The 71,611-nt window shown below is 46.3% G+C and overlaps 4 protein-coding genes across 5 annotated transcripts; 2 read left to right on the top strand and 2 right to left on the bottom strand.

Moving 5' to 3' along the window:
* The first annotated feature begins 29,489 nt into the window (after positions 1–29,489).
* LOC125517574 (cryptic loci regulator) lies at positions 29,490–30,802 on the top strand. Its single transcript, XM_048682779.2, has 2 exons — positions 29,490–30,029; positions 30,126–30,802. The coding sequence occupies exons 1-2, from the start codon at positions 29,667–29,669 to the stop codon at positions 30,321–30,323; spliced, it is 561 nt and encodes a 186-aa protein (XP_048538736.1). The 5' UTR covers positions 29,490–29,666; the 3' UTR covers positions 30,324–30,802.
* Positions 30,803–33,832: 3,030 nt separating this feature from the next.
* On the top strand, positions 33,833–45,959 carry LOC125516789 (uncharacterized). Of its 2 annotated transcripts, none has more exons than XM_048682103.2 (3): positions 33,833–34,375; positions 36,447–37,423; positions 45,203–45,959. In XM_048682103.2, the coding sequence occupies exons 2-3, from the start codon at positions 37,063–37,065 to the stop codon at positions 45,676–45,678; spliced, it is 837 nt and encodes a 278-aa protein (XP_048538060.2). In that variant the 5' UTR covers positions 33,833–34,375; positions 36,447–37,062; the 3' UTR covers positions 45,679–45,959. The 2 variants fall into 2 exon arrangements, with proteins under 2 accessions (XP_048538060.2, XP_087384141.1); XM_087528015.1 differs by having other exon boundaries at positions 36,444–37,423.
* A 37-nt stretch (positions 45,960–45,996) lies between these two features.
* LOC125513542 (uncharacterized) lies at positions 45,997–46,729 on the bottom strand. Its single transcript, XM_048678667.2, has one exon. The coding sequence runs from the start codon at positions 46,559–46,561 to the stop codon at positions 46,109–46,111; it is 453 nt and encodes a 150-aa protein (XP_048534624.2). The 5' UTR covers positions 46,562–46,729; the 3' UTR covers positions 45,997–46,108.
* A 3,765-nt stretch (positions 46,730–50,494) lies between these two features.
* LOC125512141 (putative serine/threonine-protein kinase PBL28) lies at positions 50,495–54,464 on the bottom strand. The gene is made up of 7 exons (XM_048677220.2): positions 54,386–54,464; positions 54,208–54,231; positions 53,651–54,118; positions 53,444–53,559; positions 53,090–53,350; positions 52,725–52,922; positions 50,495–50,563 (listed from the first exon to the last, which is right to left on the bottom strand). The coding sequence occupies exons 1-7, from the start codon at positions 54,462–54,464 to the stop codon at positions 50,495–50,497; spliced, it is 1,215 nt and encodes a 404-aa protein (XP_048533177.1).
* Between the last annotated feature and the right edge of the window lie 17,147 nt (positions 54,465–71,611).

Raw genomic sequence — 71,611 nt, 5'->3', positions numbered from 1 at the left:
AATTTCCCTCTAGTATCTTCATTTGTTTTCCAATTCTTCCCGGTGAATTGTGCCTTTGCTACTTTCATTTTCAATTCTTACGGTGATTTGTTCAAGATTTCTCTTCCTTCGTTATTATATCAATTCATTCATTGTTTTCAAATCCTACTGGCGGATTGTCCAAGACCTTCTCAAGTTTGCGCTATATCTATCTTAATCCTTTCTACAAGAATAAGTAGTATGCCAAATCCATTGCTTGTCATCAATCTAAATTGGTGAAGGATACGCATAATGTAATTCTTATTATTGTTTCATCCAAGTGATCTAGTTTCTTCTTTCAAGAGTGTTCATCATGTCACATTTTGCGGTTCGAGATGCTTCATCTTTTCTTTCCGGAGTTTCAAGTTTTTCTCGGTTATATCATCGCGAAGCTCCATCTAATCAATGCAAGGATTCATCTTGTTCTTTTCAAGCTTCTTTTCCTTGCGACCTTCTTTTATCTATCCAGAGTTTTTCGAGAGTTTCTTCATGGTGGTTCATCAAGGATTCCTTTCATTCTTCAATTGTCCTCAAGATTTCTCTCGAAGTTAAGATCCGCCAAGCTATACTCTCAAATAAACATGGTGTTCAACACATGTCTTGTTTTGAGGAGTTCAAGCATTCTTCATCTTGCTTTCCGAAATGCAGTTCTTCCTATCTTATCTTTTGAGGTGGTGTTATGTCACTCTTGACAATTTCCCTTCGTATGTGATGATTCAACAGTTGTTAAGAAGGAGATATTTTAAATCCACTAATCTCTTCATTAGAGTTATCTTGTGTCATGTTTCACCTAAAGCCTTCCCCAAGGAATGTTGCTATTATGGTGCTTATCAATGATCCAAGTTTTCTCCAGTCCTCTTGGTGAAAGAAGTTTTTCATCGCCTTGGTGCTCTCACTCAAATCAATGGCTCCCTTAGTGGTCGTTTGTCACCTCATAATGTTGAGATGTTTCCATAAGCCCACTACAAGCTTATTCTTTTCATTGTTGGTTTTCCAACAAGTCCGTATAACCTTCTTGGAAGGGTGCTTTCCAAACTCATTTCTGGTAGAAGCTGGCATTTTTTTATCCATTCTGTTATTCCAATGATCTAACTTCTATTCCTTCATTCCGAAGGCATTGTGATATTGCTCTCTTCAACCCATCATCTTGTTTTGTCAAGATCATGTTCAATTCCTTCCATTTACAGTTGGAGTGTTGTCCACGTTATATCATTTGTATTCCTCCTCTATCTTGTTTTAACCAGAGTGTTGTGTCTATCATTCCTCTTCTAACCTAAGTCTCATCCAAGTGATTTCATTTTTGCCAAGTTCATATTCTATGCCTTCCATTTCCAACCGGAGTGTTGTTGTAATTGATCTGTATCGTTCCTTGTACATCTCGTTTCAATCGGAGTGCTTTCATGTACTTCTTATCCATTGCACCCCTTTTCTTATGTCTTTCAACCTACAAGGTTCCAGTAATGTTCCTTGTTCCTCTTTTCTAACGGAGTGTTTTCAACTTTGTTCATCTTCGTTGTATTCTTTCTTTCAATTTGTTCAACCTCGCAAGGTTCTTTGGTTTCACTCGTTTGTACAAGAAGCAACTTAGTTTACCTCTTCTCTTCCTCTTTCGTTTCTCTCCGGTGCCATTCCTAGATCTCGGGACGAGATCCTCTTGTAGTGTTGGAGTGTTGTAATGCCACGAGACCGTTGTGCCAGGTGTCTTCCAGTTATTCCTTGTTGTTGCCTTGTCATTCGCTTGCGTGTTGCATCTTGCCATGTCATCATCCACATTGCATCATCATGTTTTCAAAGCTTGAATCCGTCCGGGTTTCCCCAGTTCTTTCCGTTGTCCGTTCTGAGCCCAGACACACTTGCACGCGTCTGCGGCACGTCTGAAATATTATTTTATAAGTGGCCAGAAAATGTTCCCGGAATGGGTTGAAAGTTGGTGTGCGGTCTTATTATAGTGTAGGTAGACCGCCTGTCAAGTTTCGTCGCATTCGGAGTCCGTTTGATGCCCCAAAGGATATTTATAGCGACATTATAGTCGGTCAAACGTCGGACGTTTTCGGTCTCCGAAAACTGTTGCCGGGCTTTCCCTCTCTTTCCTCCCTAGACCATCTACACAACCCACTAACCCCACCTAGGCCCAACCTAACCCTCCTCACGTCCGGAGCCGTCCGATTGTGATCGGAGGGCCCCGAAACCCCTCCTAACCACCTAACCCCTCCTTGCACTATGCATCGACCCCCCTCGAGTGCGCGTCCGGAGCTGTCCCGAACCCGACCCGAGCAGTCGTTACCGTTGGGTCCGGATCATCCCCAAACATCTATAAAATATCTCTGTTTTCTTATTTTGACTCCCTAGCTATTTATTCTCGACTGTCTGATTTAATCAGAGGGTCCAAATCTACCCTAAACCTCTTTTTCCCTATTTCTAAACCAACCCCATACCTAATCTAGCTAACCCTAAAACCTAGGAGGTTTGTCCCTCCCCGCAGCCGCCGCCAGCATCTCCCACCTTGGGATCCTCCCCGATCCAAAAATTCCCCTCGTTGTCAACACCAGACCAACCAGCCTCATCCTCCCCGATCCAAATCCATCCAGCCACCCACTTCCTCCATCGATCCACCGCATGAGAGCGAGTGCTCCCCTGCCTCCCTCGATCCTGCTCCGCTCGACCCTAAGCCGACCCCCGAGCGCTTCCTCGACCTCGAGCACGCCCCCTGCTCGTGGCCTCCCAAGCGCAAGTCAAGCAGCGCCGCCGCCGGGAATGGACCCAGCAGCTCTGGATCCGTCAAGTTTCGTCCCTGCCGGAGCTGCGCCTGAGCTCCTCCTCCGCACCTCCTCCCCGCTAGTCCTCCTCTCGGTTGGATCGAGCAGGAGCTCATGCCCGAGCTCCTCCGCGACCAGCAGCTCTGTGGCGCCGCCTCCGTGCCGGCCTAGACCTTGCCTCGCTGCTCCGGCGAGTCCCCAATGAGCAGATGAGCCCTGCGTCGCTCCTTCCTTCCCCTCCCCTGCTTTCTAGTACCTCATCTCACATCTCTCTCTCTGAACCAGGACCCCACCTCATCTCCGCCTGATCTACTGCGAGCTACCTCTGAATGGAGCTCCATCACCTCCCTAGCCTCGGATTCGGCGATCGCCTCCCGTTCCCGTCGCTCCGCCATGCGCCAAGTCCCCGCTGCTGCCGTTGTGCCCTGCTTCTGCCCGCCCGCTCGTCTCTGTACGCGAGGAAAACGAGCGCTCACCCGCGTGCATTGACCGCGCTCGCGTGGACCAGGAGGCCTCGATCGCCACCAGATCCAGCATGCCTGGCCCAGCTCCAGCGCCCGCGTGGGCCACAGGCAGGCCGGCCCAGCATGCACCCTTGCCGGCCTCTCTTCCACCGAATGGGCCAAGGCCCATGGTGAGGCCAGCTCTAGCACCCCTTCCCTTGTTTTTTCCACCTGTTGGGCCAGTTCAAGTTCGGCTTGTTTAGGTTTTTTTCATATCTGCGAATTTAGTATATATTCCAGGAAAAACCAGTTTTGTAGTTTAGTCCCTCTAGTTCATGCATTTAATAATTAACGAACCATGCATCTTATGTAGATGAATTATATATGTAAAGTGATAAGAATTTTGTGTAGATTAATAATTTCCAACTTTCATGCATGTTTAAAATGTTTAAAATGTTGCTTGATTAAATTTTACTCAAATGCCATGCTAAAATGTTTTATTTCATAACTAAATAACCGTAGCTCCATTTTAAATAAACTTTATATGTAAATGGGGCAGAAAAATGCCTAGTTTAACATGGCATACTTGCTTTGCATGTTTAACAACTCTAAAATATGGTTTAGGGCAGAACAATACCAAATTCAAAATATGCACATGGGGATTTTCTGGATTTGTTGTTTGTTATATCCGGCCCCATTTAAATTGCTTAGATAGTATAGTTTTGTTATGCTTCACCCTCTTGCCATGTTTAACAACCTTTAATATTGTTGGGTACATAACGGGAGTGAACTAAATAATCGAATGTGGTGTTTCGTCAATATGCAACTCCTTGCATATTGAGCTCCACTTAATTTGTAGTATTGTTTGTTGCACTTTGCCATGCCATGCCTTTTTAAACCGGACATGCATCATAATTGATTGTGCATCATGCCATGTTTATGTTTGTTGGTTTACCATGTTGTTTGCTCCTTTCCAGTGTTGCTTCTTCTTGTTAGTTCCGGTATCGTCGCATTCGTGAGGATCCGTTCGACTACGTCCATTTGTCTTCTTCATGGACTCGTTCTTCTTCCTTGCGGGATTTCAGGCAAGATGACCATACCCTCGAAATCACTTCTATCTTTGCTTGCTAGTTGTTCATTCTATCGCTATGTCCCGCTACCTACCACCTGTTATATCATGCCTCCCATATTGCCATGTCAAGCCTCTAACCCACCTTTCCTAGAAAACCGTTGTTTCGCTAAGTTACCGCTTTTGCTCAGCCCCTCTTATAGCGTTGCTAGTTGCAGGTGAAGTTGAAGTTTGTTCCATGTTGGAACATGGATATGTTGGGATATCACATTATCTCTTATTTAATTAATGCATTTATATACTTGGTAAAGGGCGGAAGGCTCGGCCTTATGCCTGGTGTTTTGTTCCACTCTTGCCGCCCTAGTTTTTGTCATACCGGTGTTATGTTCCTTGATTTTGCGTTCCTTATGCGGTTGGGTGTTGTGGGAACCCCTTGATAGTTTGCTTTGAATAAAACTCCTCCAGCAAGGCCCAACCTTGGTTTTACATTTGCCTAACAACCTAAGCCTTTTTCCCTTGGGTTTCCGGAGCCCGAGGGTCATCTTATTTTACCCCCCCCCCCCGGGCCAGTGCTCCTCTAAGTGTTGGTCCAACCTGTCTACCGCCGGTGGCCACCAGGGGCAACTCTAGGCTGGCCTACCGGAAGTTTGGACAATCCGTTGTGCCCTGAGAACAAGATATGTGTAGCTCCTATCGGGATTTGTCGGCACATTCGGGCGGCTTTGCTGGTCTTGTTTTACCATTGCCGACATGTCTTGTGACCGGGATTCCGAGACTGGTCGGTCTTCCCGGGAGAAGGAATATCCTTCGTTGACCGTGAGAGCTTGTGATGGGCTAAGTTGGGACACCCCTGCAGGGTTTGAACTTTCAAAAGCCATGCCCGCAGTTATGTGGCAGATGGGAATTTGTTAATGTCCGGTTGTAGAGAACTTGACACTTGACTTAATTAAAATGCATCAACCACGTGTGTAGCCGTGATGGTCTCTTTCCGGCGGAGTCCGTGAAGTGAACACGGCCTTGTGTTATGACTGAACGTAAGTAGTTTCAGGATCACTTCTTGATCACTTCTAGCTTCTCGACCGTTGTGTTGCTTCTCTTCTCGCTCTTTCTTTGCGTATGTTAGCCACCATATTTTCTTATCGCTTGCTGCAGCTCCACCTCATTACCCTATCCTACCCATAAGCTTAAATAGTCTTGATCTCGTGGGTGTGAGATTGCTGAGTCCTCGTGACTCACAGATACTTCCAAACAGTTGCGGGTGCCGATGATACCAGTGCAGGTGACGCAACCGAGCTTAAGCGGGAGCTCGATGAAGATCTTGGTCGTTGTTATGTGTCTTTTCCGGTTGATCAGTAGTGGAGCCCAGTTGGGACGATCGGGAATCTAGCATTTGGGGTTGTCTTCTTTTATTTTGGTTTCGTATTCGGACCTTGATTGTACTCTAGATGATGTATGTTTAACTTGTTATTTGTGTGAAGTGGTGATTGTAAGCCAACTCTTTATCCCTTTCTTATTTAGTACATGGGATTGTGTGAAGATTACCCCTCTTGTGAATAAACCACCATGCAATTATGCCTCTAAGTCGTGCCTCGACACGTGGGAGATATAGCCGCATCATGGGTGTTACATGACAACACTTTCTCAAAACAATCATAATATGATAACAAGATGGTATCTCGCTAGCCCTTTCTGAGACCGCAAAACATAAATGCAGAGCATCCCTGAAGATCAAGGGCTAACTGAAAATTGTAATTCATGGTAAAAGAGATCCAATCACAGTCATACTCAATGTAAACTAATAATAATACATGCAAATGATAGCGGTGCTCTCCAACTGGTGCCTTTTAATAAGAGGATGACGACTCAACATAAAAGTAAATAGATAGGCCCTTCACAGAGGGAAGCAGGGATTTGTAGAGGTGCTAGAGCTCGATTTTGAAATAGAGATGAATAATATTTTGAGCGGTATACTTTCATTGTCAAGATAACAACCGAGAGATCTCGATATCTTCCATGCTACACACATTATAGGTGATTCCCAAGCAGAATGGTAAAGTTTATACTCCCCCTACCACCAACAAACACCAATCCATGGCTTGTCCTAAACAACGGGTGCCTCCAACTAACAAAATTCATGGGGGAGTTTTGTTTGCAATTATTTTGATTTGATTTGAGCATGGGACTGGGCATCACGGTTACCAGCCATTTTCTCGTGAATGAGGAGCGGAGTCCACTCCTCTTGACAATAACCCGCCTAGCATGGAAGATATATACAGCCCTAGTTGATACATGAGCTATTCGAGCATACAAAATAGAATTTCATTTGAAGGTTTAGAGTTTGGCACATACAAATTTACTTGGAACGACAGGTAGATACCGCATTTAGGAAGGTATGGTGGATTCATATGGAATAACTTTGGGTTTTATGGAATTGGATGCACAAGCAGTATTCCCGCTTAGTACAAGTGAAGGCTAGAAAGAGACTGGGAAGCAACCAGCTAGAGAGCGACAACAGTCATGAACATGCATTAAAATTAATCAACACGGAATGCAAGCATGAGTAGGATATAATTCACCATGAACATAAATATCGTGGAGGCTATGTTGATTTTGTTTCAACTACATGCATGAACATGTGCCAAGTCAAGCCACTCGAATCTTTAAAAGGAGGATAACACCCTATCATACCACATCACAACCATTTTAATAGCATGTTGGCACGCAAGGTAAACCATTATAAACTCCTAGCTAATTAAGCATGGCATGAGCAACTATAATCTCTAATTGTCATTGCAAACATGTTTCATTTATAATAGGCTAAATCGGGAATGATGAACTAATCATATTTACAAAAATAAGATAGGTCGAGTTTATACCAGCTTCTCTCATCTCAATCAGTTCATCATATATCGTCATTATTGCCTTTCACTTGTATAACCGAACGGTGTGGATAATAATAATAGTGTGCGTGCATTGTACTAAGCTGGGATCTGCAAGCATTAAATTCAAGGGAGAAGACAAGGTAATATGGGCTTTTGGTTAAATCAACAATAATGCATATGAGAGCCACTTCAACATTTTCATCATGGTCTTCTCCTCTCGACCCCCACAGAAAAGAAAAGAAACAAAACTATTTACACGGGAAAGCTCCCAACAAACAAAAGAAGAACAAGAAATCTTTTTGGGTTTTCTTTTAATTATTACTACTACAGGCATGGAAAGTAAACTAAAGCTACAACTAATTTTTTTTGTTTTTCTTAAGGTTTTTAAAAAACGCAAGAAGAAAGCTTAAAAGAAAATAAAGTAGCATGGATGATACAATGAAAAAGTATGAGCACCGACAACTGGCATGAGTGTGTGAACATGAATGTAATGTCGGTGAGAAATACGTACTCCCCCAAGCTTAGGCTTTTGGCCTAAGTTGGTCTATGGCCACGGCTGGCCTGGTGGAAATCCAAAGTTGTAACTGGGGTTGTACTGAGATGCAGCAGCTATTGCCTCACGAGCTGCAGCTTGGAGGCGGGCTGCCTCCGTCCTCCTCTCGTACTCGTTCGCCTCCTCCCTGGTTATAACATATCTCCCTTTTGTATGAAAGTCAAAGAAAGCAGGAGCAGGGAGAGCAACATGAACGGTGCGCCGTCTGTCAAAGATTAGTCGGTACTGGAGGAACTGATGACGAACCATAGCATTATAATCTAGATAAGCAGGAGGCAATTCAATATCATTCTCATGTATGGGTATCTCAAGAAAATTAGCTACACGAGTTGCATAAGTTCCACCAAAAAAGTCTCCACTTAAACTATTAAGATGCAACCTACGTGCAACAATAGCCCCCAAGTTATATTTTGTATCATCCAATACCGCACTCTTGAGGACGCTAAGATTTGGAACGCACATGTGGCAAGCCTCATCTTTACCGTTAATGCATCTACCCACGAAGAGAGCAAAATAATGTATGGCACGAAAATGAATGCTCCCTATGGTAGCTTGTGTTATTTCTCTAGATTCCCTGACAGTGATACTAGCAAGAAAGTCTTTAAATTCAGATTTGCGAGGTTCACTAACACTACCCCACTGCGGGAGTTTACAAGCAGTATTAAAATCTTCTAAATCCATGGTATAAGATTTATCATAGAGATCAAAATAGGACAGTGCGAGAATTGTGTGACGATGTAAATTTAAACCTTATCACAAAGGAATCAGTTAGGTGATAATATTGGGGGCACTTATCTGACACGAAGCTCTCAAGTTCAGCATTACGCACATACGCGTCAAATTCCTCCTCAATTCCTGCTTGGACCATAAAATCTTCTGACGTCCATTCACAAGGCCACACTTGAGCTTCTCTTGGTAGTTCATAGTTCGGCTCGCGTATCGCGGGCCGGGGTCCTTGCTTCCTTGAGGAACCACCTTGGTATATTTTCCTAAACATATTTATTCCTCTGAAAAATTTCTGAAATTTTTAGTAACTCGAAAATAAAAGTGAACCAAACTCAACAAAATTGATAACAACTACTCCTACAAGTGCCTAGAGGCTTTATCATGCATTAAAACTACTTTTGACCACATAAATTTGACATGCAAGCTCAAGAACAGGGTCATCTAAGCAGCAAAAATTTGCAATAAATAAAGCACTAGAACAAAAACTAATTGGACCATTGGAGGAGTCACATACCAAAGAACAATCCCCCAAAGCAGTTTTGTGAATGGAGCTTTGAGCAAGGAGATCGAAAATGGCAGAAAGATGAGCTAGAACTCGGGTTTGAGCTGGTGGATGATTTTTTCTAGAGGAAGACGAAGTGTGTGGGTGCAAGAATAAGTGGAGGGGGCCCACGTGGGGTTGACGAGGCAAGGGGCGCGCCAGGGGGGTGGGCGCGCCCTCCACCCTCGTGGGCACATGGTGGGTCCCCCTGGTGTGTTCTCAGTGCCAATAATTCTTAAATATTCTAGAAAAAATCATATAAAATTTTCAGGATATTTGGAGAACTTTTATTTTCGGGGTATTTTTTATTGCAAGGATAATTCAGAAAACAGACAGAAAATGCTATTTTTGCTTTATTAAATCTAAATAACAGAAAGTAAAAAGAGGGTACAGAGAGTTGTGCTTTCTAACTTCATCCATTTCATGCTCATCACAAGGAATCCACTAACAAGGTTGATCAAGTCTTGTTAACAACCTCTTTTCGAATCGCATGAAACCGGAGAATTTTCGAATAACACTAAGTTACCTCAATGGGGATATGCACATCCCCAACAATAAGAATATCATATTTCTTCTTGACGGTAGGAAGAGGGAATTCAAAACCTCCATTAGTAATCGTTGAAGTTTTTCCAATAGAATTAATACTGTGGACTTGAGGCTGTTTCCTCGGAAAGTGTACCGTATGCTCATTACCATTAACATGAAAAGTGACATTGCCTTCGTTGCAATCAATAACAGCCCTGTAATATTCAAAAAGGGTCTACCAAGAATAATAGACATACTATCGTCCTCGGGAATATCAAGAATAAAAAAGTCTGTTAAAATAGTAACATTTGCAACCACAACAGGCACATCCTCACAAATACCGACATGTATAGCAGTTGATGTATCAGCCATTTGCAAAGATATTTCAGTCGGTGTCAACTTATTCAAATCAAGTCTACGATATAAAGAGATAGGCATAACACTAACACCGGCTCCAAGATCACATAAAGCAGTTTTAACATAGTTTCTTTTAATGGAGCATGGTATAGTTGGTACTCCTGGATCTCCTAGTTTCTTTGGTATTCCACCTTTAAAAGTGTAATTAGCAAGCATGGTGGAAATTTCAGCTTCCGGTATCTTTCTTTTATTAGTAACAATATCCTTCATGTACTTAGCATAAGGGTTCATTTTAAGCATATCAGTCAAACGCATACGCAAAAAGATCATTTCAGCAAAGCGCTCAAAATCCTCATCATCCTTTTTCTTGGATGGTTTAGGAGGAAAAGGCATGGGTTTCTGAACCCAAGGTTCTCTTTCTTTATCGTGCTTCCTAGCAACGAAGTCTCTCTTATCATAAAGTTGATTCTTTGATTATGGGTTATCAAGATCAGCAGCGGGCTCAATCTCTACATCATTGTCATTGCTAGGTTGAGCATCAACATGAACATCATCATTAACATTATCACTAGGTTCATGTTCATTACCAGATTGTGTTTCAGCATCAGAAATATAAATATCATTGGGATTCTCACATGTGTCAATAGCAGGTTCACTAGAAGCATGCAAAGTCCTATCATTTTTCTTTTTCTTCTTCTTAGAAGAACTAGGTGCATCAACATTAGTTCTCTGAGAATCTTGCTCAATTCTCTTAGGGTGGCCCTCAGGATACAAAGGTTCCTAAGTCATTTTACCCCCTCTAGTCACAACTCTAACAACATTATCATTTTTCTTATTATTTAATTCATTAAGCAAATCATTCTGAGCTTTAAGTACTTGTTCTACTTGAGTGGTAACCATAGAAGTATGTTTACTAATAAGTTTAAGTTCACCTTTAACTCTAGACATATAATCACTCAAGTGTTCAATCATATAAGCATTACGTTTCAATTGTCTACCAACATAAGCATTGAAGTCTTCTTGTTTAACCATAAAATTATCAAACTCATCCAAGCATTGGCTAGCAAACTTAGTAGATGGGATTTCACATTTATCAAATCTATAGAGAGAATTTACCTTTACTACCTGTGTCGGGTTATCAAGACCATGTATTTTCTTCAATAGGTGGTAAATTCTTAACATCTTCAGCTTTAATACCTTTTTCTTTCATAGATTTCTTTGCCTCTTGCATATCTTTAGGACTGAGAAATAGAATACCCCTTTTCTTCGGAGTTGGCTTAGGAGTTGGTTCAGGAAGTGTCCAATCATTTTCATTACTCAACATATTATTCAATAGCAATTCAGCTTGATCAACAGTTCTTTCCCCGAAAACACAACCAGCACAACTATCCATGTGGTCTCTGGAAGCATCGGTTAGTCAATTATAAAAGATATCAAGTATTTCATTTTTCTTGAGAGGATGATCAGGCAAAGCATTAAGTAACCGGAGAAGCCTCCCCCAAGCTTGTGGGAGACTCTCTTCTTCAATTTGCACAAAATTATATATTTCCCTTAAGGCAGCTTGTTTCTTATGAGCGGGGAAATATTTAGCAGAGAAGTAATAAATCATATCTTGGGGACTACGCACATAGCCAGGATCAAGAGAATTAAACCATGTTTTAGCATCACCCTTTAATGAGAACGGGAATAACTTAAGGATAAAGTAATAGTGAATTTTCTCATCATGAGTAAACAGGGTGGCTATATCATTTAATTTAGTAAGATGTGCCACAGCAGTTTCAAATTCATAGCCATAAAAAGGATCAGATTCAACCAAAGTAACTAACTCAGGATCGACAGAGAAATCATAATCCTTATTGGAAGATAGGTGAAGTAGCAAAAGCAGGGTCATATTTCATTCTAGCATTCAAAGATTTTTCTTTCAGCTTAGCTAACAGTTTCTTAAGATCATATATATCATTGCAAGCTAAAAAGTCTCTAGCAGTTTCTTCATCCATAACATAACCCTCAGGCACAACAGGCAATTCATATCTAGGGGGAGAATCTTCATCATCACCTTCATCAATATTACTAGTTTCAATAATTTCATTCTCTCTAACCCTAGCAAGTTGTTCATCAAGAAATTCACCTAATGGCACAATATTATCAAGCATAGAAGTAGCTTCATCATAAGTATCATGCAAAGCAGAAGTGGCATCATCAATAACATGCGATCAGAATGAATAGCAGGAGTAGGTGCCGCAAGTTTACTCAAAACAGAAGGTGAATCAAGTGCAGAGCTAGATGGCAGTTCCTTACCTCCCCTCGTAGTTAAGGGAAAAATCTTGGTTCTTTTATCTTTCAAGTTCTTCATAGTGATCAGAAGATATAAATCCCAACTGACTCAGAGAATAGAGCTATGCTCCCCAGCAACAGCGCCAGAAAATAGTCTTGATAACCCACAAGTACAAGGGATCGCAACAGTTTTCGAGGGTAGAGTATTCAACCCAAATTTGTTGATTCGACACAAGGGGAGCCAAAGAATATTCTCAAGTATTAACAGTTGAGTTGTCAATTCAACCGCACCTGAAAGACTTAATATCTGCAGCAATATTTAGTAGCAAAGTAATATGGAAGTAACGGTAACGGTGGCAAAAGTAATAGTAATGGTTTTGTAGTGATTGTAACAGTGGCAACGGAAAAGTAACTAAGCAGAGATCAATATGTGAAAAGCTCGTAGGCATTGGATCGGTGATGGATAATTATGTCGGATGCGATTCCTCATGCAACAGTTATAACATAGGGTGACACAGAACTAGCTCCAGTTCATCAATGTAATGTAGGCATGTATTCCGAATATAGTCATACGTGCTTATGGAAAAGAACTTGCATGACATCTTTTGTCCTACCCTCCTGTGGTAGCGGGGTCCTATTGGAAACTAAGGGATATTAAGGCCTCCTTTTAATAGAGTACCGGACCAAAGCATTAACACTTAGTGAATACATGAACTCCTCAAACTACGATCATCACCGGGAGTGGTCCCGATTATTGTCACTTCGGGGTTACCGGATCATAACACATAGTAGGTGACTATTGACTTGCAAGATAGGATCAAGAACTCACATATATTCATAAAAACATAATAGGTTCAGATCTGAAATCATGGCACTCGGGCCCTAGTGACAAGCATTAAGCATAGCAAAGTCATAGCAACATCGATCTCAGAACATAATGGATACTAGGGATCAAACCCTAACAAAACTAACTCGATTACATGATAAATCTCATCCAACCAATCACCATCCAGCAAGCCTACGATGGAATTACTCACGCACGGCGGTGAGCATCATGAAATTGATGATGGAGGAAGGTTGATGATGACAATGGCGATGGATTCCCCTCTCCGGAGCCCCGAACGGACTCTAGATCAGCCCTCCCGAGAGAGATTAGGGCTTGGCGGCGGCTCCGTATCGTAAAACGCGATGAATCCTTCTCTCTGATTTTTTTTCTCCCCGAACGTGAATATATAGAGTTGGAGTTGAGGTCGGTGGAGCATCAAGGGGCCCATGAGGCAGGGGGCGCCCAGGGGGTAGGCGCGCCCCCACCCTCGTGGACAGGTTGTGGGCCCCTTGGCCTTGATTATTTTGCTAGTATTTTTATATATTCCTAAAATATTCTTCATTGATTTTCAGGTCATTCCGAGAACTTTTATTTCTGTACAAAAATAACACCATGGCAGTTCTGCTGAAAACAACATCAGTCCGGGTTAGTTCCATTCAAATCATGCAAGTTAGAGTCCAAAACAAGGGCAAAAGTGTTTGGAAAAGTAGATATGTTGGAGACGTATCAGTCCACTGTTTAGCTTCTTAGGATTACTCTGATACCCGGACTAGTTATTCTACTACTGATGACCTTGACCAGATTGTTGGTTATGACCACCGTGGTTACCTTAACCCTGATAGCTAGTACTTGAGCCGCCACCACCAAAGCTGGATCCCTGCGAACCGGGTCCTGACCCACCGGGCGGCCCATTACCGTTGCCATGATGCTATTGAAACAAGTGGTTCTTGAACTCCCGCATGATATAACAATCCTTCCATGCATGACGAGACGACTTGTTAGGATAATTGTGCTTTGGACAAGGGCCATTGAGTACTTCCTCAAGATTTTGTGACCTTCCTTCATTGAAGGGCGGCTTGCCATTACCATTATGACGTTGATTCTTAAATCCGACGTTGGTGTTAGCCACAAAGTCTGACCCGCCGTTAGGGTATTTGCGCTTTCCATTGTTGACATGGTTATTCTGATTACCATTCTGAGCCAAGGCATGTTGATGCAGGCCCTTGCCACTGCCGTTTTTCTTGCCCTTACCAGATTTATCATCATCGTAACCCGGATCCTTTGTACCGTCAGAGTCAGAATACCTGGTTAGTACATCCATGAGCTTACCCATGTCCGTGCACCTGCGTTTGAGCCACCCTAGCTTCTGCACCAAAGGCTGAAAGTGACAATTTTTCTCCAAAAGCAACATACCTTGAGCCACCCCAATGATATCTGAAGATTGAATGATAGCCGCAACCCAGCGGACCCAATGATGGGCCGACTCATCTTTGCGCTGCACATAGTGTTGTAGATCCACAATTGTCATCGGCTGCTTGCAAGTGCCTTGAAAATTCTGGATGAAGCGCTCCTTCAATTCTGTCCAGGTATTTATGGAATTGGGGGCAGGCTCTTCAGCCATGTGCTAGCCGGCCCCTCCAACATCATAGTGAAATACTTGGCACATACTGCCTCACTGACATCCAACATCTCCATGGCCAGCTCATAACTTTCAATCCAAGCCTATGTAGGGAGATCCGCCATGTAATTGGGCACCTTGTGAGGGCCTTTAAAATCCTTTGGCAAGCGCTCATTACGTAAAGCCGACACTAGGCACGATACTTCAATAGTTCTGGCACTCGACCCTGCTCCTACCGAGGCTGAAGGAATCACATGGGGTGGCTGATAAGCCCCCTGGTTTGCTGCCTCTGCCCCGCGGCGGGCTCTTGCATCGTCCGCAATTGCTTGAGCATTAGTCCTCAGATTAAGGGGTGGGCTATCATGGGACAGGTTACGACGTCGCTCACTGCTGGTGACCGCGGGCGACTCAACATGCCGGCTGTAACTACGGCTCGGGAGGGGATTTGAGTACACATGATGACGACCGTATGAATACTTCTCTTATTGTGCAATCGCCATTTGAATAAGTTCAATGGCATTCGGTGCTTCCACCGCGATGGGTGACTCACCAATAATAGGGAGCATGTTGAGCCGGGTGGCCGTTGCTACTATGTTATCCACCGGGTTAGAAAAGTGACCCAGTGGTGTTGCAAAACGCTTAGGTGGGGTCTGTCCCCGAGGCGGGTTTAGCACTAGTTCGCCCCTGCGGGCCGGCTTTGGCTGATGAGGCTGAGCCGCCACCCTATTCATGGGCACCTCTGCAACCAATGGGGGTATAACCGGTGCTCCTGGAGTACTTGGTCCTGGCCCTGGTGTGTTGAACAAATTCATGGGCTCATAATTTAAGGGAAAATGGGTCTGGTGCCTCCTTCGGAAGACTGCACTAGAAGTGTTTTGATCCAGACTTAAACGCCAAGCCTCTACCTTCAGGCGCTCCGATTCAGCATTAACCTGAGCCTGCAACGCGGCCATCCGGGCACGTTCAGCATTGATATCCTTCTGGGCCTTGGTCATCTACTCCCGGAGTTTCGCAACTTCCGCATTACGCTCCTCTTGGTTTTCCGCCATGACCTCAGTCCCCATTAAGGTTGTCAAAGCATCCATCAACTCAAATAAGACTTGAGCCGGAGGCCTGACTGAGACAGAACCTGAGGGGCCAGTTGCTGTTGTTGCTCCGGCCGTCGTGTTGTTGAGAGCCGGTGTCGTGCCTGCCACGAAGATGGCGGCTCGGCACGGCGGCTCGTAGGGGTCCGGAATACTGTCACCATCGGAACAGCCCCAAGCCCGCCGTTTTGAACTTGGTAGATTGATTCCGTCTCTCCGGTCGAGGACTCATCACCTGAGTAGATGAGAGTCTCTCCTCCAGATGTGGAATTTTTCATAAATTCCACGCCTTGCGTGAAGCCCATGAAGATGTGTTTCCGACCGGCTTGGATCCGGGCGAGTTGCGTGCGCCGAGCCGGCTCGACGAGGTTGGTGCAGATGTCTGGCTTAGGCTCAGATCCGCCGATCTTGCCGATGAAGACGTGGATTCCGCCAAAGGGGACCCGACACCCGTACTCGATTGAGTCGGCCTCGGGGCCCCAGCCAACGTCGTCGATGTAGAGCTTGTCGAGGCGACTCTTACCCATCCTGCCAACCAGGATTGCTGCCAACGACGTATCCCTCGATCCCTGGGAAAGAGCCCTTCAAGAACTCGAAACCATCATGCACTGGCCCCACGGTGGGCGCCAACTGTCGTGATTTTGTCACGACAGATGTCCTACTCTGAGGACTTAGACGTGAGGCCATCACAAACGGTGATTAGCTTGTTGGGGTTGAGCGGGTTGAATGACACGAGTTTACCCAGGTTTGGCCCCTCACGGTGGAGGTAAAATCCTGCTCCTGCTTTTTTGCTTATTGCTTGAGTATTGATTACAAGGGAGCAGACTCGCTTGACCTAGCTATCGATTGATTGTCACCTGCCCTATTCTGTGCAGGGGAGTCGCCTTTATATACAGGACGAGGCCTCTAGCTTACAAGAGTCCGGGTCGGGTCATGACCCGTGACGGAGCCTAACTCTAAGTCGCCTTGCCTTTTATGACAAGACACCGTATGTCGGCTTACACCACCGGGCCGCCTGCCGCCTTCTGGCTCCGGGCCCTAAGTCGGCCCATCTTGTGAGCCGCCCTTCTGATCCAGCGTCTTGATCGTTCTGGCCCATCCGAAGTCTAGCTCCAAGAGTTGCCATCAATTTAACCCGGCCTTCACAGAGCAGGTTATACCGTGGGGTTATATCCTCAACACACACCGTCCGTTGAAGCACGCTAGTGACCCCGCACCACTGCCAAATCCACCAACAGAGAGACTGAGGGGCCTCCACTGTAACGCCCTCGATGCGGCTATATCTCCCACGTGTCGAGGCACGACTTAGAGGCATAACCACATTGAAAGCAATGTCGCAAGTGAGGTAATCTTCGCAAACAACCCATGTAATACATAAAGGGAAAGAGATACATAGTTGGCTTACAATCGCCACTTCACACCAATACATGAATAAAGCATTACAACATCCAAATACAATCAAGGTCCGACCACAGAACCAAAATAAAAGATCAACCCAACATGCGACACGGTCCCGATCGCCCCAACTGGGCACCACTACTGATCATCAGGGAAAGACACATAGTAACGGCGTGAGTCTTCGTCGAACTCCCACTTGAGCTCACGCGCATCATCTGGAACGGAATCATCAGGCCCTGCATCTGGTTTGGAAGTAATCTGTGAGCCACGGGGACTCAGCAATCTCGCACCCTCGCGATCAAGACTATTTAAGCTTATAGGTAAGGCAAGGTAATATGTGGAGCTGCAGCAAGCGACTAGCATAAATGGTGGCTAACCTGTTCGCAAAAGAGAGCGAGAAGAGAAGGCAAAGCTCGAATGAAGAACTAGAGAACAACCTACGGCAAACATTACTCCAACACCGTGTTCACTTCCCGGACTCCGCCGAGAAGAGACCATCACGGTAACACACACAGTTGATTCATTTTAATTAAGTTAAGGTTCAAGTTATCTACAACCGGACATTAACAAATTCCCATTTGCCCATAACCGCGGGCACGGCTTTCGAAAGTTCAAATCCCTGCAGGGGAGTCCCAACTTAGACCATGACAAGCTCTCACGGTCAACGAAGGATATACCTTCTCCCGAGACATTCCGATCAGACTCGGTATCCCGGTTCTACAAGACAATTTCGACAAGCTAAAACAAATCCAGCGACACCGCCCGAATGTGCCGACAAATCCCGATAGGAGCTGCACATATCTCGTTCTCAGGGCACACTCAGATGAGCAATCCGTACAACTAAAACCAAACCTCGAGTTTCCCCGAGGGGGCGCTGCACAGGACTCTACTTTGGACCAACACTCACAGGAGCACTGGCCCGGGGGGGTTTAAATAAGATGACCCTTGGGCTCCGGAAACCCAAGGGAAAAAGAGGCTAGGTGGAAAATGGTAAAACCAAGGTTGGGCATTGCTGGAAGAGTTTTATTCAAGGCGATTTGTCAAGGGGTTCCCATTATTAGCCAACCGCGTAAGTAACGCAAAATCCGGGAACATAACACCGATATGACGGAAACTAGGGCGGCAAGAGTGGAACAAAACACTAGGCAAAAGGCTGAGCCTTCCACCCTTTACCAAGTATATAGATGCATTAATTAAATAAGATATATTGTGATAACCCAACAAGTAAACATGTTCCAACAAGGAACAACATCTCCATGTTCCATCAAGGAACAAACTTCAATCTTCACCTGCAACTAACAACGCTATAAGAGGGGCTGAGCAAAGCGGTAACATAGCCAAACAATGGTTTGCTAGGACAAGGTGGGTTAGAGGCTTGGCTGAACAATATGGGAGGCATGATAAGCAAGTGGGAGGTATCACAGCATAGGCATAGCAAAAGAGCGAGCAACTAGCAAGCAAAGATAGAAGTGATTTCGAGGGTATGATCATCTTGCCTGCAAAGTTGTCAGAGTTGACTGGATCCTCGAAAGCAAACTCAACGGGCTCCTCGCAAACGCGACGTTATCGGAACCAACCTGAAGAAGCAACACCGGAAAGAAGCACACAACATAGTAAACAACCACCACATAAGCATGACATGATGCACAACCAAGTATGATGCATGTCCGGTTTAAATATGCATGGCATGGCAAAGTGCACAAACAATACTACAAATTAAGTGGATCTCAATACGCAACGAGCTGCATATTGATGGAACACCACATGACTTATTTAGTTCTCTCTCGGTTATGTACCCAACAATATTAAATGTTATTAAGCATGGCAAGAGGTGAATCATAAAAGAAACTATCTAACTAAGCAATTTAAATGGGGCCGGATATAATAAACAACAAATCCGGTAAATCCCCATATGCATATATTAGGTTTGGTACTGTTCTGCCCTAAACACAATTTTGAGTTATTAAACATGCAAGAAAAGTGCACCATGTTAAACTAGGCATTTTTCTACCCCATTTACATATAAAGTTCATTAAATTTGGAGCTATGGTTGAATAGTTATGAATTAAAGTATTTTAGCATGGCATCGGAGCAAATTATATGCAAACAACATTTTAAACATTTTAAGCATAGATGAAAGTTGCAAATTATTAATCTACACAAAATTCTGAGCAAGTTTCATATACAAATCATTTTAATATGATGCACGGTTATTAAGTTATTATATGCATGAACATGGAGGGTTTTTCTGCAAAACAGGTAAACTCTGGATAAAAGACAAAATCGCAAACACGGAAAAAAACTACATTGGGCCAAATCTGCAGCCTGGCCCAACAGTGGAAGAGGGAAAAGGGCGCTGGGGTCAGCTCACATTGGGCTGAGGCCCAGTCGATGCAGCAGGCCGGCTTGGGCTCGATGAAGGAGGCAGGCCCGCTGGGGAGGCGCGATGAGGCATGAGGCGAGGCGCTGGACGAGTGGGCGGTCAACGCGGCTGCGTTCTCCTCGCTCGTTCACGAAGCAGAGGACACAGGGGGACGGCGGCAAAGCGGCAGCGGAGGGTGGCAGATCCGGCGGGCGACGCGGCAGGGGAAGCAGGAGCCATCGACGTCGTCTTCGTCGTGGATGCAGGCGCGCGGCGGTGCAGGCTTCGTCGGGCGCGGAGGACGGAGCTGAATCGAGGCAGAAGAAGGCCCCGGGCGGCGGCTCTGCGAGGGGGCTTGGCACGGCAACGGAGCCGGTCTCCGGGAGGGGCGGCGCTTGACGGCAGGGCGACGCGAGCAGGGCTCTTGGTCTGGCGATCGCCAAGCTGGAGGCAGGGGTGGTTCGGTGGCGTCGGCGTGGATCCGGGTCGAGGAGGCTGCAGCGGCTTCCGTGCGAGGGAAAAAAACAAGGGCAACAGGGAGGCAGCAGCGGAGGGCGGCAACACCACGCGAAGAGCTCGGGAGTTTTTCCATGGCGCCATTGTTCTCCTGTGAACAGAGAAAAGAGAGTGACGTGGTGAGGGAGGAAGCAGAGACAAAGGCGGCGGGGAGAGAAGATAGAGATGGAGAGGGGCAGCGGGGTGGAGCTCCTGCTGGTATTGCTCCGGCGAGGGGCAACAGGTGGTGATGGAGCTCCGACATGGAGCTGCTGCTACGCGGGTCAACGGGGAAACAACAACCATGGGGATCAGGAGGAGGAGCGGGGTTGGTCAGGCACGGAAACAGAGGAGGTGGGTGCCGACGGATCTGGGCGATGTGATGGGGAGTAGTGGCGGCGGCTGAGAGGATCCCTAGGAAATAGGGTTAGGTCCAAAATGGACTAGGGATAGACTATATATAAGGGAAGAAGGGATTTTTTGGATCATCCGATCGAAGTCCGACAGACGAGAATAAATATGCTAGGGAGTCCAATTAACAAAACGGAGACGTTTTGTAGATGTTTGGGGATGTTCCGGACACAACGGTGACGACTGCTCGGGTCGGGTCCGTGACAATTTCGGACGCGCACGTGAGGGGTTCGATGCACTATGCAGAGAGGGTTTCAGACCGTGCGGTCGCATCGGACAACTCCGGAAGCGAAGAGGGGAAGGAGGATGGACTAGGTGGGCTGTGGCGAGACTGCGAGGGGGAGAAGAGAGAGAGGGCCCGGCATCTGTTTCCGGAGACCGAAAACGTCCGACGTTAGACCGGCTATAATGCCGCTATAGTTAAACGTTGGGGCGTCAAACGAACTCCGAATGTGATGAAACTTGACAGGCGGTCTATCTACACTATAACAACATCGCATGCCAACTTTCAACCCAATCCGAGAACATTTTCCGGCCACTTATAAAATAATATTTCGGACATGGCGCGGGCGCGTGCAAGTGTGGTTGGGCTCAGAACGGACAACGGAGAGAACTCGGAGAACCCGGACAGATGCAGGTTTTGAAAACATGATGATGCAATGCACAAGATAACATGATAAGATGCGACACGCAAGCAAATGACATGGCAACGACAACGAATAACTGGAAGACACCTGGCGCATCGGTCTCGGGGCGTCACAACACTCCACCGCTACGAGAGGGTCTCGTCCTGAGATCTAGAATGGCACCGGAGGGAAGAATGGAAGAGAAAGAGAAGAGGTAAAACTAAATTGCTTCTTTGACAAAACGAGTGAGACCAAAGAACCTTGAAAAGGTTAAGCCATTTCGAGAAAAGAATACAACGGAGATGAACGAAGTTGAAAACACTCCGTTAGGAAAGAGGAACAAGGAAGAACAAATTCGGACAGCACTCCGGTTGGAACGGAAGTCAAAAACTTGATTAAATGAAAAGAACTTGAGCAAAAGGGCACAACACTCCGGTTAAAACGGTAAGCACGAAAAGAACATTATCTTTGATGAAACGAGATGATGGTTGAAGAAAGCAACATCACAATGCCTCCGGAACAAAAGAATAGAAGATAGATAATTGCCATAGGAGAATTGAGAAGAAAATGCCAACTTCTGCCACAAAAGAGCTTGAAGAGGCATCTTTAGGGGAAGGGTCGAACGGAGTTGTTGGAACACCAACAACGAAAAGAATAAGCTTGATATGGTCTTATGGAGTACCTCTCATATTATGAGGTGACAACCTGCCACTCGCGGAAAAAGAATTGGATTGGTATGAACAAGGAGACGAGGAACTTATTTCACCGGGAGGATAAAGAAGAACTTGGGTCCTTTATAAGCACCATAATAGCAACAATCCTTAGGGAAGAACTTTAGGTGAAATATAACCCAAGATAACTCCAACGAAGAGGTTGATGGATTTAAAATACCCCATTCTCGATAACTTGTGAAACATGAAACAAGAACTCAAATTATCAAGAATGACATAATACCATCTCCGATAATATGGTAGAAAGAATTGCACTCCTGATTGCAAGATGAAGAAACTTAAGCTCCTTAGAAAAGAATCTTGATGAACGCTTCGAGAAGGGAATAAATCCTTGATGAACCGTCATGTATAGCCTCCATGAAGAAACTTCGGTAACAAAAGAATAAAAAGAAAGAGAAATTGAAAACACAAGGTGAAACCTTGTAATGATTTAGATGGATCTTTGCGACGAGATAAAGTGGAAACATGGAACTCCAGAAAAGAAAGATGAAACAAGTGAAACCGAGAATTTGAAGAGCCTCCGGAATAAGGAATTGAATTTACTCGATGAAACAAGAATAAGAATTACATTATGCTTATCCTTCACCAATTTAAATTGATGACAAACAATGGATTTGACATATTAGTTATTCTCGTAGAAAGGATTAAGATAGATATAGCGTAAACTTGAGAAGGTCTTCCACGAACCACCGGTAGGATGAAACAACGAAAGAATGGACCTGATAAACGAATGACGAGAAGTCTTGGACGAACCACCGTAAGAATTAAAATGACCGAAGGAAAGATAAAGGAACACCGGGAAGAATTATGAAATGAACGAGGATACTTGAGAGAATTTAGATACAAGTGAACGAAGGGATCACAAACTGATTAGAGAATATTGAATGATGCACCGGTAAGATTGGAGAATGATAATTGATAGCTGAGAATGAATAAACCCGAAATGATGGCCTTCGGGGAATAAAACTGAAAAGACTCTTGAATTGCTCCGGATGGATGAAAAGAATTCTCACAATTGAGATCAATTATGAGAAGATGGCATAAAGCTAGCATCATGAATCTTGAAGAGAATGGATAATATATGGAGGTAAAACTCTTCTTCAGTCTTCAAATGCAGAGAATGACGATGAGAAACACCACCATGAATCGTTGATGCACTCCGGAATGAAAAAAAAAGAGGAGAGGTTGAGCCAAAGATGAAAAGAATTTGAACAATCTTGGAGAAAACATAAGACTTATGATAATTCATTCTTACGTCAAACTTTAGAAAAGAATTTGAGAAGCTCCGGAAAAATAAGAAGAGTCGGGTAAGATCCTGGGAAAAGACCTGTGTGTTAGGGCCCACTCAAAAGATACACCATTGAACGATTTGAAGGAGAGATTGCACCGGTTGAATTAAATGACTTGAAAGAGATAACATCCTCGAAAGAGTTTGAATGAATGCAGAGTGGAAACACGAATCTCCGAGATATCTTGAGCACTCCGGAACAATTGAATAGCGAGAAGTGGATGAATATGAGGAGCACCGGCAAGAGAAAGTATTTGAAACGAGGAAAGAATATGATCAACAGAGTTTGAATTGGATCCACCGGAGAAGAAAAAAGAATGAATAATGGTGAACTAGAAACTCCGTTAAAATCTTCATGAGCATCACCGGGTAAGAACATTGATTGAAAAGAAAGAAGAGGCTTCACATGAAAAAGATGGATAGCTGATTAAGAAATCTTAGTCCTTGAAGAAAAAGGGTGGGAGGGTGGGAAAACAAGGTCAACTTGGAACGGATGAAGACAACACCGTTGAGAAGAGCTAGAAATAGATCTTGCTGATGTTGAAATGACCGGATCCACTTGAAGAGAAACACGCCGGTTGAAAGGAATGACATGACAAACTCGATGACCGAGAAGGATTAGTATTCACATAGGAATATGAGAACACCGCTTAGGAAAGGTGTGGAATCAACATTTGACTTCGAAGCAACTCGAATACCACAACTGAAAACAAAACAAAAGATTGGCTTGCAAAATAAGCCGGAACAAACATATGATAGAGATTTCGTCCGAAGTTTTCGTGGTGGGGCCTACACGGGCTCGATCGTACAACACCATCATGTACAAGGCAGTGCACATGACATACGAAGCGTCCCTGAGTCGGCATAGCCAAGGACTCTTTAAGACACAACGAGACCACTGTAAAACCAACCGTGGATAGGCGGACCACTAGACGTCGAACCGCAATTTCATATCATACATCTATCAGAAAGATATCCTAAGAGCTACTTGAATTCCCACTTATAAACTCCCGAAATTTTCCGGTTATGCAATCAGGTGTTGGGGATACAGGGGAAGCATAATATCTCACCCAAACTAGCAAATCCTACATCCAGCTGTATCCATCCTTCAACACATAACCGAGAAAAACTTCGGAAATCGTCTACCTCAACCTTCGAAAAGCATCCGTTATACAAGTTATGGCAATACTCCCGAACTCCCGCCCCAGTACAGGGTGGCGTCAAGGTTATCTCACCAACAACTGCATAAAAGAGATTTTCGATGTCGGCGAAACTAAACTCAGGTATTCCAGAACTGTAACGATAAAATTGTGACGACAACACCTCGGAGCTCAACTCCCCGGGACACTGCCACAACCCCTAAATGTCAGGAGGCACCAAGAACAATGTTCTCGTCACAAAACCATCGGAACGATTCCAAGATACCCGCGTGATCCTAAATTTTTTTTAGTGAAATTTGAGAAGAGAAGAGTCAAAACTCTATGTCAGGATGCCTTACCAGAGCGATGAAGGGACTGGGGAGTAAAAAGAATTCCTAACTCTCCGATATATATAATCCTAAATGACTCAAAACATTTTTCTAAACTCAACAACGCCAGCTATTCGATCAAGCAGGGGGGCTCCTAAGGTCGGGGAAGGCTCTGATTACCAACTTGTAACGCCCTCAATGCGGCTATATCTCCCACGTGTCGAGGCATGACTTAGAGGCATAACCGCATTGAAAGCAGTGTCGCAAGTGAGGTAATCTTCGCAAACAACCCATGTAATACATAAAGGGAAAGAGATACATAGTTGGCTTACAATCGCCACTTCACACCAATACATGAATAAAGCATTACAACATCCAAATACAATCAAGGTCCGACTACGGAACCAAAATAAAAGATCAACCCAACATGCGACACAGTCCCGATCGCCCCAACTGGGCACCACTACTGATCATCAGGGAAAGACACATAGTAACGGCGTGAGTCTTCGTTGAACTCCCACTTGAGCTCAAGCGCATCATCTGGAACGGAATCACAGGGCCCTGCATCTGGTTTGGAAGTAATCTGTGAGCCACGGGGACTCAGCAATCTCGCACCCTCGCGATCAAGACTATTTAAGCTTATAGGTAAGGCAAGGTAATATGTGGAGCTGCAGCAAGCGACTAGCATAAATGGTGGCTAACCTGTTCGCAAAAGAGAGCGAGAAGAGAAAGAAAAGCTCGAACGAAGAACTAGAGAACAACCTATGGCAAACATTACTCCAACACCGTGTTCACTTCCCGGACACCGCCGAGAAGAGACCATCACGGTAACACACACAGTTGATTCATTTTAATTAAGTTAAGGTTCAAGTTATTTACAACCAGACATTAACAAATTCCCATCTGCCCATAACATTGTGCACGGCTTTCGAAAGTTCAAATCCCTGCAGGGGAGTCCCAACTTAGACCATGACAAGCTCTCACGGTCAACGAAGGATATACCTTCTCCCGAGACATTCCGACCAGACTCGGTATCCCGGTTCTACAAGACAATTTCGACAAGCTAAAACAAATCCAGCAACACCGCCCGAATGTGCCGACAAATCCCGATAGGAGCTGCACATATCTCGTTCTCAGGGCACACTCAGATGAGCAATCCGTACAACTAAAACCAAACCTCGAGTTTCCCCTAGGGGGCGCTACACAGGACTCTAGTTTGGACCAACACTCGAGGAGCACTGGCCCGGGGGGGTTTAAATAAGATGACCCTTGGGCTCCGGAAACCCAAGGGAAAAAGAGGCTAGGTGGCAAATGGTAAAACCAAGGTTGGGCATTGTTGGAAGAGTTTTATTCAAGGCGGTTTGTCAAGGGGTTCCCATTATTACCCAACCACGTAAGGAACGCAAAATCTGGGAACATAACACCGATATGACGGAAACTAGGGCGACAAGAGTGGAACAAAACACTAGGCAAAAGGCCGAGCCTTCCACCCTTTACCAAGTATATAGATGCATTAATTAAATAAGATATATTGTGATAACCCAACAAGTAAACATGTTCCAACAAGGAACAACATCTCCATGTTCCAGCAAGGAACAAACTTCAATCTTCACCTGCAACTAACAACGCTATAAGAGGGGCTGAGCAAAGCGGTAACATAGCCAAACAACGGTTTGCTAGGACAAGGTGGGTTAGAGGCTTGGCTCAACAATATGGGAGGCATGATAAGCAAGTGGGAGGTATCGCAGCATAGGCATAGCAAAAGAGCGAGCAACTAGCAAGCAAAGATAGAAGTGATGTCGAGGGTATGATCATCTTGCCTGCAAAGTTGTCAGAGTTGACTGGATCCTCGAAAACAAACTCAACGGGCTCCTCACAAACGCGACGTTATCAGAACCAACCCGAAGAAGCAACACCGGAAAGAAGCACACAACATAGTAAACAACCACCACATAAGCATGACATGATGCACAACCAAGTATGATGCATGTCCGGTTTAAATATGCATGGCATGGCAAAGTGCATAAACAATAATACAAATTAAGTGGATCTCAATATGCAACGAGTTGCATATTGACGGAACACCACATGACTTATTTAGTTCTCTCTCGGTTATGTACCCAACAATATTAAATGTTATTAAGCATGGCAAGAGGTGAAGCATAAAAGAAACTATCTAACTAAGCAATTTAAATGGGGCCGGATATAATAAACAACAAATCCGGTAAATCCCCATATGCATATATTAGATTTGGTACTGTTCTGCCCTAAACACAATTTTGAGTTATTAAACATGCAAGAAAAGTGCACCATGTTAAACTAGGCATTTTTCTACCCCATTTACATATAAAGTTTATTAAATTTGGAGCTATGGTTGAATAGTTATGAATTAAAGTATTTTAGCATGGCATCGGAGCAAATTATATGCAAACAACATTTTAAACATTTTAAGCATAGATGAAAGTTGCAAATTATTAATCTACACAAAATTCTGTGCAAGTTTCATATACAGATCATTTTAATATGATGCACGGTTATTAAGTTATTATATGCATGAACATGGAGGGTTTTTCTGCAAAACAGGTAAACTCTGGATAAAAGACAAAATCCCAAACACGGAAAGAAACTACATTGGGCCAAATCTGCAGCCTGGCCCAACAGTGGAAGAAGGAAAAGGGCGCTGGGGTCAGCTCACATTGGGCTGAGGCCCAGTCGATGCAGCAGGCCGGCTTGGGCACGGTGAAGGAGGCAGGCCGCTGGGGAGGAGCGATGAGGCACGAGGCGAGGCGCTGGACGAGTGGGCGGTCAACGCGGTTGCGTTCTCCTCGCTCGTTCACGAAGCAGAGGACGCAGGGGGACGGCGGCAAAGCAGCAGCAGAGGGTGACGGATCCGGCGGGCGACGCGGCAGGGGAAGCAGGAGCCATCGACGTCGTCTTCGTCGTGGATGCAGGCGCGCGGCGGTGCAGGCTTCGTCGGGCGCGGAGGACGGAGCTGAATCGAGGCAGAAGAAGGCCCCGGGCGGCGGCTCTGCGAGGGGGCTTGGCACGGCAATGGAGCCGGTCTCCGGGAGGGGCGGCGCTTGACGGCAGGGCGACGCGAGCAGGGCTCTCGGTCTGGCGATCGCCAAGCTAGAGGCGGGGGTGGTTCGGTGGCGTCGGCGTGGATCCGGGTCGAGGAGGCTGCAGCGGCTTCCGGGCGAGGGAAAAAAACAAGGGCAACGGGGAGGCAGCAGCGGAGGGCGGCAACACCACGCGAGGAGCTCGGGAGTTTTTCCATGGCGCCATTGTTCTCCTATGAACAGAGAAAAGAGAGTGACGTGGTGAGGGAGGAAGCAGAGACAAAGGCGGCGGGGAGAGAAGATAGAGATGGAGAGGGGCAGCGGGGTGGAGCTCCTGCTGGTATTGCTCCGGCGAGGGGCAACAGGTGGTGATGGAGCTCCGACATGGAGCTGCTGCTACGCGGGTCAACGGGGAAACAACAACCATGGGGATCGGGAGGAGGAGCGGGGTTGGTCAGGCACGGAAACAGAGGAGGTGGGTGCCGACGGATCTGGGCGATGTGATGGGGAGTAGTGGCGGCGGCTGAGAGGATCCCTAGGAAATAGGGTTAGGTCTAAAATGGATTAGGGATAGACTATATATAAGGGAAGAAGGGATTTTTTGGATCATCCGATCGAAATCCGACAGACGAGAATAAATATGCTAGGGAGTCCAATTAACAAAACGGAGACGTTTTGTAGATGTTTGGGGATGTTCCGGACACAACGGTGACGTCTTCTCGGGTCGGGTCCGGGACAATTTCGGACGCGCACGTGAGGGGTTCGATGCACTGTGCAGAGAGGGTTTCAGACCGTGCGGTCGCATCGGACAACTCCGGAAGCGAAGAGGGGAAGGAGGATGGACTAGGTGGGCTGTGGCGAGACTGCGAGGGGGAGAAGAGAGAGAGGGCCCGGCATCTGTTTCCGGAGACCGAAAACGTCCGACGTTAGACCGGCTATAATGCCGCTATAGTTAAACGTTGGGGCGTCAAACGAACTCCGAATGCGATGAAACTTGACAGGCGGTCTATCTACACTATAACAACATCGCATGCCAACTTTCAACCCAATCCAAGAACATTTTCTGGCCACTTATAAAATAATATTTCGGACATGCCGCGGACGCGTGCAAGTGTGGTTGGGCTCAGAACGGACAACGGAGAGAACTCGGAGAACCCGGACGGATGCAGGTTTTGAAAACATGATGATGCAATGCACAAGATGACATGATAAGATGCGACACGCAAGCAAATGACATGACAACGACAACGAATAACTGGAAGACACCTGGCGCATCGGTCTGGGGGCGTCACATCCACCAACTCCCAACGTCACACCCCACCCCTGCCCCAAATCCGCCCAGATCTGGCCAAAATCGACGCAAACACCGTCGCTCCATCTCCAGCAGTCGCTAGCCACCGTGGCACAGGCGACAACGAGCAGCACCTAGGCCGCTAGCATCCATCCCGAGCCCCCCAACCACCAAGGCCACCCACGTCGTCCCGCTCACGTCAAATCTAAAGGGGATTGACACCTCGCCAAACATGCCATCCGCCTTGTCCCGCGCCACCCAACAGTTCTCCACACTGCCTCCACCAACCGTCATCGTCGTTGAAGCCGTTGCTAGTGCCACGCCTTGCAAAGCGCCACACATCCATCCGAGTTCGCTACCCCGCGCTACTCAGTTCCGAGGAAAGGGAGAACATGGCCCCGTTGTCGCTTGCACCGACCGGGCTTTGCTCGACGGCGATGAAGGGGAGTGAATGCAAGGATGGAGAAGGTGCGGACACAGGAGGGTCCCCTAGGAGCGGGAGCGGGCCAGGCGAGGTGTTTTTCTTTTTCCATGTGTCCTCAGGCAACCAGGGTGCTTCGTACTTATGGTAAACTTTTTATAATAAATCCGGGTCTTTCTTTGAAAAAAGAAAAAGAAATCAAAACAATTTGGTGGCTCAAGCCGATCTGCTCATAAACAACTCACCACCTCTCTCGGTCCCTAAAAAACTGATGAAAAAAAGAGGCTCACGATCTCTCGGCCGCCACATTTTCGAATTGCCGCTCGGCAAGCCCCAATTTTCGAAATTCCAGGCCCCAAACCCAGACCCCGCTCCTCACCCCGCATCTACGCACCACCACCGGATCCCCTCCTCGCGCTGCCGCGCCCATAGTGCCCCAGCCGATGGCGGCCACCTCCGTCGGCGGCGAGTGGGAGATCGAATACGATGAAGGCTTCGTCTTCAAGCGCCCCCGCGTCCTCTACCCGGATGGCGCCGAAGATACCGGCACGGCGGCGCCCTCTACACCGGCCCCGGACCTCGAGTCCGCCCGCCTCCAGCGCCGCCGCCGCGCGCTCCTCCACCTCCGCGCCAAGTACCAGCCGGAGCTCTCCCGCTGGGAGTCCCTCTCCTCCGACATCCTTGCTCCGCCCCCCGCCCCCACCGCAGCCACTTCTGGAGCTTCGTCCGCTTCCCCTCTTCCCCTCACCCCCTCGGCCGCCACAATCTCCTCGGACCACACTATCCTCGATGACTATCTCGCGGAGGTAAGATCCTAAACAACCTGCTTCGCTCCATCAGCTCACCTAGTCCTCTCCCCGCTGCCTAGCTGCTAATGCGTTCTTTTGGGGGTGGTTGTGCAGGTGGAGGCGCAGGAGGAAATGCTCAAAAGAGCATCAGAGATGTGCGAGGAGATTGTTGAGTTCTGCAATGAGTACGAGGCAGCCGTCGTGGATGCCGTTGCCGCGCTGCCGGTATGGGGGGATCCACGTGACCTTGTGAACTCCCTGTGCAGTGCAGATGAGCAGGCTGCCGGGCAGCCTGTCCCTGGTATTAATTAGGCACTGTGCAATTTAATTGGGGCCATTTGTATTTAACTAGATAGCTTGCTTTGTTGTGTTTGGTGAATTGCAGTTCGATTGGAGGCAGAAACTAGGCTCAATAGTTGTAGGATTGGCACAGATTTCCTCCTGTTGTACCTGAGGGGGTTGTGGACATTGCAACTGTGTAACTAATTTAGGGTATGTTGGGCTAAAATATTTTAGATTTATTTTTTATCAGGTGCTGTCTTAAGTATTGGAGTTGTACTTGTGTATGGAAGTGTTTTTGTGCCTGATTTGCACATGACTTAATATGTTTCTTGCCTTCCAAACCGGATGAATTGTGTTGGAGTTAAGCACATTTTGGCATAATTTTCGTTGTTACTTTCTTATTTTGTACTTCTGAAGTACGACTTCGCTTTTTATGCCAAAATGTGTCTACTTGTAACAAACTGAACTTGTATTAAGAGGGTATTGAACATTGACATAGGCACCGAGTGATGTCTCAGTTTGATGTATCTATGATCTCTTTGCTTATGTACTGTATTAATGGCAGACCTGTATAGCAGCTTAAAACAGAGCTCATGCGCTCCAGATTACTGGTTGCTCAGAAGACCCTTTACACTGCAACTGCCTCAACTTAGTATTTGTTCCATCAAATCTTCTACTGGTCCTTGGAGAATGTGAAGATCTCAAACTGACCCTTTAACAACATAACACCATTGTATTCTTGGTTATCTTCAATACCCAGGTACATGTCTTTTTTTGTCATGAAAAACAAACCATGGTGTCCTTTTTTAGTATAGTATCGGCCTTCTTTGCAAATGGCGCTCAGTTACTTGTATTGTAACCAATGATTTTCTTGACTTATAGATAATTTTAACTTGATGACAACGTATATTCCAAGCAACCATTTAATGTATGGTTAGCCGGTAATAACTCACGCCTCATGCAAATTTCATGATATCTTTTACTCCAATTTACAGTGACATTTGTGATATAGTTGTGGAATATACACTATCGGCTTAATTATGTGATATGCTGAACTCTGTTTTCTGCGTTATTTAAGAATGTTTGGTAGTGAAAGAGCATGAATTGTTTAGGTTATCATATTGACGATTTTGAGAATGTTTTTTTTTGTGTAGTTGGAACTTATAGGTGACAGCAATTTTGTTCATCTTAAATCACATAATTACATTACTGCGGAAAAGTTTTTATCCATTGTAGTTGAAAAAGCATCCTCCCACCTTTTATTTCCCTAGACGATTCCTTGCCCAGAAAGGAAAAGTAGAAGGCAAAAATTGGATGCAAAAGAGGGGATGATAGTCAAAAATGAAAACTAACGACAGTTCAAAGGAAAAAAATGCTGGCAGAAAAAAAATGGCGCAAAAAGTCAAAGGGAAACAGTGACAAAAGTGAGAAGTGACGAATTGGATTGAGTGCTCCTCGCTGTCCAATTTCTGGGGATGAAAATGATACCCGCAGAGTCATTGCTTTTGGTGGTTGCGACTTGCTACATGCAAAGAAGGTGGAACTTTATTTGTCACACAGCTATGATTTTGCAATACTGGATTTCAACCAGATCAGAGCTACACTTACATAATGACATACCATGCTTTAATATGTGCAGTTGTGGTGTTTATTACGTACTAGATAATATATTTCACTGTCTTGCATCTCAAATTGTTAACTGATTTGTCATCATAGTCCCTTACAGTGATGGATCTCAAAGAGAGCAACAACACCATATTGAAGTTTGTGTTGAATAGGGCAATCAATATAAGTAGATGAATTATGGCAAGCTATGACATTTGCCATACCTTAATCTAGCCATACATCATAGATGGAGTTTAGTCTGATAATCCTGATTCACCGGACATTGCTGTAACTGGATGCTTGTTAGTAAATAACGGAGTGTATTCCTTGTTACTACTTTTTTTTGTGTACACTTTTTTGGTCTATGGTGCTGACTTTGCCATACCAAAATTTCAATCCGTAGGCTGCCACTGCATGAATCATATTCGACATTTGCTAGATGTTGGCCTGTGTATCAGGAAAGGTTTTAAGATTTGTGGTGTGCCAGAGTATTCATGTTCCCAAAGATTGCCTATTCCCCATCTGTTTATGGACTGTACTATACCTTAACATTGCTCATACTATTTTGTTGCATGTGCGCACTGCTACTGATGAATTTGTTATCCCATGATTTTATCTTCATTTTTGTTGACATATTTTTCCATGGTCAATTTATTTGTTTATACTCTGCTTCATTAGTGAACTACATAGATGTTGTTTGGTCTCGATAGTACAAATTACTCATAAACTATTATTGTTGCTAAGCTAAGCACATCCCAATGACACCGGTTCTTGTACATCAATTTCTGTAATAAATCTGCCATGCTAAGTGTATCTTCATATGTATGCCCAAATTGAGAGCCGTTATACACAGTGGTGCGTAATTCCCCTACTGCTTTCATTATATTTCTTCTCTGTTTCCCCATGAAGAATCATAGTGTACCAATTTCTAAGTTGATATACTTATTTCACTTCCTTTGCACCGAACATGCCTTTAATTCACCGTAGTCAGATGTTTCAGTTGCTATAATAAGCAAATATATGGTGCACAGCTGTTAAATGTTGAACTTGCTCTAGTCATATTTTTGCTCACTACAGTTAGATGTTTGGTTCTACGGACGGTCCCAACACAATCAGTCTGCTCGCCAAGAGTGCACTCCGGAATAGATCAGGGGTGGTGGGTTTCTGCTACCAAACTCACACGGATGATAGTATTAACATAATGCTCGTGAAATGTAATTGAGAAAACATAGAATAGATTCTGCAATTTTAGCCCGGTCGATACATCATTTCTGTTACGCAAGCAAGTACTTACAGAGGGTACCATGCGGCAACAGCGTCAGATGACAAGGACAATAAGAATGGGAAATATTCCCTTAAAAAAGAAGAATGGAAAATAGTTGTACTGTTACAATGCGGCAATTGTGGTGTTTTACAAGAGCGTGACCAGGATGGGGCCGGTCAAATCGGACCCTGGGGTATCAGCGAGTGACTATCTAACTTGGCATGTACGTTTCAGAGGATGCCTGAATGAATTTCAGTCGTTTCCAAACAAGCATAGCAGAGCTCTCCGTCATTGTCCACCAGGTGGGCAGTGGACGACATCCGGCGGAAGAACGGTGGCTCCTTCTCACTAGTCTCCACCACCATGAGACCTTTTTTTTTCCGGAGAGAAACCTTGTTTTTTTTAAACATCAGTACAGACGCAAGCGCTCATACATATGCGCATACATTCATTTCTATGAACGTACACACACATACTATCCCTATAAGCACCTTCAAAGACTTAAACCTTGGTGGAGTTAGGATACCACTGTTCCTCTAACCATTCAACCATAGGTTGGTTTGCGAAACCCTTGTTGTTAGTGCAATAGAAGCGGCCTTGAAATGACATAGACATATATATAGCTGGTCAGAGTGAATAAGTATTCATTATGGACCAGCGTCCTAACCCTTGTCGAGGTGTATGCATATACGAGCGCTTGCATCTAGTGTGTTAAAAACAAACACTCGTCGCCCGGAGCATAATTCATTTGCGTGCGTGGAAGCGGCGGTCCATTTTTCCTTTGTGATTTTGCTTCCCGGCGCCGGTTCTTGTCTCGTGCCCATCAACTGCAAAGGAAGCCCCACGTATAAAAAATATCAAATGTGGTGGGCTGGGCATCCAGTCCAGCTCAATTTCCTCAGCAGCCCGCTCCGGCGCGAGATCTCTGAGCCCTCCGACCTCCTCCTCCTCCTCTTCCACCGATTTCCGTTGTTGCCGCCCCTCTCCAGACCCGCTCGCCGTCGCCGACTTCCAACCCAGGCCGGGCGCGGGGACGCTACCACAGGACGTCCGACGCCTTCAAGCTGTTCGACAAAATGCCGAATCCGTACGACAATCGGCCAAGTGCCCGTTGTCCGCTACTACCGGTGAGCTGTTGTACCGAGCGCGCCCATGGATCACGGTGCTTGCTCGAGAAAAGGGGCGCGTCTGCAAGGCGAGCTGGTGATCCACGGTACAGTACACATGTCTCATGCCTCGTGCTACTTCGGCATTGATGATTGGTGAATTGACATGAAATGCTGTTTCCGTTTCTAGCCATTCCACAAGCATTGTTTAATGTTTATACAGTCCAACTGTATTGCCAAGTTTAGTAACAAAACACCATGTTAACTCCCAAATAACCACATTTTACAATCACAACATACAACTAGAAGATCAATAGGTGTAGGTGAGTCCATCATCAACGCTCAAGAACCTGCAGCCAAGTTTGGTAAAGGAATAGGCTTTGGTACTTCGTTCGTGGTCTTGTAGCAGCTTCTATGGAAAGCCAATAATTTCTAGGCAGAGATACTATAAACCGTTCCCCCTGTAACTCTACTCTCTGTAATAACTTTGGTTTTGGCAATATAAGTTCAGGCCAGCGTAAGCCCGCCGTTGACGTGTCAAAATAAATAAATATTATAAATCGCTTATTAGCAGTACAAATTATGGGGCCTAAGGAGCAAGTTCTTTGCTTGGCAGAACTCGTTATTGTTTATGGGCCTGTCCTTTCTGTCCGTTCAAATATGTATCAACTGAGCAATATTGTAAATCTTTTTGTTTGTGCACAATAGGTACAAGCTCTACGATTTCATTCTATCAGTGTTAGCCTTATTCACCGTTATTAAAAATATTGCTTTGAATGCCATTTTTTGCCATCTAAGTTTTCTCTCTAATTAGTCGCCATGCAGCTGATGCATAGGAATGTTCATTTTTGCATATCTAGCTGAGGGTCCACGACTGTTGACATGGGAAAATGAAAACCGTTCCCCCAAATTTCCAAATTAAGTTCTTGTTACTTGCATTTTTGTATGACAAACTTCTGTGCAATTCTAGAGAGTACTAATTCTCTTAGAAGACTATATGGGGTAATGGCATTCATTTTGGCCTCGCTTACATGTCTAAAAAATCCGAGGAGTCAAGAATGTTTAAGTATTTCTTAAACTTTAACTGAAAGGAAATGCTTGATTTTTTGCAACAATATAAGAAGAATGGTATACATTAGTATGTAAAATAATATTCCATTATTATTATCTTTCGATATGGATTTCATGCATAGTTACACAAGCTTTATGTTTGTATGGAAAGGTAAGGACATGCCCTATCAGAGTTACATAGATTCCTTAGATGAGGGTTTATATCCAAAATATCGCATAATTCTATTCAAATGGTCCTGACGAGAACACAATATATTCCTTTGGCTTTGAAGGCAGGGATTATAATTGATTTACTCAATTTCTAAATTAGGAAGCAAACACACTAGGATTTTACTCTATTATAATTTTTCTCAAGTCGAATCTGTTCACCAAATTTCTAAATTAGAAAGCAAACTTACTATGCTTGTACTCCTTTATGAAATTTCTAAAGTCTATCGCCTTTACCTACTTATCACTTGAATTCCGGATCCAATCCAAGATCAAGGAAACCGGTTGCGCAAATTTTGAATAGTACAATAAAGCCATCAGACGGCCAAACATCAAAACCTTGCCACTTGTTCCCCGGCCTTCCTTCCTCCAATTCCCACACCTCAGGTCAGATCCCTTAGATCCAGTTTCAAATCCAGTTCCAGGTTCCTCATTGCTATTTGGTGAAATCCCTCAGTCTTTCCGCCTTTAGCATCGTCCGCTTTGCCATGACGTCATCAGGTGCTTTTTTCTTCCTTCGCATATTCTTGTTGACATTAAATGCAAAAATTCTCGTTGTACGAATAAATTGGTGCATCCATAGTTGTGCTTGGAGCAACTTTATCGTTTTATTCATTAATTGTCCTTGTATGGAAAATCAGGCATGTTCTTTGGAAAGAATAGTGTGTCTGTGCGAACTCTGCCCTTGATTAGGTGCTAGCCTGCTAGGCATATCAATATTTTGAATCTATTTCTTTGAGCTGATCTGGGGAATTCTATCTGGAAAACATGTTTTCTTCAGAGAGAGTTGGAATTTTTTTTGTGCTGGGGTGGAATACCTATTGTGTTTATGCAGTCTTTGTTTTTGATAGAAACATGGTGTGATAGCTGCTCTTAATCATCATTCATGTGTGTCAGCAGCTTTTAAAAAAGACAGAGACCTGAAGCCGGCCTTGAAGCTGCATTTGATATGCAAAAGAGCGAGCTAATGGTCCGAGAAATGGAGGCTGGAAGGCTTGCTGATAATGCAGTGAAGAAGGAACTGCTACAAGTGTGTCAGCGTCCAACATGCAGAGGGCGAGAGGCAGTGAAACAGCTGTCATGGCAGCGAAAGGCAAAGGCACTGCCATGGCAGCCGACCGGGCCATGTTGGCAGACAAGTGGATGAATCAAGGCGAAGGACGCGTCATCGCCAGGCCAACAAGGATTCGCCACACCAACCGCAGGTTTGTGGACCCAGACTGGGACAACACTACTTAAGCGCAGAATATCGGAGGAGGGGCATCCGGGCTTGGATCATGGTAACGGCAACGGCGCGGCACTTACTTTCGTCTTCCTTTTTCTTTTGGCAAGTTGTATCCAGAGAGTGAATCACTGCCCTCCTGTGGCTGTAATCGAATTGTGAGAGAAACTAGATCGGGTACCTAACATCGTGGTATCAGCTAGCCACCTACCACCCTTCCACGCCGCCACCGCCCAGATCTCCGTCCTAGAAACCCGCCGCCAGAAGCAAGTGCGTGATCACCTCATCGCCACCATGGATCCCGCGCTCAAAGCTTACCTCGACAAGATGAGCGACGAGGCCACCGCCCGCGCCAACAAGCAAGACGGCGACAACAATGCCATCCTCCAGGCCTTGGCGACACAGACGGCGCGGATTGACTCCCTCGTCACCTGGAAGCCGGAGTTGGAGGCGCGGTTCACGCAATTGGAGCTCTCGGTCGCGGCTCTCCAAGCCGCATCATCTTCAACTGCACCATCCATCGGATCGCCGCCACTTGCGACCCCTCCCATGGTTGCGCGCGAGATCCAAGGGCAATCAGGTCACGACGCGCCACTGCATCCTGGGGGATCCTCGTCGGTGATCCCCGAGTCACCGGCGACTTCCCCGGTCACAGGTATGACCCCTGATTCCGTCCGCATCTCGTCGCCACTATCATCTCAAGTTCTTTTTGCTCTGGGCCAAACTCCGCCGCCGATGACGTTTCCCGTCTTCGCCGGCGAGAACTATAGCTGGCCAAACGGGCCGGGCCAATCAGGCCAGCCCGTGAGCACGTCGGCACGGCCCGCCATGTGCCAGGCATGGCACGGGCTAAACGGGCCAGGCACAACACGCGGCACGCCTTGGGCCATGCCTGGGCTTGGAGGCTGGGCACGCGGGCCGGCACGGCACGGCCCCTTTTGTTTTATTTTTTATATATACGTAAAATACAGTCCAATAGCCCTAAAAATCAGCCCAACAGGCTGAAAATGTGCAGCCCAGCATGCTAAACGGGCCAACGTGCCGGCCCGTTTACTAAATAGGCTGTGCCTGGGCCTAGAGGCACAGCACGTGGGCCGGCACGGCACGGCCCGCTTACTAAACGTGCCTCCATGGGCCGTGCCATGCCGGCCCGTTTGGCCAGGTCCGGCGAGAACCCACAGCTCTGGAAGACGCTCTCAGAACAATACTTCCAGATGTTCACGGCGCACGAATCGTACTGGGTTCCAATCGCGATCCAGAATTTCTCAGGACCAGCCGCGATTTGGTTGCAGTCAATGCAGCGTAAAATTGCGGGGCTCAACTGGAGTCGTTCACAGCCTTGTAGATAAACATCAGCTATTAATTCGCCAGTTCTATGCTATCCGTCAGACCAATTCCGTCGCAGATTTTATTGAGCGATTTGAAACTCTGATGAATCATATGATCTCATACTCTGAACTGACCCATCCTTATTTTTTCCTGACGCGATTCATTGAGGGACTGCGTGCTGACATTCGAGTGGTGGTTCTCATCTAGCGACCGCCTGACTTGGACACAGCCTGCTCCTTGGCCCTGTTGCAAGAAGTGGCAAATGGCGAGGCCGTCCTACACGCCACCGTTCCCCGACCACCAGCGTCGCGCTTCGCATTGACCAGTACAGCGGTAGTGCCAGTGGCATTCCCTCGACCCACTGCTCCTACTCTGGCAGCTGAAGATGGAGAGGCACTGGCGCAGCCAGAGCAGCGTCTGATAAGAGCAAAATTGCAGCTCTCGGAACATTCTGTAGAGCTCGAGGTCTCTGTTTCAAGTGCGGTGAGCGATGGGGTCAAGATTATACTTGTCCCCCTACAGTTCGCATGTGGTTGAGGAACTGCTCGCCCTGTTCAGTACAGATGCAAATGTACTTGGTGATCGACAGGTCAGTTAACTGAACCTGAAGACAAAAACCTCTGCTTTATATCCGTGCACGCAGTGGCAGGTTCAGAAGGTCCTGGTGTTATGCAGTTGCATGCCAGTTGCATGCCTGGGTCCAAGGCCGAGAGGTTCTTTTGCTGGTGGATTCGGGGAGTACATCATCCTTTGTGGACCAACGTCTGGCTGAGCAACTGAAGGGTGTCTCACCATTAACCAGTCCCTGCTAGGTCAAAGTAGCTGATGGTGCTCTGTTGTTGTGCAATAGTTACATTCCACAGTGCCAATGGATGTGTCAGGGTCAAGAATTCATCACGAATTTCAAAGTCGTATCTCTGGGACTGTGATGCAATACCAGGTATGGACTGGTTCAAGAAACATAGCCCCATGTACATTGACTGGGAAGCACGTCTATCAGTCACAATAGGTACTGGTGCTGTTGAATTACATGTCGTCACTCAATATCTGCAACAATGTGCCACTATATCATCCCAGGAACTAATGCATTCCTGCAAGCAACGGTCGTGGCTTATGTTGTTCACCTCAATACTGTAGCAGACCAAGGGATTGTCGACAACACCATACCCACTGAAATTCTCAGAGTTCTCGAGCAGTACACAAATGTATATGAGGAACCACGCACCCTACCACCTTGGCATGCTTGTGACCACCATATACCACTGATGGCGGCGGGCACTCGTTCCCCGTGGGGCGCACTCACAAGCTGGGGGAGCTTCGTGTGGCGGCGGCCGGCGTGCGTGACTCCGGCGCGCGGCGGTTCTGCGGGTGGTGGTCGGGGACGGTGGTGAGGATGCGCTCGCAGCTACCTCCCGGTGGCCTCCTTCGTTTCGGTGCCGTCTCCCTGCTGCGGGCGTCGGGGTGGGCTGCTGCGGGCGTCGGGGTGGGCTGCTGCGGGCGTCGGGGTGGGCTGCTGCGCGCCAGATTGGATCTGGCCGGCGGGGGTGGCCTCTGCGAGGCGCGCATGGTGGTGCTCGCCCTCCACCTCCCCTGCGGCGTGTCTGCTGGTGCTGCTGCCTGTTGGCGCGCACAGGTGATAGACGTGCCTGCCGGCTACGGCTTGGCACGATTCTGGCGGAGGAGGGCGGCGTGGGCAGGCTGGATCCGTCGGGTCTGGTCTGCGGTGGCCCGGATCTGGGCACGTGCGGCGGCGGGCTGCAGTGGCCCTTGTTATGTGGTGGTGCAGGGAGCAGCAATTCACGGTCTACCAGTGCCTCTCGAAGGTGGTCGGCTCACTTGGGCGAAAGCTTATGCTCCGGCCGGAGCCAGCGATGGTGACTCCCACGGGTGCCGCTTACCTCCTTGGAGGCATCGCTGCCATGGTGACTTCACCTTCGAGGCACCAGGGGAAGCCCTTGTTCTTGGTCCGCCCAGAACGGTCGATGGCGGCGCGTTTCGCGTCGCATTCCTTCTTGAAGGCGTCGACTCGGTGGATTCGTTTGGTGGCTGCTCACTGCGGGGTTGTTGATGGTGGTCTTGCGGCTGGCTGGGGTCGACGGTGGCGTCATCTTGGCTCGGCCACTCCTTGGAGTGGTTCCGATTCTTCCATCCGAAGCCGGGTTAGCGGGGTGTGATCCTCTCTGGACCACCTCGTTCCTGTACGGCACCTCTTCCCTTTGCGGGGTGTTGTTGGGTGGCGACCAGACGGCCAACGTTCAAGGCTCACCTTGCTTGGTCAGATGAAGATGGAAGATGAGATCCCAGGGGAAACCCCTAGCCCGGGTACTCCTGGTGCGGATGATGGCAGCGCAGCTGGCATCGCGACCCTTCTTGAAGGCATCATCTTGGGGTCTGCTTGGGTGACGTGTGGTGGTGCTTGCTGCGGGATGGTGGTGGTGGTGGTGCGGCCGGATGGGCCGATGGTGGTATGTGCTTGTTTATGGTGGTGTTCTTCGGTGTCGTCCCTGTTGCTATGCATGCTCAAGACATGCCATGGCTGCCGTTGTGGTGCGGCGAGCTTCGTGCTCTTGGTGTTATCTCAGTTCATCTTTGCTCAATGATGACGCAAGGTGCCTCCCCAACTTGCTAATCGTTCCTGAATTTTCATGGCGGAGCTCCCAGTCAAGGTTCGTGCTTGTCACTCGTTGAGTGTGGATGCTCCTCTGTTGCGCCGTGGTGTTCGGTACGCACGCCGGTGCGGTGCGTTAGGCTGCTTGCAAAGTCTTGGTATTGTGATCCCTTGACGACTCCCCTCATCTACTTGTGCCTCTCATGCTGTTGTCCTTGGTCTGCTAGCTAGGCGCGCCTTGTCTGGGGCGTCCTCTCTTTTTGTTTCTCTTCTTGTTCTACCTTCTCTTGTACGGTTTTCGACTCGGTTTTCCTCATAAACGGGGTCAACTTGTTCAGATTTTCGATCCGGTTTTCCTTATAAACTGGATCAATCTCTTGGCATTATGGCCTTTTGAAATATATTCAGGTGGGGAGCCTTTCCCCCCCGGTGACCATTTCAAAAAAAAAAATATACCACTGATGGAAGGTGTTCAACCAGTCAACTTGCGTCTGTATCGCCACAAACCTGAACTGAAGACTGAAACTGAAAGACAAATGAAGGAACTATTGGATGCTGGCATTATTCAGAAGAGCACCAGTCCCTTTTCCTCGCCTGCCCTGCTAGTGAAGAAGAAAGACGGTACCTGGCGCATGTGCGTGGACTACAGGCACCTGAATGCTATGATTATCGTCAGCAAATACCTGGTGCCGATTATCGATGAACTTTTAGATAAATTGGTGGGTGGCCGTTGGTTTTCCAAGCTGGATTTGCGTGCAAGGTACCATTAGATCCATATGGCTGAAGGCGAAGAATATAAGACAACATTCACCACACATTTAGGCCATTGGGAATTCCTAGTTATGTCCTTTGGACTAGCAGGCGGATTGGCCACTTTTAATGGAGCCATGACAACCACATTGCATCCATTGCTGCGTGTTTGTGTGCTGGTCGTTTTCGATGACACTTTGGTCTTCAGCAAGACACTGTTGGATCATGTATCTCACCTCAAGCAAGTGTTATAGCTCCTACGCAAAGATGGCTGGCAAGTGAAACAGTCGAAATGCTCTTTTGGTCAATGGCAAATTGCTTATTTAGGGCATGTGATCAATGCTGATGGGGTGTCGACTGATCCAAGTAAAATTGATTCGATCAGAAACTGGCCGGTGCCAACATCTGCCAAAGAGATGTGCAGCTTCTTAGGTCTTGCGGGATATCACCGGAAATTTGTCAAGCACTTCGGTATCATCGCAAGGCCACTGTTCAATTTGCTGAAGAAACACCAACCTTTTGTTTGGATGGAGGACACGCAGAAAGCTTTCACTCTGTTACAACAAGGTCTCATTTCAGCATCTGTCTTGCAACTGCCGGATTTCTCCAAACAATTTGTGACTGACACCGATGCTTGTGACTATGGAGTGGGCAATGTGCTACAACAAGGGGGGCATCCCATTTGGGGCCAAAGCGGGGTCTCTCCACTTACGAGAAAGAGTGTCTGGCTATACTGATGGCCGTAGAGCAATGGCGCCCCTATCTCCATCATGACAAGTTCCTGATTCGTACGGATCAACATAGTCTCATCCATCTCGATGATCAACGGCTGTCCACAGTGTGGCAACAGAAAGCTTTCACTAAGTTGCTGGGTCTGCGATACAAAATCAATTATCGCCAAGGCACTGCCAATAGCGTCGCTGATGCGCTCTCTCGCCGCTTACACACTTAAAACCAAGCCATGGCCATGTCAGTGTGCCAACCTACTTGGGTGGAGGACATTCGTGTCAGCTATGCAGAGAATGACCAATCTAAGAAACTGCTCACTCCAAGCGACCCGATGCAAAACAGAGGTTTTCTGTCTCGGACGGCTTGCTGTATTTCCGCCACAGATTATGGCTTGGTGGGTCGCCAGCATTACAGCAGCGTATTCTGCGTGCCTTCCATGACAACACCGTGGGTGGGCACTCCGGATTTCCGGTCACCTATCGTCGCATGCGTTGTCTTTTTGCCTGGCCCAAAATGAAAGACACTATTCGCTAGTATGTGCGCACTTGTGCTGTCTGTCAGCAAGCCAAGCCGGGGCGAGTCAAATACCCTAGTCCGTTAGAACCAAATTCCATTGCCGGAAGGATCTTGGGAGGTTGTTACTATGGATTTAATTGATGGCTTCCCGCGATCCAACAGGGCCAACTGTATCCTCGTCGTTCTGGACAAGTTCACATGGTATGCTCATTTTCTACCACTGAATCATCCTTTCACAGCAGGTAAGGTCGCTCCAGCTTATTTGGACAATGTTTACAAGATGCACGGTCTCCCTAAGGCAGTTATCTCGGATCGAGACCTGGTGTTTACCAGCAGATTCTGGCAGGAATTGTTCAAAATCATTGGGACAGAGTTGAACACGAGCACACCGTATCATCCACAGAACGTGTCAATCAATGCTTGGTGATCTATCTTCGCTGCTTCATCCATGCCTGTCCAAATCACTGGAGTCAATTTCTGGTGCTGGCTGAGTTTTGGTATAATTCGAGCTACCACTCTGCCCTAGACATGTCACCATTCCATGCTCTGTATGGCCATGAGCCGAGGCACTGGGGCATTTAGGCTGCATCTGCTTGTAAGATCCTGCTCTGAAGGAATGGCTGGAGGAAAGAAGAACCATGCAGCAAGTCCTTAAGCAGCACCTACATCGAGCTCGCCACATCATGAAGGTGCAAGCAGATAAGAAACGCACTGACCAATCATTTCAACCTGGCGATGAGGTTTACGTCAAGCTCCAGCCGCATGTACACCGCAGAGCCAACCACAAGCTGTCGTTTAATTACATTGGACCATTTCAAGTATTGCGAGCCATCAACCCGGTCGCTTATGAGCTCGCACTACCACCAGGTTCGCAAGTTCACCCCGTTTTTCATGTCTCTCAAATACGACAAGCTCAGTCTTCAGGTACAACAGCTTCTTCGACTATGCCGGTGCCGCCTAAGGCTGATCTCATTCCGGTGGAGATCTTGCAAACAAGATGGCGCCAAACACCTTCAGGGCGACGAGAGCAGGTCCTGGTACGTTGGTCAGACTATGAGGAGGTGGACACTACTTGGGAGGATGCCATTGCCTTACAGTCTCGTTTCCCTCATCTGCCGGCTTGGGGGCAAGCCACAAGTCAAGGAGGAAGGGATGTCAGTGTCCAACATGGAGAGGGCGAGACGGGCAGTGAAACAGCTGCCATGGCAGCGAAAGGCAAAGGTACTGCCATGGCAGCCGATCGGGCCACGCTGGCAGACAAGTGGACGAATCAAGGCGAAGGACGCCTCATCGCCAGGCCAACAAGGATTCGCCACACCAATCACAGGTTCGTGGGGCCTGGACTGGGACAACACTACTTAAGCGCAGAATATCGGAGGAGGGGTATCCGGGCTTGGATCACGGCAGCGGCAACGGCACGGCACTTACTTACTTCTTCCTTTTTCTTTTGGCAAGTTGTATCCAGAGAGTGAACACTGCCCTCCTGTGGCTATAATCGAATTGTGAGAGAAACTAGGGGGCAGTTCTTTTGGCCGCTTAAAAAATAATAGCAGCCTGTATCTCCATGAGGTCATAGGCTATTATATATACATGTACATACATGGTACAATATGCTGAAAACCCCTCATACAACACCCCCTCCCCCTCCCCTCTCAAACTCACGGTGAATCAACAACACAGAGTTTGGAGAGGTAAAAGCCCTGATGTGCTCTAGTCTGGGCCTTTGTGAAGAAATCCAGCAACTATAACTCTGAAGGCACATACTGAAGAGCAATCACCCGATCCTGCACACGGAGTGCACAAATGAAGCATCTGCACCGATATGTTTGGTGAGCTCATGCTTCATAGGGTCACGTGCAATACAGATAGCACATGTGCTGTGTAACATGAAAGGAGTAGATGTAGTCACATAAAAGGAATCAATGCAATGATTCCTTGATTAAGCCTTTCAACATCCAACTCTACTTTGTGCAATTTGTCAAAAAGCTTTTTCAAGTCTTGTTTTTTAACCTCCCACAAATCTTGATAAAAACTCAACAGGGAAACCATTGGGCCTTGCGAAATTAATAAACGACGAGTCCTGGTACATACTTCTCTTCTTTGGACATGGTCCAGCATAGGTTTACTTTTGCAACCCCCCTAATATTCTGGAGGTAGATGCTGATGAATGCACCATGTCAGTCCCTTTTTTGACACATGTCACACATAGTGCTGTGCGTTGTTATTGTGCCCTAATGGGATGCTTAAGTGCTACTGCTATTGCTCATGTAGTCATGGCATTCCATAGACCAACTTTTAGCAAGAAATGCAGTTCCTTGGGGAAATTCTGCGGAAGTATGTATGATGAGTAAAAATGAATTAGTAGAAATGCCTATTGTTAATATTGGCAATTGATTCAGTGAGCGCCTCTTGTGAGCAGTTCCCCTTTTCATCTGTTATTCTCAGCAGCATGATTCTTGTTATTATGAGTGTGTACCTAATTCTTGAAACAAACTGCTGCAGGACTGGTGCAAGTAGCAGCAGGTCAATCTGTGACGGCACAAGCTCAAGTTGCATATGGAAGTGCATTTAGCAATCTCCCTGCTCAAACAACTCAAGCTTACGGCATGCCTTACGCATACGCTAATCCCATGGCGGCCTATCAAGATGTGCAAGCTAGTGGACATGCTGGCTACCCAGTTGCCAGTTATGATCAGAATGCCATCCCCTACTATACAATCTATCCTGGCTACCCTGCAGGTTATGATCAGAATGGCCTCCCCTACTATACTGGCTACCCAGCAGGTGATGATCAGAATGCCATGCACTTCTATCTTGTCGCCTATGCTGCAACTGCGGTGGGCGTCCCAGCAACTGATGCTGTCAACATGGACGGCAATGCTGGATCTCCTGCCGGCGCCGGGCAGGCCGAATCGACAGGCCGCATCACACTTGCATCAGATGCTCCTCCCGTCGCTGCAATCGACTCTCCGAAGTGAGAACCTGATGTTTGCAATGCAAATGAGGTTCGGCACCTCATACCAAATTTCCTTTCGTTTACCGGCAAGACATTTGTTATGCCATTCCTGTGGCGTTATTGGGACGTAGGGTGCGATCACCCAAGTTACCTGGATTCTGGATTTGTCATTTTGTTTTTCTTGTCGTCGTTCCTGACTGAATTGTTGGACTGCAGACGCATCATTCGTTATTATCGTACTTGAACTCTGATCGGCGATGTGATTCTGGATTATATGCTTCATTCGCCATATATGTATTTCTATCTGACTGTGTTTTCTCTACCTAAATGCATGCTGTGGTTGGCAATACAGAAAGCTCTGTAATAAGTTGCATATAGACGCTACCCAAGTCTTTCAGGCAAGGAAGGACTAGAGAGAGAAACATGAAGGTAGAGAGGAGAACACTAGCTAGCTAGCTGCTTGATTCCTCGAACCTCCTGGACGAGGACCGGCGGAACAGGCTCCTGAGGCTACGCCTGCTCTCCCTCGCCCGCTTCCCTCCTCCGGCGCGCGTGGCGTCTTTGTCGGTGAAGGCACGCCTTGCTGGCCTGGCCGTGGCCTCGTCCACGATGGCGAGGCTGGACTCGATCTTCTGCGCCACGGTGACCAGCTCGTAGGTGTCCCACAGCGACTGCGTGAAGTCCCACGGCCTGCTGTTTGGCGGCTTGGCCGCCGCCGCCGCGGCCTCCAGCTTGAACCGCGACGGCCTGTAGCGCGGGGCGCCCGCGCGGCGCGCGCCCAGACCGGCGGCACCGTCGTCTTCCGCCGGCGCGCGGGACGGCCGCGGGTTGCCCGAGTGCGCGTACCACGCCTGCGCCACCGCCTTGACCAGCTCGATGTCCACGTCGTCCGCCGAGCTCCTCATGCCGATGCCGATGCCGACGCCGGCGCGGTGCGTGCGTGGGTGGGTGGGGTTTTGTGTTCGGCATTCGGCGGCGCACGGGTGGACGTGAGCGGCTGAGTTTGAGCCCGTCGCTTTGGCGGCTACGGCGTGCCCGGTTATCAGCCTCACGTTCACAAGTGGCGCAAGAGAGAATCCAACGGTAGCCGCATTCGTTTTGAACTACTTGAAAGTTTTGCAAGTGTAATAGGATTATGCGTGTGGGCGGCTGCCCATGTAGTTTTTGTGGTGTATGCAGCACTTGGAGTTGGGTTGACGAGATGAAAGCTACTCCACACCAGTGGCGGAGCTTCAACGAATGGGCAGGCCAAGATAAGACAAAAACATAAATTGTTAGGCATTACTACTCCTTAAGGCATCTCCAGCCGTTGGGGGGCGCCTAAAATCGCCGTCTGGGGATGAGCCGGCGCAAAAATTGGGCCTGGAGGCGAGTTGGTCCCCAGCCGCCGGCTCCAGGGCCGTTCCCAGGCACGTTTTAAAATAAAAGAAGTTTGGCTTAAACACGATAAATTTCGGCCAAATACGATAAATTTCGGCACATTTCGGCGAAGTTCGCGGATTTTCATTACATAGCACATATACATAAACTAATCTAAAGGAAAAACTGGCTGAAGTCGCCGCCGTCGCCGCCATCGTCGTCGTTGGCCTTCTCCTCCTTGACGCGGGCGCCCCTGCTGGACCCTTGCCCGGCGTCGCCATGGCGGACTGGTGGCGGCGCATCGTCGTTGTTATCGTCGCTGTCGTAGATGACGACGACTCCGCCTTCGTCGCGGCCGCGTCGACGCTCCGCGAAGCGAAGCAGGGCGGCGCACTGGCGCTCCTTCGCCTTCTCCAGGCGCTCCTTCTCCATCGCTATGGAGTCCCTGCGCGCCCATTCCAGGGCCGCGTCGTCGTCGTCGAGCTCCATCGTCACCGGCGCGGCCGGCTCCTTCTTCACCGGTGCGAGCCCCGGCTCCGTCTTTGGCTTGACGAAGCGCGGAGGAGGAGCCGATGAGTAGGCGCGCCGGCCGCCCTCGTTGATGACGATGCCGGCGCTGCGAGTGCGCCGGCCGAGCGGCGTCTCCGCCGCGGGCTCGGCCTTGACGCCGAGCAGGGCCGGAGTGCCGGAGGAGTGCGATGAAGATCGGGAGGAGGAAGAAGAGGAGGAGGACCCGAACCTCCTTGGCGCCCATGGCCCGGCGCGTCAGTGCTGCGCCGGGGCGGCCGCCCTCGCCGGGTACGCCAACGGCGGGTCGTTGCCGCCCTCGAGGTACGTCAGCACGCCCTCGAGTGTGCGGCCGGGGACGCCCCACCACAGGTGGCGCCCCTCGCTGTTCTGCCGGCCGCCGACCACCAGCGCGCCGTTGGTGGACGCCAAGCGCTGCTGCTGGCGGCGCTCGAAATACGCCGCCCAAGCCGCGTGGTTGTCGGCGGCGTACTGGGGGAGGGAGAGTTGGGCGTCGGTGAGGGAGGCGCGCACGACCTCGACTTCCTCGGCGAAGTACTTCGGCTTCGCCACGGCGTCGGGCAACGGGGGAATGGGCACTCCCCCGGCGCTGAGTCTCCACCCCGTCGGCCCAGCGCGCATGTCCGGCGGCGCCGGGATGTTCGCCTGGAACAGGAGCCAGGACTCCTGTTCGCGGAGCGAACGGCGGCCGAAGCCGTTGGCCGCCGCCTCGTCTCCGGGGAAGCGTTCCGCCATGGCGACGGACTCGGGAGAGGTAGAGAGATAGAGGGAGGGGCTGGGCGGCGGCGCTCGGGAGAGGTAGGGAGAGAGAGGGGCTGGGCGGCGGCGAGGGGCGGGGCTGGTGTGGGCACAGGCGAGTGCAGGCCACCGGCTATATAGCCGCGCCGCACCCGTGTGTACGCGTGCGAGGGAGGGGAGGCGTCGGCGCGTCGTCCCGTGACGCGCCGCCCGTGAGGAATCAATGGCAAGGCTGACCGGTGGCAGCCTTGGCGTTGATTCCCCGCGGGAACCGAGGCCGTTGGAGGAAGACGAGGCGCCGTGTCGCTGACGCGGCTGGCCCGCGGCTTTTTCGCGCCAAAACAGCTCGCCCTGGCGCCCCCGGCGTCCCCCAGCGCGCCGGGTTCGGTCTGGATCCATCGGCGCTGTTTTCGGCACAGGCCGGCGAAAATCAAGCTCCTGGGGGCGCGACTGAGCCGTTTTTTTAGTGCCGGCGCGAAAAAATTGCCTAGGGAGGCCTTTCTAGAGGCGCGGCTGGAGATGCCCTTACTCCCTACCTTTTGTTTGTTTTCATTGGTTAATAAACAAGTTACTACCTCCATTTCAAAATATAAGATGTTTTGATAGGCTACTTTATATTTTAGAATGGAGGTAGTACGTGCAAGATGATCTTCATACACCGAATGACTTTTGATTCCTCGATAAATATATATGTCCCCATCTTATATTTCTAACAAAATGCATTAATTTACACTCAGTTCAACCAATGGGTTAAAAGAAACAGCGCTCCTTCGTAGATAATCAGAACTTACCTAGTGGAATCGGGAGGTGACCATTGAGCTCGGAGAGACATGGGGCTATAGTCATCACAGACAATTGTCTTCCTGGAACCGTGGGTCCTATGTTGCCATGTCGCATACAGTTTTCTTTCCTTAATCGTGTGCGATGACTCTTTGATTGTACGCATTTATTTTTTGGATAAACGGTTTTATATTTGTATTGTCTGCAATGTTGACATTGCACACAATGATTCCCATCATGTGCGATTATGAGGGCTTAATAGTTCGCTCGTGTACCAGTGTTATGTTTCAACCAACTATCCAAAAATCTGAATTGATGAAGAGAGACGGCATTATTTTCCAACACTCCTCTCATGTCTATACTTATTTAGTTCTTAGACGTCCCTTCATGTGTATACTTATTTAGTTTTTAGACGTGAAATTGATGTAGGCTGTAATTTTTTTTTTAATAATGTGTTGGGAGGGTCCTTTTGATTCTGATATCATATTGAATTCATTCGCAAGCCAGTTACTCTAAATGTCCAAACTAATGAAGAAAGGTGAAAAATATATTTTTAACAGTAACAACTATTACACATATACCCTAATTTAGCAAATATATGTAGGGTTGTACATTCCCGTATAACAAATTCACGGGACAATAGAGCATTGATGCCTCTTTATGTGTGAAAGTGTCCTTCTCAGCTTGAGCTCATATGAGTTCGGGTGAACAATAAAATCCAAAAATAATTAAAAATTTATAAAATTCTGAATCATTTTTGTGATAAATTTTGACAAATTCAATTCTTGCAAAGTTTCATTATGAAGAGATTCGTGGAAGTCATGGCAAAAAAACCGATGCTCCAAAATGCTTTTGGAAACATTTTTTTTTGCATCAATATTTTTTTGTCACAACTTCCATGAATGTATTTTACGACAGAACTTGGCAAACATTGAAAACATTTATCAAAGTTTGACACAAAGAGAATTCAGAAATTTTTGATTTATTTTCAATTGTTTCAATTTACTGTTCACGCGAGCACATATGAACTCGAGCTCAGCTAATCTACGGCCTATGTGCCTCTGTCGATGGTAATTCCACTGTGTTTGCAGAGTAGCATTCTGACCATGAACAGAAACGCAATCTTTTGTATTGGGCCTGGAAGGTATACTTTAGGACAGTTTGACAGAAACCACCCTATCATGCTGTGTGCCTGTGTTAGGTTTCGGTGAATTACATAACTGAACTTCTACTCGGAAGTTGCCGTTTCATGCTCTTTGTACTGTGCATATACAACTAAGTACGTAGGTAACCTAGAGGGAATATCACAGTTCGTAAGTGCAATACTCCTTTTGTATAGCTTTGGCATATTAAGCATCTTCTGCAGTTCATGTGAAAAGTGTGCTCTTGCATATTCCACGCTATTGTTCTTCTTTGTTTGGACAAAATGTGAACTACACATCTATCACTTTTGCATACTGTACTGTATTTGACGAATTTATCTCCTTCCTTGACCTAGTAGCCTGCGCAAGTATAAAAGTAGGATTTTAAGAAACAATGGACAGTGAGTTCAGAAAATACTCACTCGGATCAAAATACATGACATTATTACTTTACACAACCTTCAGCCGCAACTTTGCGTGTTGGTTTTTTATATGAATATATGCAAGTAAAATATTATAGAACGAGACTAACGTCCGGACGGCAGGAAATTAGCAACGGATCCGCACGATCTAACCCACTTCGCTCCTGTAGCTTGCGATCTCACTAATCACACATGCAGTGCAAACTTCCTCGCGTGCATATGTAAACTCCTTCATGTTAGAGAATAGTTGCATGTAGAAAAAACAAAAAAAAATGATGTCATCAAGATTCCATCCAAAAATAATATTCAAAATGTTTTATAGCTCAAACCACCGCTCCGATCGAAAAATTGTTTTCACATAAAAGATTCGTCACGACGAGACCTTCGAAACTAGATCCCATGTTGGTATATTTTGACGACTTTTTTTTTCAGATCAAAAATTACCAGACCCGGACTAAGTAAGTTATCACGTCTATGATACATAAGTTACCATCTCATTTATAAAGAAATTACCGAGGCATCAAAAGTGGTCCTCCAATTCTCCCATATGCAAATGAATTAGAAGACTGAAACGTTGATGTCATCCTTGTTTCCTCCTTATTTTGAAACTTCAAAATGTTTTGTAGCTCAAACCTTCGATCCGATCAAAAAATTGTTTTCACATAAAAAACACGCCGCGGCGAGATCTTCGAAACTAGATCCTATGTTGATATGTTCCGACGACTTCTATTCGGATCAAAAGTACCACTTGTGGGCTAAGCAATTTATCATGCACATGCTACATATGTTACTGTGTCGTTTACACAAATATTCCCGGGGCATATATCTTCTAACCTTCTTATTAGCTCGGGTTAATATTATTGCGGTGATTGTGCATGTGTTATCACGTATACGATGCGTATAGTACCAAAAAAATTACACGAAAGTTATCAGGGATATGTTTTTAAACAACTCCCGCACCAAAATTATCAGGACCGAGGCACATAAGTTACCAGGTATGAGATGTATGAGTTACCATGCTATTCACATAAAATTTACCGAGTTGATATTTCATCAACCCCTCCCCCATGCCAAAGTTATCAGGACCGAGGTACACAAGTTAGCAGGTCTACGATATGTGAGTTATCATGATATTCAGATAAAAGTTAACGGTGGTATATTTTCATCACCCCCCTCCCCACGCACACACACCATGCTAAAGTTATCAGCACCGAGGTACACAAGTTATCAGGTCTGCGGTCAAAAGTTACCGCGGTGTTTGAACGTGGGTTATCAGCTTTGATGTGGGTGTGTTAACATGCTATTTACACAAATGTTTTCAAGTGGTATATTTTTCAAAAAAAATTCTGGGTCAAAAGTTATCATGGTTTTTTTGTTCCTCTAGTTTATTTGCATGTGAGGAGAAGGTTGGATGACCATTTTTATGGCTCGGTAATATCAAAATGGTAACTTATGTATCACAAGTGTGATAACTTACGTAACACATACGTGGTAAATTTTGACCTGAAAAAAAAACGTCGGAACATATCAATATGGGATCTAGTTTCGAAGGTCTCGTCACGACGAATCTTTTATGTAAAAACGGTTTTTCAATCGGACCTACGGTTTAGGCTACATATAATTTTAAATTTTTTGCATTGGGAAGAATCTTTGATGACATCATCATTTTTGTTTTTTTCATAGATGCATGCATACATGTAAGTGAGAAAGCGAACATGCATTGGCTAAAAGTGACATGCGCGTGTGATTAGGAAAAAAGAAACCGACATGCGCATGATTAGATAAAAAGAAACTGTCATGTGTGTGATTAGCAAAAAGGGTGCAAACGCATGCAGCCCTTGATACAAAAATCTGACGGCAACGCGTCCGTGTGGATCTGTTGCAATCTGCCAGTCGGCAGGATTTTAGTTTTTCCGAATATTATAACATATCATATTCAAGAACTGCTTTTAGTGAAAAATATAGTTGCAACATTTTTATCTAACCAACCTAAACATTTTTTTAATGAATTGTGGTCAAAGATAAAGAAATTTGGTTGCGCTAACAAAGGTAGCATAATGTAGTGTGTGTGATGCAAAAATCGTGTCAATGACGCAAACCTTTGTGTTTGTATTTCTCCATGCTTTGTCCATCTCCTCGTACACATCTTTTATTGTTGGACGTCCTACGCTAGAGTGTGCCACACAGAGGACTCCAATCTTTAATATCAATACAAAATCTTCGATATTAACTTCATCTCGAACGCGCGAGTCTATGAATTCATCCAGTGGTTTTTTCCCAGTTACGACATCTTTTGCCTTGAGACAAGAACGGAGAGCAAATTAGGTGCGTCAAAAACTTGAGTTCCTTGACTGTAGGTCAAGATAAGAACAACCAATGGTGAGAATAACTTCTGAAATTTACTTGCCGAGTTCCTTCTCAGTGTAATAGGGATATGATTCTGAAAAGATATGGCTGAACTTACCTTCTTGGTGAGAGAATCGCGCGCAACAATGTCAAGCTCTATGACCTTTCTTCCTGACAGAAGCTGCAGCACAACCACACCAAAGCTGTAGATATCACTTGCGCAGGTAAGCTTGGAGTGTGTTATGTACTCCGGATCCATGTAGCCGATGGTTCCCCTCACATCGGTGAAGACCTTGGTCTCCTCCATTTGCAGCATTTTTGCCAGCCCAAAATCAGACAGCTTAGGCTCCATGTCCTCTGTCAGCAAGATGTTGGTAAGCTGTAAAAATGAATTAAGCACACAAAAGATAAGATGGCTTCGCAAATTTTGCGTGCTTATGTTGTGGGATCGAATATACAAGGATATTCTCACCTTAATATCTCTATGTACAATGCACCCATCGGAGTGTGTGTGAAGGAACCTTAGTACAGATGCACAGTCCCTAAGGATCTTCACCCTTGTCGGCCATGAGAGCACAGAGTCACTTCCTGCCAATCAAGAGCATGCAAAACTTGTAGTAATTCAACACTCTAGCTAGCTTAAATACAGTATTAAACATGATGGATGGATCCTTCTTACTGAGGAGATTCTGGGCAAGGTTGCCATTGGCGCAGTACTCGTAGACGAGGTACTGGTCGCTGCCGTCGTCGCAGTAGCCGAAGAGGCAGACGAGGTTGGGGTGCCTGACCTTGGACAGCCCGTCCGCCTCCCTGGTGAAGGAGCCGGACATGGCCGTCCGGTGGATGTGCTTGATGGCCACGAGCTGGCCGCTGGGCAGCACCCCCTGGTACACCTGCCCCGCGCTGCCGGACCCCAGGTAGATCCGGCTGTTGGCGTAGTCCAACGCCCGCTCGATCTCGGCCTTGGTGAACCTGTACAGCCCCGACCACCGGTTGATCACCTCCCCGCCGTGCACCTTCATCTCGTCGTCGGACGAGCCGATGGTGTCATCGTCTGATCTTCCCTTGGGCGTCAGGTACTTGACGATGGCGAGGGCGAGGGCCAGCATCATGACGGGGAACAGTATCAGGATCGCCAGCAAGCTACCTGGAAATGTGTTAGGCTGGATCAATTCATTCATCGACTATTAATCCTTCATTAGTTAAGTATGCATGTACTCAAGCTAGAAGGCGTACGTTTGATCCTGACGTAGTCGCCTTCTGCAATTTCCAAAAGGAAGGATAGTGTTAGTGGTCCTTGAGATGGGTTGTTAAAAATTACTCCCTCCGTCTCATAATATAAGAGTGTTTTTGACACTAAGGGAGTACTTGAGAGAGAAAACCTCTCGTGATTGACGCTTTTCAGAAATCAAACCTGTGACAATATCTGGATCACCCTTGCAGCCAAGCAAGGCTACCAAGATCAAGACTAGGCAGAGCACCGCTTTCTCCATCTTCAGTTTGTAGTTCCCTGCAATCATACGGGGACGAACTTTGCGACTACTCCCATGGAGCCTCATTTATAGGCAGTCTCACCCTAGTTACCATCGTTGGTAACAGCTAGGTGTATGTGTCCGAGCTGGATATTCTTCTTGCAGGGTCCGGTACTCGACTAGTTTAAGGACCTCTCGCCTTCTCGTATGCATTGGTCTTGGCGCACCTAGCTAAGTATGCACCGTTGCTCACTGTTTACCCTTTTGTTTGGGCGGGGAATCTTGGGCGAACTGTGTCTTGTACTATTAGCTTGCTTTCAGTTTCAGGGCATAGTTCGGACTTTGGACCAATCGTTCGTGGTCACAGAGGCGTGAGATTGAGGTTCTGCTTGTATTGTGCACTCCAAAGAAATGTGGTGCACTAGTGCAGGAGCGAGGTCCAGTCTTGGCTGAGTTGGACTTGTAGTTTGTAAACCCCAATGAACACACCAGTAACAACACTGTTCATTCATACAATTAAAAACATGCAGTACAATTGTAAGTTAATGCATCAAGAGAGATATGATCCGTTCCAACAAATCACATACAGGCTAAAATAGTAGCAAGGAAAATTAGCCAACTTACTTAGTATTTTCTGAGCTTCCTTACAAAAAGGGTTCCCCGCTTTATATTATAAAGCATAACCGCCAAGCATCCAACAATTATGAGAGTACAAGTTCAGGGTACGAACAACAAATAAACGAGGTCCGGCTGGGGGCACAGCCAAACAAGCCCCAAACACAAGAAAAAAGCGACTCTAATCAGGCTCCGGTGGTGGGGGAGGTGACGGCGGGGCCATCGCGGCTGCAGAGGAGCGAAGACCTGCGGCAATGGAGTTGATGAAGCCACGATCACACCGCTTGCTGAGCGGTCTCCAGAGCTGTAGAAATCCACACATTTTAAAGATGGAATTAGTCACACGGCAATGAATCATGTGCTTGATCACCAGTTTATTGCGACAATTCCAGAGGGTCCACGCCAGGGTACCCACCGCCACCCAAATGGAGGATCTACTAATAGGGGGGAATTTAGGATCTCCCTGAACAAGTCTGGGAGATTATCATGGCACCACGTCCCACCCACGACATCCCGGAAGCAACTCCATAGGAATCGCGCCACCGAGCACCGAAAGAAGATATGCTTGGAGTCTTCCGGGACTCCACATAAGGGACAAAGGCCATCACCCGGGCCATTACGCTTCTAGACCTCCGTGCCCGAGGGCAGGCGGCCACGAACCCATTGCCACAAGACGATACATATCTTAAGTGGTAACTTGATCTCCCATAGTACCATAAGCTCAGTGGGACCCGGAGTCAGCAAAATTGCGCGGTATAAAGATTTAGTGGAGAATGTCCCACTTGGCTCAAGGTGCCACGCAATAGAGTCCGGCTCGAGCGAGGGAGTGTGCAGAGCCATGCACTCCAAAAGCTCGCCCCATTGTTCTCGCTCAAGCTCCCCAAAGGTGCGACGAAAGGCGATGGCGCCTATGAAGGAAATATGCCCTAGAGCCAATAATAAAGTTGTTATTTATATTTCCTTATATCATGATAAATGTTTATTATTCATGCTAGAATTGTATAAACCGGAAACTTAATACATGTGTGAATACATAGACAAACAGAGTGTCACTAGTATGCCTCTACTTGACTAGCTTGTTAATCAAAGATGGTTAAGTTTCCTAGCCATGAACAAGAGTTGTCATTTGATGAACGGGATCACATCATTAGAGAATGATGTGATTGACTTGACCCATCCGTTAGCTTAGCACTATGATCGTTTAGTTTATTGCTATTGCTTTCTTCATAACTTATACATGTTCCTATGACTATGAGATTATGTAACTCCCGAATACCGGAGGAACACTTAGTGTGCTATCAAACGTCACAAGGTGATTATAAAGATGCTCTACAGGTGTCTCCGATGGTGTTTGTTGAGTTGGCATAGCTCGAGATTAGGATTTGTCACTCTGATTGTCGGAGAGGTATCTCTGGGCCCTCTCGGTAATGCACATCACTATAAGCCTTGCAAGCAATGTGACTAATAAGTTAGTTGCGGGATGATACATTACGGAACGAGTAAAGAGACTTGCCGGTAATGAGATTGAACTAGGTATTGAGATACCGACGATCGAATCTCGGGCAAGTAACATACCGATGACAAAGGGAACAAAGTATGTTGTTATGCGGTTTGACCGATAAAAATCTTCGTAGAATATGTAGGAACCAATATGAGCATCCAGGTTCCGCTATTGGTTATTGACCGGCAGTGAGTCTCGGTCATGTCTACATAGTTCTCGAACCCGTAGGGTCCGCACGCGTAACGTTCGATGACGATCGGTATTATGAGTTTATGTGTTTTGATGTACCGAAGGTATTCCAGAGTCCCGGATGTGATCACGGACATAACGAGGAGTCTCGAAATGGTCGAGACATAAAGATCGATATATTGGAAGGCTATGTTTGGATATCGGAATGGTTCCGGATGAGTTCGGACATTTACCGAAGTACCGGGGGGTTACCAGAACCCCCCGGGGAGTCAATGGGCCTTATTGGGCCTTAGTGGGAGAGAGGAGGAGGCGGCCAAGTGGAGGGCGCCCCCCAATCCCAATCCGAATTGGGTGGGGGCCGACCCCCCCCTTTCGTTCCCTCTCTCTCCCTCTTCCTTCTTCTCCTACTCCAACTAGGGAAGGGGGGAAACCTACTCCTACTGGGAGTAGGACTCCCCCTTGGGCGCGCCATAGAGAGGGTCAGCCCTCCCCTTCTCCCCTCCTTTATATACGGGGGAGGGGGGCACCCCATAGACTCACAAGTTTTGATAGTTGTCTTAGCCGTGTGCGGTGCCCCCCTCCATAGATTTCCACATCGGTCATATCGTTGCAGTGCTTAGGCGAAGCCCTGCATCGGTAACTTCATTATTACTGTCATCACGCCGTCGTACTGATGAAACTCTCCCTCGGCCTCAGCTGGATCAAGAGTACGAGGGACGTCACCGAGCTGAACGTGTGCAGATCGCGGAGGTGCCGTGCGTTCGATACTTGGATCGGTTGGATCGCGAAGACGTTCGACTACATCAACAACGTTACTAAACGCTTCCGCTTTCGGTCTACGAGGGTACGTGGACACACTCTCCCGCTCGTTGCTATGCATCACCTAGATGGATCTTGCATGCGCGTAGGATTTTTTTTGAAATTACTGCGTTCCCCAATAGCCTATGTCATGAAGGGTGGCTCCCACCGAAAGACGTGGGTGGGAGCATATAGAGAATAGGGCATGGAACCTTTTCGCGAACGGGCTGGTTGCGGACCATCTGTCCAGCCAGAATAAGGTATTGGAGCCAGAGCCCACAAGATGTGCCAATCCGGAGAACCGACATCAATTGAACAATTGACTGCCAGAACTGGGATCCCCCAACCCGGGGGGCAAAGGCGAGAGGTTGTCCGCGTAGGTATTTTGCGCGGGTAATATCCAACCACAGGCCACCGACACCCATCTCAATGGGCCATAGCCACTTGGCAAGAAGTGCGATATTCATACGCTTCGAGGAGATAACACCAAGGCCACCCTGATCCTTGGGTTTGCAGATCTCAGACCACTTGATCATGTGGTATTTCTGCTTATTGCCTTCTCCCGCCTAGAAGAACCGGGAGAGGTACTTGGCGATCTCCTGATGGAGGGATGAGTTAACCACCCGTACTGCCTTGGAGAGCCACCTCCCTTGCCACGGTTCCACCCGAAATTGGAGTTTGGAAACCATAGGGCGGAGGTCCTTTTCCTGAAGGCGAACATCACTAATCGGCATGCCCAGATAAGTCGTCGGGAAGGATCCCAAGCGACAGTTGAGGCAGTTAGTTATACGGTTCGCCTCCTCCGCGGAGTATCCAAGTACCATCACCTCGCTCTTCGCAAAGTTAATAGTAAGACCCGACATCTCCTGGAAGCAGAGTAGCATGAACTTGAGGTGTTGGATGTCCTCATCTGAGCCCTCTACCATCAGAATTGTATCGTCTGCATACTGAAGATGCATTAGCCCCTCATCTCCGGTGAGATGGGGACAAATACCTCTAATGCGGCCTGCCCGCCGTGCCAAATCCAAGATTGTAGCCAAGGCGTCGACCACCAAGTTAAAAAGGAAGGGGGAGAGGGGATCTCCCTGGCGCACCCCCTGACCCGTGGGAAAATATGGCCCCACCTCCTCGTTGATGTTAATCGCCGTGCGTCCACTGGTCACTAATTGCATTACGCGGGTAACCCAATAAGGGCCGAATCCGCGTTTCAACATAACCTCCCGAAGGAAGGACCAGTGTACTGAGTCGTAAGCCTTGTGAAAGTCTATCTTAAAGAAGACCGCACGGAGGTGTTTATGTCTAAGCTTCCTTCACCCCTCCAAATAGCATTCAAACATTATTCAGGATGTGGCTAAACGGATAGAGACCAATATTGTGAGACATGTTCAGATAGAAGTATGTGCATTACTTTTGGCTATATGGAACTGTAGAAATGACATGTTTTTTAACAGACAAACTTGTATCAATTTCCCGCAGGTTATCTATAGGGCCACTGTTTGGATCTGTATGTAGTCGTTACTCACTCCTGTGGAAGCCAGGGAGCCTTTGGTTACTGGGTCTGCTCAATGGGAGATAGCTCGGGATATCTGCAACCGGTTTGGATGATGGTCCAATAATATGATAGGTGTTTAGTCATCTCCTCTTATTTTCCGGTTGTGGCATATTAGATTTTTTTATTTTTCTTCATTCTGAGCGAGTTTGTTGTGGATTATAGACTGACTTGTCGATCACTTTGCTTAATAAAAAGACTGCATGCATCATTTTGATGCAGAGGCCAGAGGTAATTCTCTTTCTCTAAAAAAATATGCTTCGTCGCCCAACCTTTCAAGAAGAGGCATCCTGACCTGGCCATAGAGAAAACTAGCACTCATCACTTGGAGGAAAAAAGGAAAGAGAAAAATCAAGACTTGTAATCCAGCATCTATTAGAACATCGAGAACACAAGCATGAGTAGTGTTTCATCACACCGATGAGCTGAACCTGTGTAAAATAAAAATAAAACCAGGTCTTTGTGCATTTGATCTAATTATTTGAAAATTAATAAAAATATGCAGCAGAGTCCTGCTGATTCCCTAAAGAAAAATCTAAGAAAGAACATGCAGTGGTTTAGCCCCTGTCCGAACAACTAAAGAGGGTCGCCTTAATCACCAATATCGATGAGCTCACCGCGACAACTCAGTGAGTTCCGTCGGTAACACGTGTCGAACGCCGTTCCACATGCTCCATGAACAATATGAAAAAGTGGAAAACTACAAGGACGGTGCCAAATCGTACCCATCCACATACCCTGAATTACAAAAAGCAAGCCCACATACTCCCCAGAGAAGTTAAAAAAATCTCAAAAAGACCTGAAAATTGTATCCTACGAAAACTGAGGGAAATCACTGTTTAGAAGTACCCCTGGTAAAGGTCATCTCACCCTCCCATTTTTCGTAGATTGATTTATTTAAAACGTTTTATCACTTTAATCGTGCGTCCAAACCGTGAACTGTTTTCACCATTGAATTTCTCATGTAGAGATCTTCAAAACTAGATCCCACGTTAATAGATTTTGGTGAACTGTTTTTCACAAAAATTGAATACCGAAAAAACCAAAAACCTTCAAAAATAAAATCCGGTCAAAAAATGAAAATCGAAAAAAGCACGCAACCGAAAAAGAAATACTGAAAAAAGCAGAAGAAAAAACCGAGGCCCAGAAGCACCATTGTGGTTTTTCAATTTTCCTTTACCTTTTTGAGAAGCACGAGTTTTTTTCCGAGAAGCCTAGCATGCAACATTTTTTTACCTTTTTTGTGAAAACAAATCAAAACCCAAAAGCAAAAACAAAACATCTAATATTTGGAAACACGTACAGAAAAATACAAATAAAAACAAAACAAAATCTAGAGGTAGGGCCCAACACGTGACACTTGACGATGGTAGGGCCCACCACTTGGTGGACTCACATGCCAAGAAGGGGAGATCCACAAGGGATAATCCTTAGATAGTTGCTCGAAATCACTAACAAAGGAGCACTCTTTGCAAAAGTTACTCCCACCTCCTCAGGTTACGATAAGTGGCGCACTGGGCCACTTGTCGTAACTTGTGAGTTTTTTCTTTTTTCGTAAATCTGTTTATTTAAAACATTTTATCTCTTAAACTATGCGTCCAAATCTTGAACCGTTTTCACCGTTAGATTCCTCCCGTCGAGGTCTTCAAAACTAGATCTCACGTTGATAGGTTTTGACAAACTTTTTTCAAGAAAAAAATGATGAAAAGAACCGGCGAGAAAACTAAACCGGGACCACGTGTTTTTTCGGAAAGAGGCACGGCTGTGCCTCTCGCCCAAGAAAATCCAGGCCTCTTGCAAAAGCAAAACGTGCCTCTCACGAAAGCAAAAGAAATGAAAACACATTTTTTTCATTCCGAGAGGCACGTACCGAAGCAAAACCGTACTTTCTGCGGAAGGAAAAAAAAGAAAACACATTTTTTCCGTTTCCGAGAAGCACGACCCACAGAAGAAAAACGCGTTTTTCATAAAAAAATAAATTATTTTTTCAAAAGCTAAGAAAGGCCGGTGAAACACCGGAAAAAACCTATCTAAAAAGGCAAAAATCCGTGCGAAAAACAATCCGAAAGAAGCGCCCAGAACGCGACACGTGGTGGCGGCTGAGAACGCGCCGCGCTCTAAGCCCACCCCAAGTGACACTTAGGGAGGCTCCCGAACAAGGGCACCCCTATTTCTCGCTTTAAGCGAGCACATGAGATGCCTCGCTCTGGGAGGAGCCCAGATGGGCCGGCCCAGCAGTGCGGGACGCCACGACCTGTTTTTGTGCTTTTTTCTTGTGTTGTTGGTTCTCCTTTTTTGCTTTATTTTGTTACTATTTTATATACTTAAAAATATTATATATATATATATATGAAAAACACATTTGAAAAATATTAAAGAAGTATTTGAAAATGTTAAATCAGTATTAAAAAAATTTCACCAAATATTTGTAAAATGTTGAACAAAGTATTTGAAAATTTTGAATATGTATTAAAAATGTTGAACAAGTATTTGATGAATGTTGAATAAGTACTAAAAATTGTTCAATGAGTATTTGAAAATGTTGAATAAGTATTTGAAAATGTAAATAAATATTTAAAAACGTTGAACATGTATTTGAAAAATGTTGAATAAGTATTAAAATGTTGAGCAATTATTTGAAAAATGTTGAACAAGCATTCGAACAATGTTGAACGAGTATACAAAAAATGTTGATCACTTATGAAGGAAATGTTTTTGACATATACGAAAATCGGTAAAACCCAGGAAAAACAAAAACAAAAACTTGAAAAGGTAATGGATATCCGGTATTTCTACTTCATCATGTACGCGTCGTAATTTCTTGATATGAGCTAGGTGGTGGCTTAGTGGTAGCATCGCAATCAAGCAATGAAAAGATCTGGGATCGAACCCTTGAGCGACCTTTTCTTGTCTAATCTTTATTTAGTTTTTTTCTTTCTTTTCTTTTATTGCGCTAACGGGCCGGCCTGTTACTATAGACCTCGACGCGACAGATCCCTATGACTCGCATAACACAAGAAGTAGCCCCCCTGCCCAAACAAGGAGCGGGAGTAAGGGGATTGGGGAATTTCCTATTCGCCCCTCGCTGCGGCAAGATGTTGCAGGTTCGCACAGGCGGTCGACCGATAGTTCATATTTGGCTGGCCTGTTTAACCTTTATTTTCTTTTATTGTGCTAACGGGCCGACCCATTATTATAGACCTCGACGCGAGAGATCCCTACGACTCGCATAAAGCAAAAAGTAGTCCTCCTGCCCAAACAAGGTGCGGGAGTAAGGGGATTCGGGAATTTCCTATTCGCCGCTTGCTGCGGCAAGATGTCGCAGTGTAACATCCCAAAATTTCAATTTAGAATGTTATACATAGATCATTTTTGCATATTATATTTTATTGCATTTCGTCTCGCGATCTTCGAAAATCCTAAGCAACTCAAGGACCCTCGGAGAGAGTTGGGGATTTTCCCGGTTTTCAAATTTGATTTTATCAAATTTTGAAACGAGGATTTTGGTTTTAAATTATTTTTCTCTCCAAAAATATTTCATATTAAAATATATGAAAGGAGATAATATGACTTCTCCAAGATAATTGAAATATTGGAGGAAAAATATTAAAATCAATAATTTGTTTTATTTAGATTTTATTGCAATTTTGTTTGCATTAGAAAAATTGCACGTTTTCAAAAATTGCATTTTAGGGCAAAGAAAATGTTCATCTCATTCTAAATATTTTATTTAGACGGTAAAAAATTGTTTTGGTATTTTTAAAATTTTATTTTATTTTATTTTTAAAAGAAAGTTGTGCAGGGGCTAACTGGGCTGAAGCCCAGCCGCCGGCCCGCCTTTCCCCGCGACACCGTCTCCTCCCAGGAGACCGACGCCGCCCACCGCCGCCGACTCGAGGAGTCCGGCTAGGACTCCTCCCCGCTGCCTCTTGCCCCCTCCCCAAGGCACCCCCTCCCCTTTATATACCCCACCCCGCCATCGCCACCACCACCCCACCCCGTCCGAATCCGCCGCCCGCAGCCGCCTCGCCCCGCCGTCGCCGCCGCGTCTCGCCGGACCGACGAGGTAGCCGCCGTTTTTTTAAAGAAAACCGATCCTTTTTTAAGAAAACCCTAGTTCATTTTTTTTCGGTTCGCCGGTTTTTCCCGGTTTTTCTTTTTAGTGGACGTTCGTCCGTACGTTCGTTTTAACAACGGTTTTCGCTCATTAGTTACAGACAATGAACGCTCGTTCGTTAGCATGTTCATTAGTTTTCTTTAATCAGATTTTTCCACGGTTATTTCTGATCGTGATTTCTGATCCGATTTTCGTTTTAGTTTTTCTTTTCGCTCGTTTGTCGGAATCAGGCGATTCAAGCGCCTAGATCTTCGTCTCGAGACCCTCTTTCCGTTTAACCAACTTGAACAAGCTTTTGCTACTGTAAAATTTGACCTAGGTCTAGATTAGTAAACGGATCTTGTTTCTTTCGCTGTTTGAGTTTCGTTGCTCCGTTTGATTTGATTCTTTTTGCAAACCGGAGTTCTTAAGTTGAACTTTCTGGTTAGATCTTCTTATTTGAGTTTTACCCGTGTTTATTTGCTTGATTGCTTATGTATGCTATTGTTTGTTTGCGATAGAATTCCTAGAGTGCGAAGCGTGTTATTTGGACTCCCTAGGTTTCGCGGATCATCAGCAAGGCAAGTAACACTTTGATCATACCCCTTTATCACCCAGTTTTTATGCATTAGTTCCAATCCTCAAACATTGCATGGTTAGGATGTCATTAACTTGTGGGTTGGGAAGTAGTTGATGAGGTAGAACATATTGCCCTGTTACATTCAAACCCTTGGGAGTTACTTCTACGCGTTGCTTATATTGCTATGATATGCTCGTAGACGTGGTTTGGGTGAGTGAAATCCATGACAGATGTGAGATTGTTAATTAATGGTTCAACTTAAGGTGGCAACTTAAATACACATCTGGGTGGATTGAGGCACCTGGAGTACCTAGTGTTGCCTGTATTTTTGGAAATCCCGGAGTACCCGTGTGATCTTCCTATGAACCGTCACCCAGGCTCAAAGGGAACTGAGATGATTCATGCTAGAAACTTCCGTGTGCAGCCACAAGCTATTATGGGCTCTAGCATAGTTGAGTAAGTTACGTGAAGCTCTTGAAGAGGTGGATCAACAGGTAGTGGGTTGTAGGTTTGGTATGGTCCGCCCGGAGTAGAGAGTTAATATTTTTGGAAGACTGTGTCTCGGTCATCCGTTTCTCAAACATCATGTGGTGCGAGAAATTCAACAGAGGCGATCGAGTCTTATGGGGAAAAGTGTGCAAACCTCTGCAGAGTGTACAAACTAATCATGGTTAGCCGTGTCCCTATGGACATCTTGAGTATTTAGTACTTGGAGTATCTTAAGTATCTCATCACTCTTAAATTAATATTGTTGGGTTGATAATTACTTTTAATTGGGATTGAGTTGGAGGAACCTTTTTAATGATGTTTCAACTACCATGATAGTTAAATAAAATCTATTCCTTTGTTGTAGGGAAAAAATGGCTTTTCGCAAAAACTGTAACCATACAGCTTTCCACCAGCCAAATATGCATGTAGTGATAGCATTATTCTGTTCTTGCTCTACTGTGTTACTTTGCCAGCATATTCCATGTGCTAACCCTTTTTCGGGCTGCAACGTATTATGTTGTAGACTTTTCAGACGAGGAGTAAGGTTCGTTAGGTCGCTGTCGTGCAGCTCAGCTATGCCGTTGGAGTTGATGGACTCACTTTATCTTCCAAGCCTTCCGTTGTTATCGTATTAGATGGCCTTAAGCCATATTTATTGTAATAAGTTCTCTTTGGAGACATTCAATGTAATAAGTGTGTGATTGCTACTCTATTATAAATCCTCGAGTACTGTGTGTGTCAGCATTACCGATCCAGGGATGACACTGAAGCACAGAGACTTGATCGTTTGAGGTCGGGTCACTACAAGATGGTATCAGAGCACACGCTGAGTGTAGGATACGACCACTAAGCTAAAACCATAGATCACTATTCTCTTCTCATTTCCGACTCCTCTCCATTTTCCACTCTTTAGGATGTCGGATGCAAGGAATAAGTTTGCACAACCGGATGAAGAAGCACCTTTTGAACGACACTTGAAGGAAGTCACTAGGTACCTGAACATAGGAATACCAAGCTTCACCGGGACCTAGAATGCCACTTTGCCAGATGAGGAGCGATGGATGATTCAAGTTCAAGTTCCAGGAAGAAACTTCACGCCAGTCACTAAACCCATAGAGTTTTCCTTCGATGCACCAACCTGGAGTCTAGGAAAGAGTATGGCAGCTCACATCACCATGGGACGCATTGGAGAAGTTTACCAAAAGGAACTTAAGGATACTATCTACCAGATTTGTGGGTGCTGAGACGAGCAATGGGAGATGATCAGCACCAGGAAGGATAGATCAATTGCAGCTTTCATCCAGGAACTAAACCAGCACATTCGATGCCAGGAGAATCAGATGTGCGCAGGCATGATAGATCTGAAGAAGGCAATGACTAGGATCACGGAACTGGAGGAAGAACTCAAAGATACACATGAATATTATGAGGAGGAAATCGTCGTACTAGTGAAGAAGAATGACGACCTGATTAAGAAGATTAGAATATTCATGGGAGACCCCACACCAGTAGAAGAAGATGAAGAACCCAAGGAGATTCGCCCGGAGGAGTACATCATCATCGATGACACCGACTCTGAACTTAGCGATGATGACTTTGAAGACGAAGCTGGAGCAGATATCATGGAGTCTTCAACCGAGAAATATTTTTAGTAGACCACCACATCAGTAGTAGTATTCCACCATGTAAATACTGTAGTCCGAGCATTTTTGCGATAGTTCTAGACCGATTGTATGCCTTGCTTGCTTGATTGAGTGAAATGATTGTGTTTGTCTCATGTGCATATGGGTAGTGCTTTCTCATTAGACCTCATTCTATTCTAATCTCTCCCCTCTAAACCCATCAGATGCCTCCGAGACGTGACCCTGGATTTGCTTTCCCACCGGAGCTCACTCAGTTGATCCAGCAACATAATACCCTGATGCAGTTGTTAGTTCAGAATCAAGGCAACAACAACAGCAGCAACAACAACAACAACAACAACAAGCCACCACCACCACCGGTTGACAACTTAGCCCGTTTTCTGAGGTTGCAGCCGCCGATGTTTTCCGGTAGCACCGAGCCTATAGTAGCAGATGATGGCTCCGCAGAATTGGAAGGGAGTTAACCACTGCAGGATGTACCAATGCTGAGAAGGTGCGTTTTGCTGCACATCAGTTGGATGGACCAGCAACCTCATGGTGGGAGAATTACACTGTCACCTACCCTATAGCCACGGTAACATGGGACCAGTTTCAGCAAGCCTTCCGTACAGCTCATGTCTCAACTGGAGCTATGAGTGTGAAGAAGCGTGAGTTTCGCAACTTACGCCAGGGGAACCATACTGTGGCTCAGTACGCGGATGAGTTTAGCAAGTTATCTCGTTATGCCCCTGATGATGTGGCCACAGATGCCGCAAAGCAGGAGAAGTTTATGGAAGGGCTGAATGATGAGATGAGCATGCAGTTGATGGTGGCAACATTCAACAACTACCAGGAGTTGGTAGATAAGGCTCTTATGATTGAAGGGAAATAGCAGCAGATTGAGAGCCGTAAGAGGAAGTATGGACAAGGGAGGTATAACTCAGGAGCTCAGCAGAAGCCTCGCCTAACCCCGAACTCGGGAGGACTTGTTCATAACCATGGAGGTCACACCCATAATGGAGGAAGTAACCATAATCATACTGGCCCAAGGAATGGGAATGGGAATGGAGCAAGCAACAATCAGAACCGCGACAATCCAGCCACACCCACCAAGAGAGACCTAAGCCACGTCACTTGTTTCAAGTGCGGGAAGACTGGACACTCTGCCACGGAGTGCCCTGAAGGGAAGAATGGAAACGGAAATGGGAGCGCTGGGAAGAAGCTCAATCCATTCAACAAGGGACAAGTAAACCACGTTAACGTGAAGGAGGTTGAAGAGCAGCTAGACGCGGTTATAGGTAAGTTTTTGGTTAAGTCATTTACCGCTTTCGTTCTTTTTGATACTGGTGCATCGCATTCATACATATCAAGGGAATTCGTGGATAAGTTTAAACTACCGACCCAAACCCTTAGGACCCCTCTGTTAGTAAGTTCACCCGGAGCAGAGTATATGGCTAGTCGATGGTGCGACCAGATACCCTTAACCATTGGCAGCCATGTTTTTCCGTCCGACCTAATAATCTTGGAGTCACAAGGATTGGATGTGATATTAGGAATGGACTGGATATCAAAGTATGGAGGAAGCATTGACTGTGTTAATAAGTCAATTTGTCTCACCACCCCAGAGGGAAAAAGGATCAAGTATATATCTAGGCATGCACCCAGAAGTAGACAAGTAAATACCCTCACGGGAGTTGTTCAGGAGGAAGTGTCTGTAGTAAAGGATTACCCGGATGTTTTTCCAGAGGAGTTACCAGGCATGCCACTGGATCGAGATATCGAGTTTTTGATAGAGCTATTACCAGGCATAGAGCCAATATCCAAGAGACCCTATCGGATGCCTGCAAATGATCTGGAGGAGATTAAGAAACAGATCAAGAAGTTATTGGAGAAAGGTTACATTCGACGGAGTTCATCACCATGGGGAGGCCCAGTGCTTCTGGTTGAGAAGAAGGATAAGTCCCTAAGAATGGTTGTTGATTATCGGGCCTTGAACGAAGTAACGAATAAGAACAAGTACCCATTGCCGATGATCAATGATCTGTTTGACCAGCTGCAAGGAGCTAAGATGTTTTTGAAGATCGATCTGCGATCAAGATAGCATCAGCTGAAGATTCGCGAGAAGGATATACTAAAGACAGCCTTCACCACACGGTACGGGTTATACGAATATATGGTCAATGTCGTTTGGACTGACTAACGCCCCTGCCTATTTCATGAGCATGATGAACAAGGTGTTCATGGAATATTTGGATAAGTTTATTGTGGTGTTCATTGATGATATAATGGTATATTCGAAGAATGAAGAGGAACACAAGGAGCATTTGCATTTAGTTCTCGAGAAACTCAGGGAACACCAGTTGTATGCCAAGTTCAGCAAATGCGAGTTTTGGTTGAAGGAGGTCGGATTCCTTGGACATGTTATATCAGGAGAAGGTATAGCAGTAGATCCCACCAAGATTCAGTCAGTCACTGAATGGTTGGCACCCACTTCAGTTAGTGAGATCCGCAGTTTTCTTGGACTCGCAAGATACTATTGGAGATTCATTGAGAATTTTTCCAAGATTGCGAAGCCAATGACGGAGTTATTGAAGAAGGATACCAAGTTTAAATGGACGGAAGATTGCGAGGCAAGTTTCCAGGAGTTGAAGAAACGTTTGACTACAGCCCCAGTGCTGACACTGCCAGATATACGTAAGGATTTTCAAGTGTATTGCGACGCCTCTCGCTTAGGACTTGAAAGTGTGCTCATGCAGGACGGAAGAGTTGTTTCGTATGCCTCACGACAACTAAAACCACACGAGTTGAATTATGCCACGCATGATTTGGAGCTATCAGCCGTAGTGCATGCGTTGAAGACTTGGAGGCATTACCTTATTGGAAACCATTGTGATGTGTACACGGATCATAAGAGTTTGAAGTACATCTTCACACAGAAGGAACTGAACCTTAGGCAGAGAAGATGGTTGGAGCTCATAAAGGATTATGACATGAAGCTTCACTATCATCCAGGAAAGGCCAATGTCGCAGCAGACGCTTTGAGCCAGAAGAGTTATGCTAATACCCTAGAGAGCACGGGATTGCCGAAGGAGTTAGCAGAGGATCTCAGGGAACTTCGATTGGAGATTGTACCTAGAGGTTTTGTTGCAACAATGGAGGTTCATTCTACATTGTTGGGAAAGATTCGAGAAGCCCAGAAGGATGACAAAGAGATTGCGGAGATAAAAGAGAAAATGAGCGAAGGAAAGGCCAAAGGTTTTCGTGAGGATGAGCGCGACACCTTATGGTTTGAGGACCGTGTTTATGTGCCCAATAACATAGAGATCAGGAAGTTAATACTTCAGGAGGCTCATGACTCACCATACTCGATACACCCCGGAAACACCAAGATGTATTTGGATTTGAAGAAACGTTTCTGGTGGACAGGGATGAAGAAGGATATCGCTGAGTATGTAGCCGTATGTGATGTATGTCAGAGAGTGAAGGCAGAGTATCAAAAGCCAGCAGGATTGCTACAGCCTATGCCGATACCCGAATGGAGGTGGGATAAACTTGGCATGGATTTCATCACCGGATTGCCCAGGACCAAATCAGGTTATGATTCTATATCGGTAGTAGTTGATCGCTTGACCAAAGTGGCACACTTTATCCCAGTGAAAACAACTTATACCAGTGCAAAGTTGGCCAAGATATATATATGACCAGGATCATATGTCTGCATGGAGTTCCGAGGACCATCATATCAGATAGAGGAACACAGTTTACTTCAAAGTTTTGGCATCAGCTGCATCAGACTTTGGGAACGAGATTGGAGTTCAGTACAACATTTCACCCGCAGACGGATGGACAGACCGAGAGAGTCAACCAAATTCTGGAGGACATGTTGAGAGCCTGTGCGCTATATTATGGATCTAGTTGGGATGATAATTTGCCTTACGCAGAGTTCTCATACAACAATAGTTACCAAGCTAGTCTGAAAATGGCACCGTTCGAAGCCCTGTATGGACGAAGGTGCAGAACACCGTTGATGTGGGATGAAGTTGGAGACTGACAGTTGTTTGGACCAGACTTGATCAAAGAGTCTTAGGAGAAAGTTAAACTGATTCGAGATAAACTGAAGATAGCTCAGTCCAGACAGAAGAGTTATGTAGATTCGAAACACAAGGAGGTAACCTATGAAATCGGAGAAAACGCATATCTGCGAGTATCACCTTTGCGAGGAGTGAAACATTTTGGAGTCAAGGAAAAGTTAGCCCCGAGATTTGTAGGGCCGTATTGTATTTTGGAACGGATGGGAGAAGTTGCCTACAAGTTGAAGTTACCTGAAGGACTGTCCGGAGTTCACGATGTATTTCACGTTTCCCAGTTGAAGAAGTGCCATGTTGAGATGGCCGATATGCCGCTAAGAGATACCGTACCCTTGGAGGCGATTCAGTTGGACAATGATTTGACTTATGAGGAGAAGCCAGTCAAGATTTTGGAGTTTGCCAGTCGAGTCACCCGCAGCAAGGTTATCAAGTTTTGCAAAGTTCAGTGGAGCCATCATACCCAGGACGAAGCCACATGGGAACGAGAGGATGATCTTCGCAAAGACCACCCACACCTATTTTCTAGCCAACCCGAATCTCGAGGGCGAGATTCATCTTAAAGGGGTAGGTTTGTAACATCCAAAATTTTCAATTTGGAATGTTATACATAGATCATTCTTGCATATGATATTTTATTGCATTTCGTCTCGCGATCCTCGAAAATCCTAAGCAACTCAAGGCCCTCGAAGAGAGTTGGGGATTTCCTCGGTTTTCAAATTTGATTTTATCAAATTTTGAAACGAGGATTTTGGTTTTAAATTATTTTTCTCTCCGAAAATATTTCATATTAAAATATATGAGAGGAGATAATATGACTTCTCCAAGGTAATTGAAATATTGGAGGAAAATATTAAAATAAAATATTTGTTTTATTTGGCTTTTATTGCAATTTTGTTTGCATTAGAAAAATTGCACGTTTTCAAAAATTGTATTTTAGGGCCAAGAAAATGTTCATATTGTTCTAAATATTTTATTTAGACGGTGAAAATTTGTTTTGGTATTTTTAGAATTTTATTTTATTTTCTAGGATTTTCTTAGTTTCGGCGGAATTATTTAAAAAAAAGTTGCGCAGGGGCTAACTGGGCCGAAGCCCAGCCGCTGGCCCGCCTCTCCCCGCGACGCCGTCTCCTCCCAGGAGACCGACGCCGCCCGCCGCCGCCGACTCGAGGAGTCCGGCTAGGACTCCTCCCCGCCGCCTCTTGCCCCCTCCCCAAGGCACCCCTCCACTTTATATACCCCACCTCGCCACCGCCACCACCACCACCACCCCATCCCGCCCGTAGCCGCCGCCCGCAGCCGCCGCAGCCGTCGCCGCCCGCTGCCACGCCGCCTCGCCGCTGTCGCGCCTCGCCCCGCCATCCCCGCCGCGTCTCGCCGGACCGACGAGGTAGCCGCCTGTTTTTTTTAAAGAAAACCGATCCGGTTTTTTTAAGAAAACTCTAGTTCGTTTTTTTGGGTTTGCCGGTTTTTCTTTTTAGCGGACGTTCGTCCGTACGTTTGTTTTAATGAACGGTTTTCGCTCGTTAGTTACAGACAACGAACGCTCGTTAGTTAGCCCGTTCGTTAGTTTTCTTTAATCGGATTTTTCCGCCGTTATTTCTGATCGCGATTTCTGATCCGATTTTCATTTTAGTTTTTCTT

The sequence above is a fragment of the Triticum urartu genome, chromosome 6A (genome assembly GCF_056163025.1).
Source record: "Triticum urartu cultivar PI428250 chromosome 6A, HENAU_Tu73, whole genome shotgun sequence".
In the NCBI taxonomy this organism is placed as follows: domain Eukaryota; kingdom Viridiplantae; phylum Streptophyta; class Magnoliopsida; order Poales; family Poaceae; genus Triticum; species Triticum urartu.
The sequence above is the reverse complement of the archived record's forward strand: the minus strand, read 5'-3'. Positions and strand labels throughout refer to the sequence as shown.

What these genes read in the sequence shown, in the direction of transcription:
- LOC125517574 (XM_048682779.2), top strand. Translation starts at nt 29,667, where the DNA reads ATGGCGGCCACCTCCGTCGGCGGCGAGTGGGAGATCGAATACGATGAA. An exon ending in TCGATGACTATCTCGCGGAG is followed by an intron (nt 30,030 to 30,125) that starts GTAAGATCCTAA and finishes GTGGTTGTGCAG; the next exon opens with GTGGAGGCGCAGGAGGAAAT.
- LOC125516789 (XM_048682103.2), top strand. Translation starts at nt 37,063, where the DNA reads ATGGATCCCGCGCTCAAAGCTTACCTCGACAAGATGAGCGACGAGGCC. An exon ending in GGCGACTTCCCCGGTCACAG is followed by an intron (nt 37,424 to 45,202) that starts GTATGACCCCTG and finishes AAACTGCTGCAG; the next exon opens with GACTGGTGCAAGTAGCAGCA.
- LOC125513542 (XM_048678667.2), bottom strand. Translation starts at nt 46,561, where the DNA reads ATGAGGAGCTCGGCGGACGACGTGGACATCGAGCTGGTCAAGGCGGTG.
- LOC125512141 (XM_048677220.2), bottom strand. Translation starts at nt 54,464, where the DNA reads ATGGAGAAAGCGGTGCTCTGCCTAGTCTTGATCTTGGTAGCCTTGCTT. An exon ending in CGACTACGTCAGGATCAAAC is followed by an intron (nt 54,119 to 54,207) that starts GTACGCCTTCTA and finishes ACACATTTCCAG; the next exon opens with GTAGCTTGCTGGCGATCCTG. An exon ending in GCGATTCTCTCACCAAGAAG is followed by an intron (nt 52,923 to 53,089) that starts GTAAGTTCAGCC and finishes TCTTGTCTCAAG; the next exon opens with GCAAAAGATGTCGTAACTGG.